This window comes from Loxodonta africana, chromosome 23 (assembly GCF_030014295.1).
Source record: "Loxodonta africana isolate mLoxAfr1 chromosome 23, mLoxAfr1.hap2, whole genome shotgun sequence".
In the NCBI taxonomy this organism is placed as follows: Eukaryota; Metazoa; Chordata; class Mammalia; order Proboscidea; family Elephantidae; genus Loxodonta; species Loxodonta africana.
The window spans coordinates 17,409,454-17,481,542 of NC_087364.1; the positions used below are offsets into that span (position 1 = coordinate 17,409,454).

General features: G+C 44.4%; 1 long non-coding RNA gene across 1 annotated transcript; it reads right to left on the reverse strand.

Annotated features, from left to right (window-relative positions):
- Window positions 1-5,397: 5,397 nt before the first annotated feature.
- Window positions 5,398-30,822, reverse strand: LOC135228561 (uncharacterized). Its single transcript, XR_010319104.1, has 3 exons — window positions 30,523-30,822; window positions 7,624-7,735; window positions 5,398-5,913 (listed from the first exon to the last, which is right to left on the reverse strand). It is a non-coding gene; the product is annotated as an uncharacterized LOC135228561 (long non-coding RNA).
- Between the last annotated feature and the right edge of the window lie 41,267 nt (window positions 30,823-72,089).

Here is a 72,089-nt window from a genome sequence, read left to right on the forward strand (position 1 = left end):
CTAGGAAGAAAGGGCTGGTGATCTACTTCTAAAAGTCAGCCAATAAACACCCTATGGAACACTCATATTGTCTCTATCAGAATCAGTTTGAAGGCAGTGGGTTTGTTTTTGGTTTTGGACTCAATGTGCCAACAATCGTGAAGATGGCACAGGGCAGGGTAATATTTTGTTCTGCTGTATATAAAGTCACCATGAGCCAGAACTGACTTGAGGGCAGCTAACGAAAACAATAGCTTTATAAAACCAAAACCAAAAACTCATTGTCATAGAGTCAATTCCGATTCATAGTGACCCTACGGGACAGAGTAGAACTGCCCCATAGGGTTTCTAAGGCTGTAATCTTTACAGGTCCACACAGTCATATGCCTTTGCATAGTCATTAAAACACAGATAAACATCTTTCCGGTATTCTCTGCTTTCAGCCAGGATCCATCTGATATCAGCAATGTCCTTGTTCCATGTCCTCTTCTGAATCCGACTTGAATTTCTGGCAGTTCCTTGTGGATGTAGCACTGCAATGGCTTTTGAATGACCTTCAGCAAACTTTTATTTGTGTGTAATAGTAATAATATTGTTCGATAATTTCTGCATTCAGTTGAATCACCTTTCTTTGGAATAGGCATAAATATGCATCTCTTCCACTCTGTTGGCCAGGTAGCCTTCTTCCAAATTTCTTGGCATAGATGAGTGAGCGCTTCCAGTGCTGCATCCATTTGTTGAAACATCTTAATGGTATTCTGTCAATTCCCGGATTGACACAGCGGTTGTAACAATGGGCTCAAGCATAACAACGATTGTGAGGATGGCGTAGGTCCGGGCAGTGTTTTGTTCTGTTGTGCATAGAGTCGCTATGAGTCGAAACTTACTCGACAGCACCTAACAACGACAATCTTTGCCGAAACAGACTGCCATATCTTTCTCCCGAGGAGCAGCTGGTGGGTTCAAACTGTCACCTTTTGGTTAGCAGCTGGCCACTGTGCCACCAGCGCTCCTTGTTTCATTCAACACCGGCCATAAATGTCTCATAATACAAAAAAACAAACAAACCAAACCCAGTGCTATCAAGTCGATTCCGACTCATAGCGACCCTACAGGACAGAGTAGAACTACCCTGTAGAGATTCCAAGGAGTGCCTGGCAGATTCGAACTGCCGACCCTTTGGTTAGCAGCCGTAGCACTTAACCACTGCACTGGGATGAGTAAAGGCTTTTCAGAGGTAATTCTGCTAACGGCCGTCTTTGCTTTACTCTCACTGATTCTGAGAGCTGCCATATCTGAAGTGACCGTCTTGTAATTAATGTGTGTGTAAAGTGCACATATAGAATCATATTGACCCTGAGATACACATATATATGCCCAAATACGTGTGTAGTGCAGAGCAGAGTTTGGAGAAGTAGGGGTTTTGAAGCGGAAGTAGGAATTTCCAGTCATAAAAGAAAGGATAAACACATGAATTCCTGAAGCTGAGGCGGCCTAGGAGGGGTTGTCAGGCAGCGACAGGGGCCTTACTACGCCATAGTGGTCCTGCTCCTGCACACAGCGTGCCCCTCGGGAGCCTTGGGCAGGGAGAAGCTTGGGAACACTCTTAGTTCAGACGTCTTTTTATAGATAAGCAAGCTGAGGCCCCCAAACCAAAACACCAAACTCATTGCTGACAAGTGGGTTCTGACTCATAGCGACCCTACAGGGCAGAGTAGCAGTGCCCCATAGGGTTTCCAGGGCTGTGACCTTCACAACTGTAGACTGCCACATCTTTTTTCTGCTGAGCAGCTGATGGTTTCGAACCGCTGACCTTTTGGTTAGCAGCCAAGTGCCTAACCACTGTGCCACTAGGGCTCCAGCTGAGGCCCAGAGAAGGTCAAATGAACTTTCTGAGGACAGATAGGTTGTTATTGACAGACAGGAGTATGAAGTTATGCAAAGAAAACCTATTGCCTTCAAGTTGACTCAGATTCATAGCGACCCTATAGGACAGAGTAGAACTGCCCCATACGGCTTCCTAGCCTGTAATCTTTACAGAAGCAGACTGCCACATCTTTTGCCTATGGAGTGGCTGGTAGATTCGAACTGCCAACCTTTTGATTGGCAGCTGAGCACTTAACCACTGTGCCACCAGGGCCCCTTTAGGTATATAAAGCCCTTTTAGTCATAAATAGAAAAGTCTCAGTGTGGCCCCAAAGGTTAACGAGCTTGGCCGCTAACCAAGAGGCTGGAGGTTCAATCCACCCAGAGGCACCTCAGAAGAAAGGCCTCGTGATCTGCCTTCAAACAAACACTGCTGAAAACCCTGTGGAGCACAGTTCTACTCTGACAAACATGGGGTCATCGCCATGATTTGGAGTCGATTGGAAGGAAGCTAGTTTGGTGGGGTTGTGTTTTTGGTTGTTGAATAGGATGAACACAAAGGAAGGCATGTCTTCCTGAGCACCTATAGTGTTTTGCCTACATACTTGCATCTCCCGTCGTACTATATTTGTATGAAAATAAGAGAACTTGCTAGGCTGGAATGATGTAAGGAAAACTAGCAGGGCTTTGGAAATGGTGTCTTCGAGGGTCGTTCACCCTGAACTAACAATACAGAAGTAAGGAGAAGACTTCCCTGGTGACTAAGGAAATCTGTGTGGTGTAGTGGTTAAGAGCTACAGTGTGCGACAGCTGCTAACCAAAAGGTCAGCAGTTAGAATCCAGGAGGTGCTCTTTGGAAATCCTATGGGGCAGTTCTACTGTGTCCTTTGGGGTCACTATGAGTCAGGATCAAATCGATGGAAACAGCATATGTATATTTATAAATATATATATATTTATAGTGTAAGGAACCTGTTTCCTGAATTTTCATGCCAGGCACCTTTGATTAGAGAAGTACGTTTACATTAGAAAAAAATTACAGAAAAACACCTGTGTCTATAACTAATTAAAATAATGGTAATCAACCAACATCCTCTTTTCCTACAACCAGGGCATACCTTGTTACTTTTATTAAAAGGCATCGCTGAAACCTTTCCCCTGGGAGTACACTGAGCGTAGGTTATCTGCGCCACAACAGCCACAGGGCACAGTGTTTGTTTTGTTAGGAGATTTTACTTTACTGGCTTTAGGCCCAAGAAACCCTGGTAACTCAGTGGTTAAGCGCTCAGCTGCTAACCAAAAAGGTTGGCAGTTTAAACCCACCAGCTGCTCCGTGGGAGAAAGACGGGGCAGTCTGCTTCCGTAAAGATTACAACCTTGCAGACCCTATAGGGCAGCTCTCTATTCTGTGCCATTTGTCGCTATGAATCGGAATTGACTCGATGGCAATGGCTTTGGGTTTGGTTTTGGAATCTTTATGGGAGCAGTCTGGCAGATTTTTCTTCCTCAGAACAGTCGGTGGATTCAAACCACTGACCTTTTGGTTAGCAGTGAGTGCTTAACCACTGCGACACCAGGACTTCTCGTGCATATACATGTGTATCCACACTTAAACACAGGCCAGGCAGAGGGATAGATACCAGAAGGCACTGCAGGTAATCATACCTAGATATGTGTGCGTATAATCACAATGAAACTTTTTTAGACGTGAAAAGTGAAGATAAATTGAGTTGTAATTTGGGAGAAGAGCCCTGGTGATGCAGTGGTTAAGCACTCAGTTGCTAACCTAAAGGTCATCAGCTCAAACCCACCAGGCAGTTCATACACGCCTGCTGCTCTCTGGGAGAAAGATGTGGCAGTCTGCTTCGGTAAGAATTTATAGGCTGGGAAACCCTATGCAGTTCTACTCTGTCCTATAGAGTGACTATGAGTCGGAATCAACTCGATGGCAACGGGTTTTTTTGTTTGTTTGTTTTGGCTTTAGATCCAGTTTCTGGAATAGAGAGACAGTGGTGGTTCAGTGCTGGAATTCTTACCTTCCACCCAGGAGACCTGGGTTTGATTCCAGCCAATGCACCTCACGTGCAGCTGCCACCTGTCCGTCAATGGAGGCTTACACGTTGCTAGGAAGGCCTGGTGATTGACTTCCACAAATTAGCCAATGTGTCTGGGGTCTTAAACTCTAGCAAATGGCCATCCAAGATGCATCAGTTGGTCTCAACCCACCTGGAGCAAGGAAGAATGAAGAGTACCAAAGATACAAAGTAATTAAAAGCCCAAAAGACAGAAAGGACCACATAAACCAGAGACTACATCAACCTGAGGCCAGAAGAACTAGATGGTGCCCGGCCACAACCGATGACTGCCCTGACAGGGAACACAACAGAGAACCCCTGAGGGAGCAGGAGAGCAGTGGGATGCAGACCCCAAGTTCTCGTAAAAGACCAGACTTTAATGGTCAGACTGGGACTGGAAGGACCCCGGAGGCCAGGGTCCCCAGACCTTCTGTTAGCCCAAGACGGGAACCATTCCCAAAACCAGCTCTTCAGACATGGATTGGACTGGAATATGGGATGGAAAATGACTCTGGTGAGGAACAACCTTCTTGGATCAAGTAGACACATGAGACTATGTAGGCATCTCTTGTCTGGAGGGGGCATGAGAGGGCAGAGGGGGTCAGAAGCTACCTGAATGGACACGAGGAGAGAGAGGGGAGGGAAGGCTTGTGCTGTCTCGTTAGGGGGAGAGCAGTTAGGAGTGTATATAAAAAAAAAGGTATATATAAATTTTTGTATGAGAGACTGACTTGATTTGTCAGCTTTCACTTAAAGCACAACAAAATTAATAAAAAAAAATTAACCAGTGAAAACTTTATGGCTCATAACAGGCAGCACATCGTTCCATTGTACATGGGGTCACCATGAGTCAGGGGCCAACTCAAAGGCAGCTAACAACAATACCCAGAGTATAAAGCAGGGCCCCAGTCCTAACCAAACTAATGGGACTTCTGAGGTCTTCCACTGTTTCCACTACCTTTTCTGTACACTGGTACTAAAAAATGGCGTCAGTCTTCGTGTGCTTTGCCTCTGACCAAATGAGACCAGGAACTCAGAAACAAGACGCTGAAACAGGAGCAGTGCTCCTTGAAAATGGCTTCCTTGGGTCTTTGGTATTACATTATTCCCTCGTGAGGTGCTCTTTTCATTGAAAGCATTCGTAACTCACTAACTGAACTCCACTCAGACCTCTATGGTGTATATGGGACCCATCTGCTGGCAGCAATGCTGTGCGGCTTCCTAGTGGAGGTAAGGGAAGAGCACTGGCTAGAGATATCCTTCACCTCTTTGAGACTACATTAAAGAATTTCAAGAGTATCAGAGAAAAAGACATGGGTGACTAGGAAAGGTCAACTGATATTAGTTAACATTAGTTCACAACTAAGGTTCCTAGGTGGGACAGTTTTCCCTCAACTGCTAACCTAAAGGTTTATGGTTCGAACCCACCCAGTGGTACTGCAGAAGAAAGGCCTGGCAAACTGCTTCCATTAAGATTACAGCCTAGAAAAACCCATGGAGAAAAGAAACCAGCAACAGTTCATCAGCACAATTACTGGCGGGAAGGACTGGATGAAGGTGTCAGATGGAACACGGCCCAAGGCAGATCCCAAACAGAAAGCCACCATTCCACGCAGTTTTCCACCATTACCACTTTATGTCTTTTCACAAGCGAGGCCCTTCACCAGCACCTCTCCAAAGCACCCAACCATAGCCACCTCCCTCCCAGCTGAGCACACAGTTGGCTAAGAAGAAGGCCAGAACTCACTGCAGAAGATTCAAAAGACACAGGGCCCAAGCCACACACAGGAAGTTAAGGCTGGGAAGAAGGCCAGAACTCACTGCAGAAGGTTCAAGAAGACACAGGGCCCAAGCCACACACAGGAAATTAATTGTGACACGATCTCGTTTCCACAGGGGTTCACAGGAAAGCGGTTTGTTCTTTAGACAGTGAAAGGGTGTTGTATTCATCTTTATTCATCTTCTCGGTCTCCACAGAGACTAGTAGATTGTACTGCACAGAGAAGATAAACCGAAAAAACCAAACCCACTGCCGTCGAGTCGATTCCGACTCATAGCGACCCTGTAGGACAGAGTAGAACTGCCCCATATAGTTTCCAAGGAGCGCCTGGTGGATTTGAACTGCCAACCTCTCAGTTAACAGCTGTAGCACTTAACCACTACACTACCAGGGTTTCCACAGAGAAGATACTGATAATATATTTGTAGAACACATTTAGTTGAAAAAAAATGAATGAAAAATAGGCTAGATATGGTATTTATCGTTTCCAAGTAGAAGTTCACATTTACCTCTTCCATTCGATTTTTTTTTTTAATTGTGGTAAAATACATATAACCAAAAGTTTGCCATTTTAACCATTTTTAAGCATACAATTCAGTGACAATGCCACCAGGGCTCCTCAGTGACATTAATTATATTCTTCAGGTTGTGCTCCCATCACCACTATTCACAGTGTCCATTTCCAAAAGTTTTACATCCCTCCACCCACCCCCAAACAGAAACTCAATACCCCTTAAGCAGTTAACTCCCACCCCCTTCTTCCTCTATATCCTATTAAAATATATATATATATATATATCCTATTAGCCACTTATAAAACTTGGTCTCCATGCATTTGCCTATTCTAGACCATTCACATAAGTGGTGTCTACACACTTGGTCCTTTTGTATCTGAACTGTCTCACTCAGCCTCATGTTTTCAGGGTTCACCCGTGTATCATGTATCAGAACTTCGTTTCTCCTTATGACTGAGTAATATTTCACGTATTTATGTACCACGTTGCAAACCCTGGTGGTGTAGTGGTTAAGTGCTACAGCTGCTAACAAAGGGTCGGCAGTTCAAATCCACCAGGCGTTCCTTGGAAACTCTATGGGGCAGTTCTACTGTGTCCTATAGGGTCACTATGAGTTGGAATCGACTCGACGGCACTGGGTTTGGTTTTTTTTTTCACGTACCACGTTTGGACACCTGGGTTGTTTCTACCTTTTGGCTGTTGTCAATAACGCTGCAGGGAACCTTGGTATGCACCGATTTGTTTCAGTCCCTGTTTTCAGGTCTTTTGGGTCCACATTTAGGAGTGGAATTGCTAGGTCATATGGGAATTCTATGTAGAAATTTTTGAGAAGCTGGCAGGCTGTTTTCCACAGTGGCTGCACCATTTAACATCCCACAAGTTCCATTTCATTTTGAAGACGGGCTTTCTTCTTTCTCTCAGCCTTAGTGTCCCTGAGACCCGGTTTAGAGCCACTCTTCTCTCAATCACCTGAAAGCTGACTTAGCAACTTCCCCGGATCCCGTCCACAGAACTCCTCAGAGCCCAACACTTCCTTTCTTGGGAAGCTGCCGGGGTTGGATCCCTGAGCAACGCTTGCACTATTCTCCGGCAAGTCCACTCTCTGTTTCTCTCATCTTCTGCTCTCTAAGTTCTCTGTTCTCCCCCCGACCCCATACTCTATTTTTTCTGCTTATAATAGTGGCACAGACATCACAGAAAATTTAGGAAATGAAAAAAAGTATAAAGAAGAAAAAAAAAAAGAAAAAGACTCTCTTTTTCTAAAAGTCCTAGGTTTACTCACATGACTTATGAGCCTCACTGGGTTCCCCCCTTTTCCTTCTCCCCAACCTCCCAGCTCATGGTCCTCTTCCTGGAAGGCCTCTCACATTAGAATTTTTAAGCCTCTTTATTTATTTATTTTTTTTACCTTGGGGGATGAGCCCTGGTGGTACAGTGGTTAAGCACTTGGCTGCTAACTGAAAGGTTGGTGGTTTGAACCCACCAGATGCTCCGAGGGAGAAAGATACAGCAATCAGCTCCTGTGAAGAGTCCAAAAAACCAAACTCGTTGCCATCAAGTCAATTCCAACTTATAGCCATCCCATAGGACAGAGTACAACTACCCCCATAGGTTTTCCAAGGCTGTAAATCTTTACAGAAGCAGATTCCCACATCTTTCTCCCATGGAGCGGCTGGGTTTGACCTGCGGACCTTTTGGTTAGCAGCCGAGCACCTAACTGTAAAGATTACAGCCTTGGAAACTCTGTGGCAGTTCTACTCTGTCCTGTAGGGTCACTATGAGTCGCAACTGGCTCAAGGGCAGTGGATTTACCCTGGGGGGACAAATACTAGCATAAGGATTAGCATATTACAACCCACTGCTTCTCAGTCAGCAGCAACTCCAACAGATTGGGGTTATTTTTAATTTGCATGCTTGGGCAAAGGGGAGAGAGAATCATTGGGAATATAACCAAAGCTTCCTTTGGGGAGGAATGTCTTTTGGAAACAAACAAGAAGATGAGCTGTAATAGAAGCATGTGGCGATTTAACACTGGATGCCTCCCAGTCAATTTTGACTCATGGTGACCCCATGTGACAGAGAACTGCCACATAGGGTTTTCTAGGCTGTAATCTTTGCTGGAGAAAATTGCCAGGTCTTTATCCCGCAGAGCCTCGGGGTAGATTGGAATCACCAGCTTTTCAGTTAGCAGCTGAGCGCTTAACCGTTGCACCACCAGTGCATCCAGCATTCTGCAATGGTTGAGTTCTCTTCTGCCCGAGCACAGGTACATGGAACAAATGATTTCTCACAACCCCCTCCAGCCTCATACAGTGCGATGGCGTTTCAGGAAAGTAACCCTGCTTGCTGAAAAAGCTCTCAGATACCAGAAAAGGCCCATTGCTGGGAATGTCCTCTCTGGAAGTCTTTATGAAGTGTCGTGTGAGACGCTGCTCGACTGTCAGAGGTTCTCCAGCCCCGTGTGCTTATGAAGCTCTGTGGCTCCCAGGATGATGTGTCCCAAGTCAAAATTCTGGTCAGATGGGCAGGCAATGTCCATGTCTGGACAATGTAGCAAAATACATTGTTACCATAAGATCCCAGAATTTATTGTAAACCTACTATTAGGTGAGTGGTGCAAGCAGTTAACATACTCAGCTGCTAACCGGAATATTGGCGGTTCCAGTCCTCCCAGAGGAGCCTAGGAAGAAAGGCCTGGCAATCTACGTCTGAAGAATTGGCTATTGAAAACCTCATGGAGCACAGTTCTACTCTGACACACACGGGTTCTCCATGAGTCGGAATCGACTCAATAGCAACTGGTTAGATACAGCCTAATTACGGGAACCCTTCTTAGGATCAGCGTGAAAAGGAGATCAAGATAATTCCTACTAATGGGTTAGAATCTAGATATAAACACAGGGACCCCGAAATTTTCTTGGAGAAGGCATGATGAATTTTCTGGTGTAACCTAGATATTGGCTATCTACAGGCTTTTACCTCCACACCTGAAGCAGGATTGTGTGCTCATTATGTCCCCAAAGACAAATTTATGCCAAAAACTATAAGTGAGCACTGGAGATTTTGCTAAAGATCGTGCTAGGCAGCTAAAGAGGAAGGTGTAGGGCAGAGCACACGGCATTTCACTCCAAAACCTTAATGGGACATCTCCCCAGTCTTTGTTCTTGGCATTAAATGTTGTTCTTGTTGTTAGTTGCCATTGAGTCAGCTCCAACTCATGGCAACCTCACGTACAACGGAATGAAGATTTGCCCAGTCCTGTGCCATCTTCACAGTCATTGGTGTGCGTGAGTCCATTGTGGTGGCCACTGTGTATTTTGAGTGCCCTCCAACCTGGGGGGATCATCTTCCACAGCTATATAGAACAACATTCTTTTGTGATCCACAGGGTTTTCATTGATTAATTTTCGGAAATAAATCGCCAGGCCTTTCTTCCTAGTCTGTCTTAGTCTGGAAGCTCGCTGAAACCTGTTTACCATGGGTGACCCTGCTGGTATTTGAAATACTGGTGGCATAGCTTCCAGCCTCATAGCAACAGATAAGCCACCTAATAACGCAGTAAGACTGTCATATTTTCCAGTTTGGGATCAGTTAAGAAATCTAGGTCTCTCTTCCTCTACAGTAGTATAGACTGACAGATGGGTGGTGGTGGTGGCATTAAATAGTTGCTCCTTAAATTGTTCATTTATTGCACAACTTTGAATTGGGTTTAAACTAGGGTGCAGCAACGCACTGAGCCTTGAGGATAAGGCACGCACCCTCAAAGAGCTGCTGATGTGGTAGGGGAACCAGTCACAGAGTACTGAAACCAAACCCGTTGCCATCGAGTCAATTCCGATTCATAAAGACCTTACAGGACAAAGTAGAGCTGCCCCATAGTTTCCAAAGAGCGCCTGGTGGATTCAAACTGCCGACCTTTTTGGTTAGCAGCCGTAGCTCTTAATCACTAAGCTACCAGGGTAGGTAACTACCAACTCAGGGAGTCTCAAGAGGAGTTGGCCAGGCTAGAAAAGGCAAGGTGTGTTCCATGTAGAAGACGCAGCAGTAGCAAGGCAGAGGGGAAGGCTCTTGGCTGCGGTGGGATCGAGCACCCTTTGGGTCTGCAGCTTAGCACGGAGAGTGACGACAGACGGGGCCAGGTGACGGGGGCCTGCGTGCATTTGTGAGGAGCTTTCCCTTTATGTGCAGAAAACAGGAAGCCTTTGAAGGATTTATTTATGCTGTTATTTCCATCTATCGTGTCTTGTCTTGGCGGCCCTAAACCTAGGGAACATCTGATCGGCATCCTCCTGCCCAAAACCTGTCCAAAGTATGAAAACCACATTTCACCACGTGATCGTTCCTCTTTGGGTTAAATGGTTTTGAGTCTTTAACCTTTCCTCACACGGCCACTTTCTATCATTCATTCCATCTTTTCATTTTTGTCACTCTTCTTTCTGGATTACTTCAAGTTTTTTCCCCAGCTTTTCAAACGTGCAGTAATCAAGATAGCTGTTCTGTGCTGTCGAGTTGGTTCCAACTCACAGCAGCCCCGTGTGGGGTAGGAGAACCACCCTATAAGGCTTTCTAGGCTGTAATCTTTACAGGAGTAGATTGCCAGGTCTTTCTCCCGTGGAGCCACTGGTAGGGTTCGAACCACTGACCTTTGTGTTAGCAACGGAGTACCTTAACCATTGTACCACCAGGGCTCCTTGTAATCAAGATAATACAGTAAAACCTACAAAAGCCAGAACCTGTGTAAGGAAAACTCAAATATTATCCCCTAATAGAGGGGGATAGAAAAGTGGTTAAGACAACACCCTGCCAAAGGCAGAAAACGTGCGAGTGCCGTTGAGTTCCGGCTCTCACAGGTCTCACTGTATGTGGTTTTCTAAGAGCAGGGAAACATGACGAAATGACTCCTCCTGTCCTCACAGTGAAGTCTCCTTTGAATGCATTCTAGACTGTGGGAGGCTTTTTTTTTTTTTCTCCCCACAATAGTGCAGTAAGATTGGCATATTTCCAGCTTGGGATCAGTGAGGAATTCCAGTTCTCTTTCCTCTATCTTATACCCACCAGTCTCTAACCAGCTTTCGTATGAATCGGCACATTTTGGTCCTAGTGTGTTGTCAGTTGCCGTCAAGTCAGCTCCAACTCATGGTGGCCCCATGTACAACAGAACAAAACAATGCTTGGCCTTGCGCCATCTTCATGATGGTTGGTATGTTCGAATCCATTGTTTCAGCCACTGTGTATTTTGAATGCCTTTCAACTTGGGGGCTCATCTTTCAGCATTATATTGAACAATATTCTGTCGTGATCCATACGGTTCGCACTGGCTACTTTTCAGAAGTAGATCACCAGGCTCTCCTTCCTAGTCTGTCTTAGTCTGGAAGCTCTACTGAAGCCTATCTACCATGCATGACCCTGCTGGTATTTGAAATACTGGTGACATAGCTACCACATACTAGTAACATGCAAGCCACCGCAGCATGACAAACTGACAGACAGATGGTGGTCCTCGTGTGCCAGTTTGCATTTCTGCTCTTCGTGATTACTGGACATGATCCATTTTGTTTTAATTATTTTAGTTTCTATATATAAAATATTGTATTTTTGTGAAACTGTACACAACAAGACAGGTTCCCATTCACCAATTTCTCCACATATTGTTCAGTAACATTGGTTACATTCTTTACATTGTATCACCTTTCTCATTATTTCCATTTCAGTTGTTCCATTCCCATTAAGTCGTACTGCCCCCTAACCTTCTCATCTTTGCATTAGAGTAATACTTGGCCATTTGGTTTCATACAGATGATTTTTTAAAAGTATGCGGTACTCAAGGGTGATAGTCTTTATGTGCTAATTTGCTATTTGGTTAAAAGGTTACTTGAGGGGATAGTTTCAGTTCAAGGTTTAAAGAGTATTTCAGGGTGATAGTCTCAGGGATTCCTCCAGTTTCAATGGGTCTAGTAATTCTGGATTTTTTGAGAATTTAAAGCTCTGTTCCACATTTTTCTCCGTTTCTATCAGGATCCATCTATTGTGGACCTGATTTACTCCATTTCTATCAGGATCCATCTATTGTGGACCTGATTAGAACGTTTGGTAGTAGTAGCCAGGCACCATCTAGTTCTTCTGGTCTTTAGTTACTTAAAGTCTCTCGTAAATCCTGGATCTTTCCCTATTTACCACTCCCCCCACCCCCCGCCAAAATACCTAGTTCTAGAACATACAGTGCTGGATATCTTCTAAGCATGATTTCAACAACACATTGACTAAATATCTTTGAAGTAGTTGAAAGACAAACTCTGGGGATGATTCGTTTGTATGTTAATTATCAGTGTCAAATCTAATTTCTGATTGTGTTGTAATTCCTTCTTTTTAGCCTCTTCTTTTTCATTCCTTAAGGACTTGAGCCTTAGCTAAAGTGTTGCTGTCAGGATTTGGGAAGCTATTTGAAATCTATCAAGGGTGCACGGCCCCCTGGCCTCTTGAATCAGAATTTTCCACAATCCCTATTACGACAGCTGGTGAGTTGGTGCTTTTTCAAGGCCTTCTCTCTTTTTTTTTAATTCAGTAAAATTAATCTCCTTCCTTCCTGGTATAAATTAGTTTATCTCATTTACTCTTGTTGGGAAACCATAATGGTGTTAATTAATTTAGGGTTTCACACTGATTTGGACTGGTTCATTGCAGGGAGGGGCTGCCGAGAGTTTTTCTTAGAGACTGTTGAGCAAGCTCAGGAGACATGGAGAATTAACAGTAATGTGAAGACGGGAAAATGAAGCTGTTTTTGAATGTGTAAGCAGCCATTGGGGTAAGGGCATTGGTTTACATATGAATTTTAGCTCCAAACTGAGGATTTTCTACAGTGTAAAGTTGAGTAGCTAAGAAACTGAGAAAATGTTGCCACCTTTTTTTTTTTTTTAATCCTCACTAGGGAAATATGGAAGAGGAAATAGCACACAGAGTTTTTTTCTCCCATTTAAAAAAGAGATTCTTAAAAGGGAGTGAGAGAGTTATGGGAAAATCTAAAAGAATGGTCCCTAGGAATATTTCATTCATAGAGAGCATATTTAAATATAAAGTTAAACTTCTCAAAGAGCTTTTCCATCTGTTATCTCATGTGTCTCTCATGAGAACCCTATGAGGTAGCCGGGGGAGTTAAGGCCACCCTCCTCTCACTGTGGGAAGACTGGGGCGCAGAGAGGTTAGGGGGCTTGTCTAGGGTTCCACCACGAGGTGTTAGCAGAGCTAAGAATGATCCTTCACCTATCTTGTTGCCAGTAGCATCTTCCCTCTAAGGAGCCCTGGTGGTACCATGGCTAAGCCCTTGGCTGTTAACTAAAAGGTTGGCGGTTCAAATATACCCAGAAGCTCCATGGGGGAAAGACCTGTCAATCTACCCCTGTAAAGATTACAGCCAAGCAAATCCTATTGGGCAGTTCTACTCTGTCACATTGGGTCACTATGAGTCAAAAATTGACTTGCCAGCACCCAACGACAACGACATCTTCAGTCTGCACCGTTAGCCAAACTGCCACCATCACCAAAGGATTCTGTCAGTTAGATCCACGATGGAAACCAAATGATCCAAGATGGTGAGGCAAACATGTGGCATACACTTATTGGTGATGGTAGCCACTCTTTTGAAGATATCTCTCACCTAGAGCTGAGGCAGCAATGAGATGATGACTTATAAAGTGGACAAGGCCTGAAGGATGTCGCTATTGGTGATCCCATAAGTGGAGGTCATGTTGAGAGAGAGACTTGAGCAATGCAACAAAGAAAGACAGAAAAACTGGCAAGAGAGATGGAGGAATGAGGTGGGAGACATGAAAGTGGCTCTTCAAGTCTCACACACTTGACGAACTACGGAAAAGCTCAGCCACCATGTTCATTCACTTATTCATTGATTTTTTTTGGGGGGGGGAGGGTGGTGAAAATACACATATGCGAAACATACTCCTATTTAATAATTTCTACACAGATTGTTCAGTGATATTGTTACATTCTTTTTTTTATTACATTGGTTACATTCTTCATATTGTGTCAATATTCTTATTTCTGCTTTAGTTGTTTCAGCCCCATTAATTTAGATTCACTGCTCCCTAAACCTCTCATCTATGCTTAGGAGTTACTGGTGTCCCTTTGTTCTCATACAGATTCTTTTTTTCTTTAAAGAGCACAATATTTGAGGGTGGCTTTTTGCCTTTTTGTGCTAAACTCTTTTTTTGTTTAAAGATGACTTCAGGAGATAGTTTCAGTTCAAGGTCTGAAGAATATTCCAGGGTAATAGTCTCAGGGTTGTTCACTGATTTTTTTTTTTTCAACAAAAATATATTGATCTTCTCAAAGGAGAATGAAGAACACCAAGGACACAAGGCAATTACGAGCCCAAGAGACAGAAAGGGCCACATGAACCAGAGACTACATCATCCTGAGACCAGAAGAACTACATGGTGCCTGGCTATAACCAATGACTGCCCTGACAGGGAACACAGTAGAGAACCCCTGAGGGAACAGGAGAGCAGTGGGATGCACACCCCAAATTCTCATAAGACCAGACTTAATGGTCTGACAGAGACTAGAAGGACCCTGGTGGTCATGGTCCCCAGACCTTCTGTTGGGCCAGGACAGGAACCATTCCCGAAGCCAACTCTTCAGACATGGATTGGACTGGACAATGGGTTGGAGAGGGATGCTGGTGAGGAGTGAGCTTCTTGGATCAGGTGGACACTTGAGACTATGTTGGCATCTCCTGCCTGGAGGGGAGATGAGAGGGTGGAAGGGGTTAGAAGCTGGCAAAATGGACACGAAAAGAGAGAGCGGAGGGAGACAGCAGGCTGTCTCATTAGGGGGAGGGTAATTGGGAGTGTGTAGCAAGGTGTATATGGGTTTTTGTTTGAAAGGCTGACATGATTTGTAAACTTTCACTTAAAGCACAATAAAAATTATATATATATAAAAAAAGTATATTGATCTTCATGAACAGCTGCTGTGAGATCAGGAATACTGGGTGGTATCTGGCTTACCATGACTAAATATTTTGATCAAAAATGCTACAGAAAAATCCAGACCAAAAGGGGGAAAATGCAGAACAGAATATCAAATGTTCAATGAAATCCAGATTTTCTGGAACCATGGAGGCTGGATGAACCCCTGAAACTATTGTCCTGAGATAATCTTTAAATTTTAAACCAAAAATATCCCCTGAAGTCTTCTTAAAGCCAAACAATAGTTTAGCTTATCTAATCAAGAATGTCTGCCTTGAGCACTGTGCTCTTTTAAGAACTATCTGTATGAGGATCAAATGGACAACAGCAACCAGAAGATTAGATAGGAAACTTCAGAGGCAATGAGTTTATGTTAATGGGGGAGGAACAATTCAGAAAAGGAGAGTGAGAACGGTTGCACAACCTGAAGAATGTAATTCATGTCTCTGAATGGTACATGTAGAAACTGCTGAATTGGTGTATGTTCTGCTGTGTACATGCTCGACAGCAAAAATAATACTAAAAAAGTATATATATATTGAGCACTGATTATGTGCCAGGTACTGCAGCTAGAGGATAGGGATACAAAGGTGGAGGGACTTGGTCCCTGCCCTCAGCACACAGCATGGTGGGAGCAGGGTGGAGGCAATAGCCGTACGGTTTTGAGTAGGTCTTACCTAGTAACATCCTAAATCTTCCCATCCTCTGAGGCCTCTCCTAAAGCCACTACCTTCATCCTTCTGCCCCTCGTCCCTCATTCATTTACTTGATAACCCTCAAAGCTCCCATAGCACCATGCACTGTATCGCGCACTCTTTTGGGTGAGTTTTTAATGAACTTATGATAGAATATCCCCCAAGGTACAGTGAGTGTACAGATGATGCCTGTTCTGCACACGATACCCCTCCCCTGTGGGGAGTTGGTGGATTTTTTATTTTTCGCCCCTGCCAACCCATGGTGATCATGATGGTTAAGGTTGTGTGTCAAGTTGGCTGGGCCGTGATTCTCAGTGTTTATATGTGATCACTCCCTGGATTGAATCTGCTGTGAATAGCCAATCAATGAAAGGGAGTTTCCTTGGGGGTGTGGCCTGCGTTCAATTATTAGCAGATGTTCTGGCTTTCTGCTCATTCTGGATCCTGCAGCTGGCTCCTGTTCATCTGACCTCCCGTTCTTGGGACTTCAGCTATCAGCTTACCTGCACATCTCGGGATTCCTCGATCTTACAGCTTGTGAACAGCTTAGGGGCTATCAGTAGTTCAGTGTTAGAATTCTTACCTTCGGTACTAGAGATCCAAGCTCAATTCTCAGCCAATGTGCCCCAACTACCACTGGTCTGAGTGTAGGCTTGTGTGTTGCTATGATGCTGGACAGGTTTCAGCAGAGCTTCCAGACTAAAATGGACTAGGAAGAAAGGCCTGGCAATCTCCTTCCAAAAATCAGGCAATGAAAACCCTTTGGATCACAATACTCCAATCTGTAACTGCTCGTGGCGACGGTGTAGGACCAGGCAGTGTTTTGCCCTATTGTGCATGGAATCACCATGCACAATAAAATCATTGCTTCCAAGCATAACCTCCAATGGAGCATTACCATGACGACACGAGCACAACTCCACAGGTTGGGATGAGGAAGACCACAGGGATGGCCCAGGCTGATGTCAGGGCCTGACTGGGGTATCTACACAAGAAGCCCTCAGGCAGCTGACAGGAGGGGGCCTGATGATAGGGGAGTGTCGTGGATTAAATTATGTCTCCAAAAATATGTGTCACCTCCGCTGGGCCGTGATTCTCGGTGGTTTGGCAGTTATGAAATGATGTAATCATTCCCTGTAATGTGATCTGATGTGATCAGCCAATCCCTTATAAGGGGATTAGGGTGGGATGCAACTCCCTGACTCAGGCCACAGCCCCCATCCCATGTAAGAGGAGTTAGCCTGCAACACCTTTCATCTTCAAAAAACAAAAACAAATCTGTTGCCAGTCCCATTTATTCCCATTCATGACGACCCTATAGGACAGAGTGGAACTCTCCTGGAGAGTTTCCAAGGAGTGCCTGGTGGATTCAAACTGCTGACTTTTTGGTTAGCAGCCTTAGCACTTAACCTCTACGCCACCAGGGTTTCCACTTTTTATCTTACAAGACATAAAAGTCAATTCTGACTCACGGTGACCCTATAGGACAGAGGAGAACTGCCCCATAGGGTTTCCAAGGAGCGGCTGGTGGGTTCAAACTGCCAACCTTTTGATTAGCGGCCAAGTTCTTAACCTCTGTGCCACCAGGACAGAGAGGGCCAGGGGACAGTAGAGTCGGCTTGGCCCACTGGGCACAGTAATAGGCTGCAATGCCTGTGCCATTTTACAGTTAGGTAATTTTTTGGAGAGTGGAGAGAGGAAGGAGAGGGCACAGGCAGGACGAGATTGGGAAACATTCCCTCAGCTGAGAGTGGCTGGGTAATTAAAGCCCTGGTGTCTCCAGTCACAGAAGAAAAGAGAGAACAAATGCTGGAACCCAGCTGGCAGATGTGCTTATAGTGCCGAGAGAAAACTCACAGAACATCGGGGTGCCATCTGGGTTGAGAGCTCACTGCTTGGATGATGCAGCTTTCACTTAGGAAGATGAGGTATCAGACTCCCTGGGCCCTCTCCATCCATGTCTGTATCTGGTTAGCTGTTGTTAAGGGCATACACAACCAAAAAAAAAGTTGCTGTTGAGTCGATTCTGACTCATAGCGACCCTATAAGTTCAGAGTAGAACTGCCTCATAGGGTTTCCAAGGAGCAGCTGGGAGATTTGAACTGCCGATCTTTTGGTTAGCAGCTGAGCTCTTAACCACTATGCCACCAGGGCTCCAGGGCATACATACCCAAAACCCAAACCCATTGCCAGTCGAGTCTATTCTGACTCACAGCAAACCAATAAGGACAGTAGAACTGCCCCCATAGGGTTTCCAAGGGGTGGGCCACTGGATTCTAACTGCTGACCTTTTGGTTAACAGCTAAGCTCTTTACACCATGACGCCCCGGTGTACATGGAACCCCAAAATAGTACCACACGCACTCAGTATGCCAGGAGGAAGGGAGAAATTTCTGTGTAGGAAAAAAACAGTCAAAGCCAAGCATCCCAGGACTGACCTGTGTATCATGTGGGAAATGAGAAAGGAATAAAAGAATATGTATCTGTGCGTGTGCGTTTATATATAGAGAGAGTTCCTGAGTTACAAATGGTTAACATGAACGGAAATGTTAGAGGTTCAAGCCCACCCAGAGGAAGAAAAGCCTGGTGATCTACTTCCAAAAAATCAGCCATCGAAAACCTTAGGAAGCACTGTTCTACTCCGACACACATGGGCCTGCCATGAGCTGGAATCAAGGGCAACTGGTAGATAGAGAGATAGACAGACAGACAGACAGATGGTAGATACATACATACATACACACATAGATATACAGATACATGTATAGATACATAGATAACTGTGACGGTTAATTTTATATGCCCAGTACCTGTGGAGTGTGACCTTGTCTGGAAATAGGGTCCGTGAAGAAGTTATCAGGTAACGTGAGGTCACGCTGGAGTAGGGCAGCCCTAATCCTATACGACTGGTGTCTTTATAAGAAGAGGAGAAGAGACACAGAGACAGACACACAGGAAACACACAGGAAGCAGATCACCAGGTCTTTTCTCCCTCAAAGCAGCCAGTGGATTCAAACTGTCAACCTTTTGGTTAGTGGTTAGCAGACAAGTGTTTAACCGTTGCACCACCAAGCCAAAAACCAAACATGCATGCGGAGAATCCATCTGGAAATAGGGTTTTCTTTGTTATGTTTAATGTTGTATCTGTGTAGTGTGTGTCTTAAACCAATCACTTTTGAGATTTCAAAAGAGCAGATTAGGTACAGAGAAATGTTAAAACAAAAATCATGTTAAGCCAATAATTGAAATTGATTGAAGCTTATTTAGTACATGATTTGCAAACCGGGGTAACATTTCAACTAGAGAGGCAAAAATGTTCTGAAGATAAGAAAACCTCCTGAGGCTCTTACACCCCATGTCATCAACATTGTCATGGAAACGAGGCCAGAGCAGTGTTTTTATAATAACAATTTACCCTAAAACATAGCTTCTACATAGATTCTCCAAAGAAGCCCAATGCCTGAGGCAATATGGTCTCACTAAGCTGCTTACTCGGCTCTTGTTTGACTTAAAGGTGACCTTAGGAATCCAGTTTTCTCAAGGCTCAAGGTTCAAAAGAACACCTCAGGGCCCTGGCCTGGGTGGGTCACTCCAACTCCATGGACCCCCAGAATGTGGATTCCAGGAGAATTAAAATGGTTTCTCAGAAGGAAGCAGAAACAGAGAAGAAGATACACGCCAGTGGAGATCTCCAAGGAATCAGGAAAAAAAACAGAAGCTGAAAGGAGATAAGAACCTTGCTCCGAGCTACCTCCCCCTAAAGCCAGTGCCCTGAATTGAAACTTCCAGCCTGCTGACTGTGAGAAAATAAATTTCCATCAGTTAATGCCACCACTTGTGGTATTTCAGTTACAGCAACACTAGGTAACTAAGATACTCCCTTAAACAGGAAGGTCTAAAGGATCCACTTTTAGCTGCCCAAAAGTCCAGTCGAAATGCCCACCTGAGACCTTGTAAGCTGAGTGTTCAAAAACAGCCATGGTGCTGGTGGGAATGTAAAATGGTACAACCACTTTGGAAATCAACTTGGCATTTCCTTTAAAAGCTAGAAATAGAACTACCATGTGATCCAGCAATCCCACGCCTTGGAATATACCCTAGAGAAATAAGAGCCTTCACATGAACAGATATATGCACACCCATGTTCATTGCAGCTCTGTTTACAATACCAAAAACATGGAAGCAACCAAGGTGCCCATCAACGGATGAATGGATAAATAAATTATGGTATATTCACACAGTGGAATACTAAACCCAAACCAATACCCAGTGCCGTCGAGTTGATTCCGACTCATAGCGACCCTATAGGCCAGAGTAGAACTGCCCCATAGAGTTTCCAAGGAGCACCTAGCAGATTCAAACTGCCAACCCTTTGGTTAGCAGCCGTAGCATTTAACCGCTACGCCACCAGGGTTTCCAATGGAATACTACGCATCGATAAAGAACAATGATGAATCCGTGGAACGTTTCATAGCGTGGAGAAATCTGGAAGGCATTACACTGAGTGAAATTAGCCAATTGCAAAAGGACAAATATTGCATAAGACCACTGTTAAAAGAACTCGAGAAATAGTTTAAACAGAGAATGTTCTTTGATGGTTACGAGGGTGGGAAGGGAGGGACGGAAGGAGAGGGGTATTCACTAATTAGATAGTAGACAAGAACTATTTTAGGTGAAGGGAAAGACAACACACAATACAGGAGAGGTCAGCACAACTGGACTAAACCAAAAGCAAAGAAGTTCCTGAATATAACCAAACTCTTTGAAGGCCAGAGTAGCAGGGGCAAGGGTCTGGGGACCATGGTTTCAGGGGACATCTAGGTCATACATTCTGCATCCCACTTTGGTGAGTGGAGTCTGGGGTCTTAAACCCTTGCAAGTGGCCATCTAAGATGCATCAATTGGTCTCATCCCGTCTGGAACAAAGGAGAATAAAGAACACCAAAGACACAAGGTAATTATGAGCCCAGGAGATAGAAAGGGCCACAAAAACCAGAGACTACATCAGCCTGAGGTCAGAAGAACTAGATGGTGCCCAGCTACCACCAATGACTGCCCTGACAGGGAACACAACAGAGAATTCCTGATGGAGCAGGAGAGCAGTGGGATGCAGAGCTCAAATTCTCTTAAAAAGATCAGACTTAATGGTCTGACTGAGACTAGAGGGACCTTGGAGGTCACAGTTCCCAGACCTTCTGTTAGCCCAAGACTGGAATCATTCCCAAAGCCAACTCTTCAGACAGGGATTGGACTGGACTATGAGACAGAAAATGATAGCGGTGAGGAGTGAGTTTCTTGGCTCAGGTAGACACATGAGACTATGTGGGCAGCTCTTGTCTGGAGGCAAGATGAGAAGGCAGAGGGGGACAGGAGCTGGCTGAATGGACACAGGAATACAGGGTGGAGGGGAGGAGTGTGCTATCTCATTAGGGGGAGAGCAACTAGGAGTACACAACAAGTTGTATATAAGTTTTTGTGTGAGAGACTGACTTGAATTCATTTAAAGCACAATTAAAAAAAAAAAAAGAAACTACAGCCATGGGCCTCATGGGTGGACACCATAATGAGATGTCTAAGTATGCAAAGCCTGGTTTTATTTTAACACATCAGAGCTGGCACCTCAGCAGAAACACCTCTATACCCCCAGACCATCAGCTGTCTGTCAGAGAGGGGACACATAGAGCTGCAGGACATGGGTTACCTGTGCTCACACTGAGGGGAAGAAAGTGGTGCGTCCAGGGAATGTGGACTGGGGAGGAACAGAAGTACAGGATGGGGACACAAGGGGATGAACAGCACAGGCAAGAGTGAGTCAAAACTCCACCACCTGATTCTGGGGTTGGGTGAAAAAACTCCCAGGGTACCCCTGCCCTCCAATTTGAGACATGCCCCAAATATCCTGCTCTGCCCTGCCGCTTTGTCCACACCCCTGCTCTGGCAGATGCAGTGTGCCCTGTAATATCTGATCTCCTTCTTGCTTTGCTCCTGGCAGCCTTGGTGGCTGTTGTGGGCAAGTCTTTGCAGCAGGAGTCCAGCTCATGGCACTTGAAGCCCCACACTGTCACCTGTCTATTTGGGGCTGTCCACCCACAAGCCCTGGTCCAAGGGTCTTTGTACTCTCTTCCCGAGCCCTGGTGGCACGGTGGTTAAGTGCTCGGCTCCTAACTGAAAGGTTGGCGGTTTGAGCCCACCAGCCACACCTCAGTACAAAAGACCTGGCAACCTGCTTGCATAAAGACTACAGCCTAGAAAACCCTACGGGGCAGTTCTACTCTGTCACATGGGGTCGTTATGAGTCAGAATCATTATGAGATGGCAACGGGTTTGGCTTGATTCCCTAAGCCCGGTTCTCAGGCAGATGCTGCCATTCACCAGCTCTCCTGCACGGCCAGTGAGCCACTGTTCCTCCCCAGGCAAACGCCGAAGAGGCTGTCTGCAGAATGGCGCAGTCCTATATTTAGCCACATTGAATAATAAGAGGACAACAATGCTCTGTGCTCAGGGCACTCCCCTTATCAGAGGGACTCTGTGTACTCGACAAACCTGCACCAGCGCTGCACCCTGGGGAGGGCGCAACAGCCCAGGATTGTGATTCCAGCCCCATAGCTCTAGAGGCTAAGGCTTTGCTGAGATCTCGCAGTGGGTCAAGGAGCGCTGGTGGCACAACGGTTGAGCGCTCAGCTCTGAACCGAAAGGTTGGTGGTTTGAACCCATCCAGCGGCTCCGTAGGAGAAAGACCTGGTGATCTGCTCCCCTAAAGATCACAGCCTAGAAACCTTATGGGGCAGTTCTGCTTTGTCACGTGGGGTTGCTATGATTTGGAATCAACTTGAGGGAATCCAACAACAACAACAACGGCGCGGTCAGTCAGGAGCCAGAAACAGAGCGCTGGGCCACTACTCTAGGTTTTCACCGTGGCCTGCCTCTTTTTAATCCTTCGGAGTCTGCAGCTCCCCAGAGCTGGTTCTCTCTCTGTTGTCCCAAAAACATTCCTGCACTCACAGCTTCCCCGGCCTCACAAGCCTGGAATTTGGCTTCTCACTGTTGTCATTGTTGTGTGCTGTGGAATTGATTAGGACTCATAGAGACCCTGTGTGACAGAGTAGAACTGTCCCATAGGGTTTTTTAGGCTATAATCTTTACGGGAGTAGATTGTCAAGTCTTTCTCCCACAGTTGCTGGGTGGATTTGAACTGCCAATCTTTCGTTAGCAGCTGAGCGCTTAACCATTGTGCCACTAGGGCTCGTTGCTTCTCAGCAGAAACACAGAAATGCTCTCTGGGCCATAGCAGCAGCAGCCTCACCATGGTGCTCGCTGCTCAGAGGAGAGCTTCCACCCAAAGGCGTGCCTTGGCTGAGTGTGCTGTGGTGGGTGGGGCCCCAGAGGACGTGCTGTGAAATGGTGAGAACCCTGTGTGCAGGAGTTAGTCCGCATTCTAGCTCTTCTATCTCCCTGGGTTTCTAATTCAGTAAAATGACGGGGTGGTGGACCTGGAGCAAGAGAGACTAGTCTCTGGTGGGGTGGACCCGGCTGAGGGTCCTCTGGAATTTCTTGACCATTAGCATGATCTCTTCTCTCAGAAACAGTAAACCCTATCATACGTTAGAAGCTCAAAACCAATTACTTCCTTTCATTCTATTACCACTGTAATGACACTCCTTTGCAGAAGATGCAATGGAAGTGAGGTGGCAAAGGTTAGCAAAGGCAGACAGTGCAGAAGCGATGCTAACTAGAATTGGCTTTGGGTATGGAGTGTTCAACAGCGAGAGAGAATGGTGCTATGGCCAAGAACACAAGCTTTCTCATTTCTTCCATGAACAATGTCTTAGTTATCTATTGCTGCTCTAACAGAAATACCCAAGAAAACCACAAGTGGGTGGCTTTTACAAACAAAAATTTGTTTTCTCACAGTTTAGGGGGCTAGAAGTCTGAATTCAGGGTGCTGGCTCTGTTGGTAGGCTTTCTCTCTCTCTCAGCTCTGGAGGAAGGTCCTTGTCTCTTTGAGCTTCTGCTCCTGGGTGGTCTTCATGTGGCTTGGTGTCTCTCTCCCCATGTCTGCTATCTCTCTTGTTTGAATCTCTTTTATATATCAGAAGAGATTGACTCAAGATACACCCTACACGAACCCTGTCTTATTAACATAACAAAGACAACCCATTCCTAAATGAGACTATAATCACAGGCATAGAAGTTAGGATTTACAACAGATATTTTGGGGGGACACAGTTCAATCCATAACAAACAACTCCTTTGCTGTGAACATTTTGATCAAAGATTTAATGGTAGCATCCTGATCAAAAGTGGTGAAAATGCATAACAGAATTCCAAATTCTCATGAAATCCATACTTTCTAGAACCACTGAGGCTGAATGAACCCCTAAAACTATTGCTCTGAGATAATCTTTAAGCTTTACATAAAAAATATCCCCTAAAGACAGTAACCATTCCCGAAGCCAACTCTTCAGATATGGATTGGACTGGACAACAGGTTGGAGAGGGATGCTGGTGAGGAATGAGCTTCTTGGATCAGGTGGACACTTGAGACTACGTTGGCATCTCCTGCCTGGAGGGGAGATGAGAAGGTGGAGGGGGTTAGAAGCTGGTGAAACGTACACGAAAAGAGAGAGTGGAGGGAGAGAGCAGGCTGTCTCATTAGGGGGAGAGTAATTGGGAGTGTGTAGCAAGGTGTATATGGGTTTTTGTGTGAGAGACTGACTTGATTTGTAAACTTTTACTTAAAGCACAATAAAAATTGTTAAAAAAAAAAAAATCCCCTAAAGTCTTCTCTAAACCAGCCAGTATATTAGCTTATTTAGTCAAGAATGTTGGATTGAACGTCATGCTCTTTTGAAGAACTATCTATATGGGTTCAAATTGACAATAGCAACTGAAAAGGTCAGACAGAAAGCTTAGGGGACAGTGAGTTCATGTTAACGGGGAAGGAACAATTTGGAAAACAAAAATGAGGTTAGTTGCACAACTTAAAGAATATAAACAATGTCACTAAATTGTGCCTGTAGAAATTGTTGAACTAGTGTATGTTTTATTGTGTACCTTGAACAGCAATTAAAAAAAAAAAAGAGCACAGGCTTTAGGCTTTATGTTTTCCTAAAAGGATCACACCAATCTATATCCTATTACACACCTGATCATTGACACTACTTCATGGAGAAGTGGAGTCTGTGTTCTCTCCCCTCGAATCCAGGCAGATACTTGCAATTTCCTTGACCAATCGAATGTAGTAGAAGTGATGGGTATGACTTCCAAAGCTGGGTAACAAGAGGCAATGCAGCTGTCACCTTGCACCTTCGAGGAAGCCAGTCTCCACCCTAAGGACACTCTAGCAGCCCTAGGAAGAAGCCCAAGTGGAGAGAAAGGGCAGCTTTCAGCCTATGGCGAGTGCTAGCTTGCCAGTCACGTGAGGGAATCATCTTGAATGCAGATTGTCCAGCCCTATCAAGTCTTCAGAGGACTGCATCCCCACCAACTTAGGATGGCAGCCACAGGAGACACCCTAGTGAGGACTGCCAAGCCATGCCCTGCCCAATTCCTGACCAACAGAACAAAAATTATTATGTTTTATATAATTTATGTTACTTTTCTTGCTGCCGAGAATATACACAGCAGAATATACACCAGTTCACCAATTTCTGCATGTACTATTCAGTGACATTGTTTACCTTCTTCAAGTTCTGCAACCCTTCTCACCTCCCTTTTCTATTGTTCCTCTCCCATTGACAGAAATTCACTGCCCACTAGGCTTCCTATCTTTTTGAGTTGCGGTTGTCAATTCGATCCCATATAGATAGATCTTGAAAGAGCACAGTGCTCAAGGCAGACACAGAGATTCTTTTTTAAGCCATTATGTTTGTAGGTGATTTGTTATATAGCATCGAACAACTAAAATACCACAGCAACACTATACCAACCCTAGGACAGAGTAGAACTGCCCTACATGGTTTCCAAGGCTGTAATCTTTACAGGAACAGATCGACAGCCAGGTCTTTCTCCTGTAGAGCAGCTGGTGGCTTTCAAACTCCCGACCTTTTGGTTAGCAGCTGAGCACTTCACCACTGTGCCACCAAGGTTCCTTCTATAAAGATTATAGCCAAGGAAACCCCATGGAGCACAGTTCTACTCTGCAACACATGGAGGTCGCCATGAGTCAGAATCAACCCAATGGCAATGGGTTTGGTTTGGTTCTGACTATTTCAGGTGATGAAAAAAAGCTTTGAATTTAAAAATGATTATCTCTAATCAGATTTTCAAAAGGAAAATTCAAGAATAACAATTGCAGAGCTTCTCTTTAATAGACTAAATCGAATCTAATGAAGACATGTAGGGGTAAAATCCAGACAATTTCCCCAGAAACTTCAGTCTAGTTTCCCTGCCAGGCCCCCACCCTCATATACATAGGGCCTGACCTTTGTTCCCTGGTGGCCTCTGGCCTTGCTCACCTGTGAATTAGGGATTATGGTAACGTCTTGCACTTTTCATTGTGAGCTAATTCCCAAAGCAAGTCCAAGTCACAGGAAAAAGCCAATAGCCTTATTTCTTAAAGCAGAAAAATCAATTAAAAATTTTGGAAATACCAAACCCTAGTCCTTCCCCATATTCTCATTCATCAACCTACTTGTGGTCTTAACACATTTGGGTGACTGTATAGCCAAAAGAGGGAGCCCTATTGGTGCAGTGGTCAAAAGGTTGAACCCACCAGTCGCTCCTCAGGAGAAAGATGTGGCAGTCTGCTTCCATAAAGATCTACAGCCTAGGAAACCCTATGGGGCAATTCTACTCTGTCCTATAGGGCTGCTATGAGTCGGAACTGACTCGATGCCAACAGGTTTTTTGGATTTGATGGCCAAAAGAAAATGAGTTTAATAACCAAACGGTGTTATTTACGGTGATTACACTAAACCAGATCTTTTGTTTTCTCAAGAGCAGCCCAACTTAATGGGACTCGAGGGGCCAAAGATCTATTATCTCTATGACCCCACAGAGGAGGGCCCCATGTTTGCAGCCACCCGAGTGATACGGCAAATCCAGATTTCTTCTGAGTTCAAAGTTCAAGCTCTGATTCAGCAATGACTGCTATTCACTGAGATTTTCAACATGCTCTGATTGATTAAAAAAAAAAAAAAAAATTTTTTTATGATTGATTTGATATTATAATAATCCCTTCTCTCTTTTCCACAAAGGCTACAGGACATCTTAGGAAAAAACTTTAAAGTATTTAATGTTATTTTAATAATTTTTTGATAAGCTCTTTAAACCCACTGACAAAGTTGAAACAATGCCGGGGACTGGAGATTAGAAATTGTAGAACCCTGATTTTTGTTTGTTTGTTTTAAATTTTTAGTGCTACCTTTCCCTAAATCTTTCGTCACCTGTCTAGTTTAACCAAAATAAAATCCGTTGCTGTCGAGTTGATTCTGACTCCTGGCAACGCTATAGGACAGAGTAGAACTATCCCACAGTGTTTCCAAGGAGCGGCAGGTAGATTTGAACCGCCAACCATTTGGTTAGCAGCCCAATGCTTAACCACTGCACCCCAGGGGTCCCCCTCTGGTTTATACAACTCTAATTTCACAATGGAAAAAAGACTTGACTATCTACTTCCAAAAAAAATCAGCTACTGCAAACCCTACAGAGCCCAGCTCTAATTTGGCACACATGGGGTTGCCATGAATTAGAATTGACTCAATGGCAACTGGTTTTTTTTTTTTTTTTAATTTTGCAATGAAACGGAATTCTTTTTCCCTCAAACTTTGTTTTCTGAACTCGGAATAAGGAAGTCTAATTTCCTTCTGTAATTCTGTAGCTTGTAAATTCATGGCATGTCGTCCAATTCCAACTGGTCAACCAACATTAATTTAACAAGCCATTTTCTATGGCGAAGATCTTCTTGGCTAGACTTTTTGGATGGAAGCTGCACTAAAATCTAAGGAAATATTGAACCCTTTTAGGAAAGCATTAACCTTACTTCAGGCCCCTTCTGAATTACTCCCATCATCCAAAGGTGCCATCGACCGGTTGTATATAATTTGAAGCAACCGAAATTATTCCAAGAAGGTGTGACTCACCCCTGAGTTATGCGTTTTCTAAACATTCCCGGTATCATGATGACTTCCAGGTTGGAGATTTTTGCTCTGTGCCAAGTCATTATGTATTCAGAATATGTATTGTAAACAAAAAATTACCACATAGCTGCCCAGGTGAAGGCGTGCCTAACAGGATTGGCACCAGGTTCACTTCAGGCGTTGGGAGTTGAGAAAGAGCAGGTTAAAGCAACGTCATCAAGGTCAGTAGGTGACACACAGCCTCTACTTTAAAAGTTATTATGAGCAGAAAAAAAAAATCCCTTGGCTCCTCTTTGCTGGTATTTTCCTGAACCTGAGAAATGTATTTGCTCTTTACTACGCCTACCCTCAAAACACCATCTTGCAACTCAGCCAAATTTTCTTCTGAGCCAACCATTCAGAACAAACACAAGGCTCATGGCAATCACAAACGTGTGTGTGTGTGTGTGCGTATGTGTGTGCGTGTGTGTGTGTATCTGGTGCCTTCCTTCCAGTCTCCTCCACAACCGTCAACCAGCACAATCCACATGTCCCAAAACACAACCCACATTCCCACCCCAGGACAAGTAACTAGAGCAAGAAACACGGGGAGGGAATTAGGTCCAGATTTAAACCAACCCACTCAGGTCTTTACTCTTCAACTATGAGAGAAGGTAACCTTTACTGAGGGTCATGCTCCAGGCTTGAGTGTGTGACCCTTCGATATTATTCCAATTCTCCTTCTTGAAGGAGAGAAAACACTTCTCTATGTTTAATTAATGCCAGAAGGCTGGGAATTCCAGAAAGATGGGTCCTAATTAGCGGAGTGCAGTTTCTCTTAGGCAGATAGTTCAAAAGGAAGGCTCTTGGCTGTTCCTTCACCAGAAGCCTGAGACAGATCTTGTTATGAAGGTGTGGTTCTGTCGTTGGTCACCGAGAGGCCCAGAGAACGAGATGTGAACCTGGGTTGAATCCCTGAACAGAAATGACAGAGGCCTTGATTATGGTTTCTATTCTTCTTGTCCTATGCCATCAAATAGATTCTGACTCATAGCAACCCTATATGACAGAGTGGAACAGCCCCATAAGGTTTCCTAGGCTGCAATCTTTACAGAAGCAGATTGCCAGGTCTTTCTCCTGCAGAGACGCTGGGTGGGCTTAAACCGTTGACCTTTTGGTTAGCAGACAAGCACTTAACCATCACCTCTCCTTTGTTTCTGTTCTACCAGCCACTAACTGAACACCAGGTCATTGGCTCCCTTGTCTGTAAAATGAAGGTCTTATACTTGAGTTCAAGATCTCTGCCAGCTCACAGATATTATGACTCTATGAGGTTGGTCAGTATTTGGTCAGTATTAGGAAATTCCTACTGGGTAACTAGGTTACTAGACAATTGGACGGTTTAGCACTAAGAAAGCCTTACGGCATATCTGAGATAATGGAGAATCCACAGAGAGGAGAGGGGAAGTTCCACCTACTTTAGAGGACTATACACATTTCTTAATGAAAGGAGGGTATTTAGCTACCTAACCCCCCCCCCCGAAAAAAAACCAAACTCATTGCCGTTGAGTTGATTCTAACTCATAGAGACCCTACAGGACAGAGTAGAACTGTCCCATAGAGTTTCTAAGGAGTAGCTGGTGGATTCGAACTGCCAACCTTTTGGTTAGTAGCCATAGCTCTTAACCACCATGCCATCAGTGTTACTGTAATACAAACGTCACAAGTGGGTAGCTTTAAAGAACACAAATGTATTTTCTCACACTTCCAGAGGCTGAAAATCCAAATCAGGTTCTTGGCTATGTTAATTCCTTCCTTGTTAGTAGACCTCAGTGTTCCTTAGTTACGTGGCTTGTAACAATCCTCACATGGCATCTACCTTCCCCTGTGTATGTCTCCGTGTCCATTGTACTCTCTTTGTAACTCAGAAGTGATTAGCTTTAGAACCCACCCTGCTTGGGTATAATCTAATTAACATAGCAAAGAAAACCCTGTTTCCAAACAGGATCGTATTTACAGGTATATTTTTTTAAAAACCGTTACCATTAAGTTGATTCCGACTCAGGGTTACAGAGCAGACCAGCTTCATATGATTTTCTCAGTTATAATCTTTACAGAAGCAGATTGCCAGGCCTTTCTTTCCCAGAACCACTGGGTGAGTTCACACTGCTGACCTTTAGTAGTTGAGCACGAATGATTCATGCCATCCAGGGACCCCTATTTAGAGGTTAAAAAAAAACCCAAATCCATTGCTATTGAGTGAATCCCAACTCGTAGCAGCCCTATAGGACAGAGTAGAACTGCCCCACAAGGTTTCCAGGAAGCCACTGGTGGATTCAAACTGCTGCCCTTTCGGTTAGCAGCTGAGCTCTTAATGACTGCGCCACCAGGGGCTCCTTTAACAGAGGGTAAGCCCTTGACAAAATGGCGAAGTTGCCAGAATACATGTTCAGCATCTTCACAATCCTGTTTTTTTAATCAAGTTTAGCAAAGAATTAAAATTAGTGACTCGATAGCACTATTTTTTTTTTTTTTTTAAGTCAGATACGTTTGGAGATCACTACTTTCTCACCAACGGGGTCCAGGCATTTGTGGAGGGAGAGGCTCTTGGTTCTCGTGGCAGGAACTGCCGTCCCGGGCCAGTGGGGCGAGGAGTCTGTAGGCATGCAGCAGCTGCGGTTTCAAGGTTTCAGACCTGCTGTCCTTATTTCTGGAAACCCTGATGGCGTAGTGGTTAAGAGCTTGGCTGCTTACCAAAAGGTAGGCAGATCAAATCCACCGGGCACTCCTTGGAAACCCTACGGGGCAGCTCTACTCTGCCCTGCAGGATCACTAGCATTGGAACCAACTTGATGGCAACGGGTTTGGTTTTTAGTTATTTCTGGTGCTGCGGGCTTGTTAGGCTTCCTCAAGAAGTGCATACATACTTTCTGGGGCCACACCTTGCTGAGTAGAACTGGCAACCGGAAGCCACAAACCACTCAACAGGAAAGTCCCTTCCAGATGAGTCCTTCCTCTGTGGAGTGAGGGGCCAGAGAGCCCTGCTCAGTGGAAGGTTGACCTCCCTCACCCCACATGCATCCAGTAAGCCCTGGAGCCAGCCCCGGGATAGCAGAGGGCCACTATGATCTAAGCTAGGCTCTCCTTCCCCCTCTGTTTGTTTGCATTCCATCTGATGAGACAGCTGGCAAACCCTCTCCTACGTCTCTGTGTGGTGAGCATGATTGTGGCTACAGGCTCTGATGTGCTCAGAGATGATGGCATGGAGCTCACGGGAGCATCACCTGGCTCTGGCCAGAGATTCCATTTGTGCCAGTGGCACCCAGGATATGTGGGAAAGAATTGATAATCCACCTCTCCTCACCCTAAGCAGATTTCCTTCTCCCATGGAGTCTCTGGGGGTTAAAGTGCTCAGCTGATAACCGAAAGGTTGGAGGTTCGAGTCCACCCAGAGATGCCTCAGAAGAAAGCCCTGGCAACCAACTTCTGCAAAATTAAAACCCAACACCCATTGCCCTCGAGTCGATTCTGGCTCATGCCGGCACTATAGACAGAGTAGAGCTCTCCCAGAGGGTTTCAAGGCTGTAAATCTTTACAGAAGCAGGTTGCCACATCTTTCTCCCGTGGAGCAGCTGCTGGGTTCAAACCACCAACCTTTTGGTCAGCAGCTGAGTGCTTAACTGCTGCACCATCAGGGCAAAATCAGCCACTGAAAACCCTATAGAGCACAGCTCTACTTTGACACACAAGGGGTTTCCATGGGTTGGGGTCAACTCCATGGCAACTGGTGATGGTGCAGGTTGAGAATAAGAGCAGGTGGGGGGGCAGGAAAGATGGCGCCATCAGGCACCAGGCATTTTAACCAGAGCTCTTGTAAAACAGAAGTCAGGAAATCAAAAGACGCATTTCACTGGGCAAATCCACTGCAAAGGACCTCTTTAAAGTGTCGAAAAGCAAAGACGTCACCTTGAAGACTAAGGTGCGCCTGACTCAAGCCATGGTATTTTCAGTCGCATCGTATGCATTCGAAAGCTGGACAATGGATAAGGAAGACCGGAGAAGAGTTGACGCCTTTGAATCATGGTGTTGGCAAAGAATATTGACTATACCGTGGACTGCCGAAAGAACGAACAAGTCTGTCTTAGAAGAAGTACAGCTAGAATGCGTCTTAGCAGCAAGGATGGCGAGACTGCTTCTTGCATACTTCAGACTTGTTGTCAGGAGGGATCAGCCCCTGGAGAAGGACATCATGGTTGGTAAAGTACAGGGTCAGCGGAAAAGAGGAAGACCCTTAATGAGGTGGACTGACACAGTGGCTGCAACAATGGGCTCAAGCATAACAACAACGATTGTGAGCATGGCGCAGGACCGGGCAGTGTTTTGTTCTGTGGTACATAGGGTGGCTATAAGTTGGAACCGACTCGACGGCACCTAACAACAACAACTTGTAAAATAAAAGATGGAAAGTCTTTGAGTCACTATTGGCTATGCCATTCCAGGCTCATAAACCCTGCAGGAGAGGATCAGGATGTGATCTCTAGCAGGAAGCTCTGGACAGTTGTTTGCTCCCAAAACAAAGGTGTAATAGGAGGGCTGGGTTTACAGCTCCAGGAAGGACTGCCAACTAGCTCTGACTCAGGTGCTGTTGTTGATTAGAGGTGTGGCTGAAACAAGAGAAACCCTGAATCAAGCTACAGCATTTTGCTCTCCACGTGACTTCATAATCACACTTAGCGAGCTGGTGCCCACACCCTCAGCCATTTCCTGATATAAAACAAATATTTGAGTGTGAAGAGCTGAGTAAAGCTGCAAGGCATTTTCTAGATGTCTCACACTGTCTCTGTGCTAGCTACATGTCTTGGAGAGCTTTATCAGAGGCTGTTGAAGGACTATCCCCCACCCCTACCAGGTAGCTTGCACCGAGAGCCAGTGACATCATACATTAAGAATGTCCTCCTTGGCTGGCTTTCACAGTCCCCATTTGCCCTTCTGCTGTGTTTGTGGAATTGGTGGGTAGACAATTTTCAAAAGCTTCCACCAAAACTCGAAGGCCAGGGGATAGCGCTCAGCTGCTAACCAAAAGGTCGGTGGGTCAAAGCCACCAGTCACTCTACAGGTAAAAAGACCTGGCTATCTGCTTCTGTCAAGATTACACCCTTGGAAACCCTGTGGAGCACCTTTACTATGTCCTATAGAGTCGCGATGAGTTGGAATGACACAAAAGCAATGGGTTTGGTTTATTTGGTAACAGCCTCTTTCCCCAGCCCCTTAGGCCGCTCTGCTTCTAACCTGTGTTCTCCAGCTCAGAGATGGAGGCAAGCGACCTCAAAGCTGTTGGTAGTTTCAGGTGCTAGTCCTGATACATGATCTGGGTGACTTGCTTAACCTCTCTAGGCATTCGTTTCCTCGCCTGTAACAATTGTGTCCAAGTTTCACCAACTGGACTTCTAAGCTGTAATGTCTGGAGTAGTCCCAGGACATTTGGAGGCCGAGGGAAGAGTTCAGAGTCTAATCTGGAAGGGGGAATCCTTCTGGGAGTGGGCACACTCTGTCCTATAACCAAGCCAGACCACGTGATCTGGAGCAAATACAGCCGGTCCTCAAACCACCTTGACATTTTATGGGCTTTTCATGCTGGTTTTCTCTGATCACTTACATCCAAGTAGTCACCTTGCTATCAGACTTCCATTTTCCCCACCTCCATATCTCCAAAAGGAGTCTAGTGGTGCAACAGTTAAGCACTCAGCTGCTAACCAAAAGGTTGGCAATTTGAACCTACCCAGAGGCTCTGTGGGAGAAAGACCTGCTGATCTGTTCCTGTAAAGTTTATAGCCTAGAAAACCCTCTGGGGCAGCTCTCCTCGGTCTCATGGGGTCACTAGGAGTTGGAATCGACTCCATGGTGCCCAACAACAATATACCTCCCAAACCCCATCTCTCTCTCTCTTTCACACACACACACACACACACACACACGCCTTTGTCAGAGATGACGTGCCTCTGTATTTTGGCATAATCTGCCGTGTCTCAAATTTAATTAGCCTTTTTTTCCCTGTTCCATCTTGGCAATAGAACCTTCGGGCTCAACTCTTATACTAAAATTATATAAGTCCTGCAGCAGGCTGGGGCTGACTAAGCATCCCATGTGGGCCAGGGTAGAGCCAGTTCTGCGGTCTTTATTTTGGCCTAATTCCCGGTGAAAGTCAATGCCTTGTCAGAACTACAAGCTTTATGACTATAATTATGAAGAAAGGTTTTTAAAAGGCTAGAAAGCAGAAACTCAGAATCCGCACCTATCTATCAGCCATCACCCTCTGCTCGTTATCATAATAACCCACTGTCCATGCCTCCCTGTCATGCTGGCAAGGCAGGCCGACCATACCCCCTGTGCCCTCTCCCAGCCCTGCCCACTCACGCCTGATGGGACCAAAACCACATCTCATTGTGGGCTGTGGTGGTGGTGTGTGCCATAATCTTTATGGGAGCAGATCGCCCATCTTTCTTCCACAGAGTTGCTGGGTGGGTTCAAACCGCCAACCTTCCAGTTAGCAACCAAGCGCTTAGCCATGATGCTACCAGGACTCCTCCTCACACCGGGCTAGAGAGATGAAATGAGAAATGGAGGGATGGAAGGATTATATCTGTTCATCATCTTTGCTACCCCTCACCATGTTGTGTTTTTATTACTTAGCGTTGGATGCCGAAAGTTATCTTGACCAAGTACATTATTCTTATGGGAACCAAAGGAGACACCGAGAGGTATTAAAAATGCCGAGCCATCATGGGAGTATGGAGGGAAGGCCGTTTGTGGATTTAGAGAACAAGGAGACACATACATTGCTGGCTATTACCAACCAGTTGCTACAGAGCTGCCCTGACTCATGGCAACCCCACGTGTGCCATGAGTGCTCCTCAGACTTCTCAGTGGCTGATTTTTCAGTAGTTTGCCAGGTCTTTTTTCCAAGGTGCCTCTGGTCAGACTTGAACCTCTAAGCTTTGGTTAGCAGTTGAACGCATTAACTGTTTGCACCATCCAGGGACTCCAGATCAGCTGCCATTTGATCAATTCCAACAGGTGGCGACCACATGTGTGTCATAGTAGAACTGTGCTCCACGGGGCTTTCAATGACTGATTTTTCAGAAGTAGATGACTGGGCCTCTCTTCCAAGCCACCTCTCGTAGGGGTTGACTCAACCTCCAACCTTTAGTTTAGCAACCAAGCTTGTTGACCATTCGTATCACCCAGGGACCCCTGCTGGGTATTAACAGTGGAATAATCTGGAGATGAGTCCCACCAAGATTGCCGCTCTTTGGTCTAGAAATAAAGTGACTGAAAAGGCATGTGATAGAAATGGTTAAGCCCTCTAATAAGAGTGTTCAACCCTGGTTCTACGTTAAAAAAAAAAAAAAAAACCACACTCAGGGAATTAAAAAAAAAAAATTTTGATGGCTAGGCCCTACCAACTGAAGCCAAATTCTGGAGGGTGAGACCCAGAAACATTGGGACCCAGTGTTTTTCACAAGCTCTGCAGGTGATTTTAGTGCACAGGAAGGGCTAAGAACGCAGAAAATAGGAGACATTGTTTTCTTTACCCAGAGAAGGCAGTTGGGAGATGCCCTGACAGCTAAAAAAAGGCATTTTTAGTATTAAATAAAACAAGGCATTATTTCTTATACAATATTGATAGTAGGAGCAATTTATTATGTGCCTAGTTATGAATTACTTAATAGGGCCTGTCTAGCCATAGTTTTTGTGGCTCTCACAAAATGATTGTGTGGGACTGTGCAGTGTTTGTGGTCCACCAAGGGAATTGGACAGTCTGCTAAGAATGCAAATAAGGTGCATGGGACCCCTGAGGAGGGTAAGACCATGCAAATAAGGTGTATGGAACCCTAAAGAGGGGATTGGTCAGTTTTGCCATTCCTCTAGGCTTAAAAAAGAGAGCCAATCCCACAGTGAGGGGGAGGACCTCACTTCTACCAAGAAAGAAGAGCTAGGAGCTAAGTGCATCCTTTGGACCTAAGGTCCTGTGCTAAGAACCCCCTAGACCCAGAAGACAGAGATTTGTAACACTGGAGATGGTACAAGACGGTCCAAGACAGTGCAAGACATTGAGAAGTGGCAACAGAGAAACAGTGGCAGGAGAACCAGGAGAGCAGCAGGAAATGGTTCAGTGGGCTTCCTGGCCCACGGAGCGAGGCAGCTACAGCGGGCATGCCAACCCATGGAGCTAGAGAGCTGAGTGCCTCCAGGCCAAGGTTTATTGGCGGAGTGGGGTGCCTCTGCGCAATTCTCAGTGGAGCTGAAGAGCTTCTTAACGCTTACCCAAGCAGGGCTAGCCCAAGAGGCCTAAGGGGCTGAGGGGCTGAGAGACCAAGGGCCAGGGAGAGGCCTGCCTGTGGACACAGTTGAGAAACTGTCCTGACTGAAGAATTGTATCCTGAGTTGTTCTGGATCCTGAATCATAACCTGTTACTTCCCGAATAAACCTCATAATTGTGAGTATAGATAGTCTGTGAGTTCTGTGTGGTTACTGCAATGAATAATCGAATCCACAGAGGTGTAGAGAGTGCCATGGGAGGGACAGCTGGTGTACGAATTAGTAAAAAGTTTGGAGAGCGGAGGTATGTCTGACCTCCATTTCACAGGAATCAGCTTTGGGCTGTTGATGCTGATGGTTCTCCTCCCTACTTGTGAAGTTAGACAAGGAGGTCAGATGCTGCCCACACGCCATTTTTTTGCACCACTAAGCACTTTATGTGCATAAATTCACTTTAATTCTGGTAATAATCCCTATAAAGGCACATTACTATTAACCCCACTTGACAGATAAGGGCTTAAAAAAAAAATCTAAACCTATTGCCGTTGAGACAAAGTAGGACTACCTCGTAGGGTTTCCAGGGAGTGGTTGATAGATTCAAACTGCCAAACGTTTGGTTAGAAGCCAAGCTCTCAACCACTGTACCACCAAGGTTCCAAACCAAACAATGGTGTAGCTTAATTAGTAAAAAATACCTGCCTTGAGCATTGTGCTTTTTTTTTTTTAATTGTACTTTAAGTGAAAGTTTACAGATCAAGTCAGTCTCTCATACAAAAACTCATACATACCTTGCTAGACGCCACTCACCAAAGTGGCGCAGAATGTTTTCTTAATACATTTTATTATGCCAATTGACCTAGATGTCCTCTGAGACCACAGTCCCCAGACCCCCTTCCCTGCTACTCTGGCCTTTGAAGCATTCGGTTGTATTCGTGAAATTTCTTTGCTTTTGATTTAGTCCAGTTGTGCTGACCTCTCCTGTATTGTTTATTGTCTTTCCCTTCACCTAAAATAGTTCTTGCCTACTACCTGATTAGTGAATACCCCTCTCCCTCCCTCCCCAACCTCGTAACCATCAAAGAATATTTTCTTCTGTGTTTAAACTATTTCTTGAGTTCTTATAATAGCGGTCTCACACAATATTTGTCCTTTTGCAACTAATTTCACTCAGCATAATGCCTTCCAGATTCCTCCACGTTATGAGATGTTTCACGGATTCATTGTTGTTCTTAATTGTTGGGTAGTATTCCATTACGTGAATATGCCATAGTTTATTTATCCATTCATCCGCTCACGGGCACCTTGGTTGCTTCCATCTTTTTGCTATGGTAAACAGTGCTGCAAGAACATGAGTGTGCATATATCTGTTCATGTGAAGGCTCTTATTTCTCTAGGATATACTCCAAGGAGCAGGATTGCTGGATCGAATGGGATTTCTGTTTCTAATTTTTTTAAGGAAGTACCAATTCATTTCCAAAGTGGTTGTGCCATTTTACATTCCTATTTTTTTTTTTTTTTTTTTACCAGCAGTCTGTAAGTGTTCCACTCTCTCTACAGCCTCTCCAACATTTATTATTTTGTGTTTTTTAGATTAATGCCAGCCTTGTTGGGGTGAGATGGTATCTCATTGTAGTTTTGATTTTCATTTCTCTAATGGCTAATGATGGTGAGCATTTCCTCATGTATCTGTTAGGTGCCTGAATGCCTTCTTTGGTGAAGTGCCTGTTTATATCCTTTGCCCATTTTTTAACTGGGTTGTCTTTTTGTTGCTGAGTTTTTTGCAGTATCATGTAGATTTTAGAGATCAGACGCTGATCGGAATTGTCATAGCTAAAAACTTTTTCCCGGTCTGTAGGTAATCTTCTTACCCTTTGGTGAAGTCTTTGGATGAGCAGAAGTGTTTTGATTTTTAGAAGCTCCCAGTTATCTTCTTTTTCTTTTGCTGTTTGTGCATTGTTAGTAATGTTTTGTATATATACTGTTTAGAGCTCTGTACTTTTGTAAAGAACTATCTATATGGGATCAAATTGACAACAACAACTAGAAAGTTTAGATAGGAAGCTTAGGGGGCAGTGAGTTAATGTCAATGAGGGTGGAAAAGGAGAGTGAGAACGGTTGTACAACTTGAAGAATATAATCAGTGTCACTGAATTGTATATGTAGAATTGTTGAATTTTTTGAAATTTTATTGTGCTTTAGGTGAAAGTTTGCAGCACAAATTAGTTTCTCATTCAAAAATTTATACACAAATAGTTTTGTGACATTGGTTGCAACCCCTACAATGTGTTAGCACTCTCCCCTTTTACCTTTCCACCTCGGGTTTCCTGTGTCCGTTCATCTAGTTCTCCTGTCCCTTCCTGCCTTCTCATCTTTGATTTTGGGCAGGTGTTGCCCATTTGATCTCATATACTTGGCTGAACTAAGAGGCATGTTTCTCACGTATGCTATTGTTTGTTTTATAGACCTGTCTAATCTTTGGCTGAAAGGTGAACTTCAGGAGTGGCTTCAGTTCTGAGTTAGCAAGGTGTCCAGGGGCCATAGTCTCAAGGGTTCCTCCAGTTTCTGTCAAACCAGTAAGTCTGGTCTTTTTTGTGAATTTGAATTTTGTCCTACATGTTTCTCCTGCTCTTTCAAGGACCCTGTGTTGTGATCCCTCTCAGAGCAGCCAGTGGTGGCAACCAGGCTCCATCTTGTTCTTCTGGGCTCAGGATGGTAGAGGCTGTGGTTCATGTGGTCCGTTAGTCCTTTGGACTAATATTTTCCTTATGACTTTGGTTTTCTTCATTCTCCTTTGCTCTGAACATGATGGGGCCACTTGCAAGCTCTTAAGACCCCAGATGCTACTCACCAAAGTAGGATGTAGAACTTTCTCTTTATGCACTATTTTATCCCAGTTGACCTAGATGTTCCCTGGGACCATGGTCCACAGCCCTCAGCCCCAGTTTAGATGTGTCTGTGCTTCTATGACTTTGCCTTGGTTGTGCTGACTTCACCTATATTGTGTATGGTCTTTCCCCTCACCAAAGTTAACACTTGTCTACTATCTAGTTAGTAATTTCCCCTCCCCTTCCTTGTAACCATCGAAGATTGTTTTTTCTGCGTGTAAACCTTTTCTTGGGTTTTTATAATAATTATCTCATACAATATCTGTCCTTTTGCGATTCACTTATTTTGCTCAGCATAATGCCCTTCAGATTCATCCCATGTTGTGAGATGTTTCGTAGATTTATCATTGTTCTTTATCGTTACATAGTATTCCATTGTGCGTATATACCATAATTTATCCATTCATCTGTTGACAGGCACTTAAGTTGTTTCCATTTTCTTGCTATTGTGAATAATGCTGCAGTGAAACTGGGTATGTGTATGTCTATTCTTGTGATGGCTTTTATTTCTCTAGTATATATTCCTGGGAGAGGGACTGCTGGATCATATGGTATTTCTATTTCTAGCTTTTTAAGGAAACACCATATCGTTTTACATAGTGGTTGTGCTGTTTTGTATTTCCACCAGCAGTGCATAAGACTTCCAACATCCCTGCAACCTCTCCAACATTTGTTATTTCCTGTTAAAAAGAAAAATTTTCTTTTTAAGTTTGATTAGTGCCAGTAATGTGAAGGTGAGGTGGTATCTCATTGTAGTTTTGATTTGCATTTCTCTAATGGCTAATGATTGCAAGCATTTCTTCATGTTTCTGTTAGTCACCTGAATGTCTTCTCTGGTGAAGGGTCTCTTCATATCCTTTGCTCATTTTTTACTTGAATTATTTGTCTTTTTGTTGTTGAGGTAGTGAATTATTCTCTGGGTTTTAGAGATTAGACCCTTGTTGGATACGTCACAGCCAAAATTTTTTCCCAACTGATGGGTTCTCTTTAGCTCTTTTGGTGAAGCCTTTTGATGAGCCTAAGTGTTTAATTTTTAGGAGCTCACAGTTATCTGGGAAACCCAGGTGGCACAGTGGTTAAGAGCTACGGCTGCTAACCAAAAGGTCTGCAGTTCAAATCCACCAGTTCTCCTTGGGAACCTAAGGGGCAGTTCTGCTCTGTCCTATAGGATCACTATGAGTCGGAATCAACTAGACGGCAGGGTGTTTGGTTTTTTTTTGGCCAGTTATCTAGGTTGTCTTCTGGTGTTTGCACAGTGTTAGTCTTGGTTTGTACTGAATTATGCTATGCTTTATTAGTGCCTCTAGCATTGACATTATTTTTTTCTTCCATAATCTTTATCATCTTAGGTTTTATATTTAGGTCTTTGATCCATCTTGAGTTAGTTTTCATATATGTTCTTCTGTATGGGTCCTGTTTCGTCTTTTTATAGATGGACATCCAATTTTGCCAGAACTATTTGTTAAAACGACTGTCTTTTCCCTATTTAATGGACTTTGGTCCTTTGTCAAAGGTCAGCTGACCACAGGTGGGTGGATTTACATCTGGATTCTCAATTCTGTCCCATTGGTCTATGTGTCTGTCATTGTACCAGTACAAGGTTGTTTTGACTACCATGGCTGTATAGTAGATTCTGAGCTCAGGTAGTGTGAGGCTTCCTACTTTGTTCTTTTTTTTAAATAATTCTTTTCTTATCTGGGGCCTCCTTCCTTTGCATATAAAGTTGGTGATTAGCTTTTCCATCTCGTTAAAAAATACTTTTGGTATCTGGATTGGGATTGCATTGTATTTGTAGATTGCTTTGGGTAGGATTGATATTTTCACAACGTTGTGTCTTCCTATCCATGAGCATGGTATATTTTTACATTTATGTTGGTCTCTTTTGGGTACTTGCGATAGCATTTTGTAGTTTTCTTTGTGTTGGTCTTTCACATCACTGGTTAGATTTATTCCTAAGAAGTTATCTTCTTAGGGGTGAATTGGTATATGTTTTGCTCTGCGTATTTTCAACAAAAAAATAAAATAAAGTGGGCCAAAAAAAAAAAAAGAGTTGGCAGTTTGAACTCATCCACATGCCCTTTGGAAGACAGGGTTGGTGATCTGCTTCCAAAAATTTACAGTCCAGAAAACCCATGGGCAGTTCTACTCTGCACACATGGGATCATCATGAGTCAGAATCCACTCAATGGCACCCAGTAACAATAAGCCCTTATCTAGGGAATTATGAGGCTCCTCCCCACCAGAGCCCTGCTTATAGCCTCCCTAGGCTCTTTCTGCCCCATAACTAGGCTGCCTGCAGTGATCTCAATATGGCTCTCTCAATGGCCACAATGACCGGCACCACCAGTTGGTCATAGTTTAGAGTCCATTTTAAACAACCTTCTTTATGTTGCCAATGCCAGCCCATCCACTTTCTATCCTGGTTACTCTAAGTTAAAAAAGATAAACTGTATTAGTCACTCATTAAATATTCCTTGATTTTGATATGCTTCTCTCAGAGAGCTGTAGTCACGGAAACACTCTAACATGAGCCAAGAAGAAAAAAATCACGTGGTAACTGCCCAGCTCTACTACCTTACCCTCTGCTTCCTGTTTATTGCTGAAGACTCTATAAACCCATATCTGCTCTGTGTCCAAAGCAGTCACCAGAACCCCTGGTGGGTGAGTATTTTGACATGGGAGAAAAAGAGTTGCTCACCTCAGCCCTCAGAGATAGCTTAGGACCATCAGCTGACAGGTTTGTGTCCTGCCCTGAGGAGCTGGGAAATAGCTAGAAGGAAGGCACAAGCGAAAATATGTATATATACATATCAAACCCATTGCCTTCGAGTCGATTCCAACTCATAGTGACCCTATAGGACAGAGTAGAACTGCCCCCACGGAGTTTCCAAGGAGCGCCTGGTGGATTCGAACTGCTGACCTTTTGGTTACCAGCCATAGCACTTAACCACTATGCCACCAGTGTTTCCGGCACGAGGGAAATACACCTATATTTTAAGCATATACATAAGCAGTGTCTTCGTGCTGTAAGGTAGTGTCGCTAAAGGGAATTGTCATCTGTTGGGATCCCCTAAACTTTTAATAAACTGTCCTGAAGGAATTTCATGGGGCCATTTTGGAGTTAGTTGAAGCCATAGGCTTATACTGGATCTGTTATTTCAGGGGGCCATTTTGGAGTCAGTTGAAGCCATAGGCTTATACTGGATCTGTTATTTCAGGAGACCATTCTGCAGTTAGCTGAAGCCATAAGTCTTACTAGGACCTGTTATTTTAGGTGGCCATTTTGGAATTAGTGGAAGCCATAAGGCTTATTTGGACCTGTTATTTCAAGGGGCCATTTTGGAGTCAGTTGAAGCCATAAGGCTTACATTGGATCTTTAACTGAAGTCAGGGTTGGGGTATAGGGGAATGGTTAAGTAGAGGGGCTGGAAGCAGGCAGGGGGAAAGGCTGGTCTCCAGTGAGAGGAGCTCAAGGTATGGGCAAAAGGGAAGGAAAAATAAACTCTCCTGAGTCAAGTCAAATGAGGCCCAAGTCCTTCGTGGGTTGGGGTCTGATCTGGTAGCCTGACCCAAGCACTTCATTTCCTTGCAGGAGTGGGGAGGAAGCCATTTCAGCAGCAGGATCTCAGCACCCAGCCTCAAGCACCAACAATAAGGACGTTGCCAAGTGCCATGATGACACTGGCATGGGTGGCATGGCAGCCTGATTGTGGAGGTCAGAGTCGAGAGGCACAACAACAGAGCAGATCCTGGCCAGCAGGGCTTCCTCTAGGCTCCCTTCCCCGCCAGCTCACAGAGTGTCTGCCCTGACAGCTGACAAGAATTTCCAGAGACGATGGGAAGGGAAGAGGTGGTATTATTTATACTATAACCACCCACTGCCAGCTTTCCTAGAAGGCAACTCTTACACTTCTTACCCAACCATGAAAAAGTGTGGATGGCCATTTCTTTCCTGAAATAAACATACAGTAGTCCCCCCTTACCTATGGTTTCACTTTCTGAATTTTCAGTTACACTTAGTCAATCACGGTGCAAAAATATTTAGAAAAATTCCAGAAATAAACGACTCATAAGTATTAAATTGCATGCCGTTCTAAGTAGCGTGATGAAATCTGGCGCCATTCCACTCTGTCCCACCTGGGATGTGAGTCATCCCTTTGTCCAATGTATCCATACTTATAAGCTACCTGCCCGTTAATCACTTAGTAGCCGTCTCAGTTATCTATAAGTTCAACTATCCTCAGAATCACAGCGCTTGTGTTCAAGTAACCCTTATTTTACTTAATAATGGCCCCAAAGCACAAAAGTAGTGACACTGGCAATTCAGATACATCAAAGAGAAGCTGGAAAGTTCTTACTTTAAATGAAAAGGTGAAAGTTTTCAACTTATTAAGACATAGGATTCAGTATCCATGGTTTCAGGCATCCACTGAGGGTCTTGGAATGTATCCCGTGTGGATAAGGGGGGACTACTGTAATTTCATGAGAAGTGTGTCCAAACTAACCAAGCATTGTTTCTGGGTCCTGTGTCTTCGCTGGGTAGACTAGTTAAATGAACCACATGGAGGACAGCCGCTTAGACCAGGTCCTGTTTATGAACACTCAGTGTGAAAGGAGGCCTGGAGTCACATCACACAAAGGTTTTCTTAGGAAACCAGGCCTTCACAGACACTCTTCTGAATGACTCACCATCCTCTATAATGACGGGGATTTCTTGTTGTCTTGGTTACATCCAAAAGTCAAATTAATACACCGCTAGTGAAATCAGCTTTGGCCTCTCTATGACTGAAAAGAAGCACTGATCCCCCTCTTCGGGGGTTCTTTTAGGGCGTATGAAACCCTATACAGTTTTGGGCTTTCACACATTCATTTAATTCATATTGATTGAAATATGTTATGTGGTGGGGGTCAGCTTGATGGCACACAACAGCAACAACTATCTGGTAGGCACCATGCTGGCACTACCACGATTACTAGTTGCCATCATGTCGGCCCTGATACATGGTGACTCCGCATGTGTCAGACTAGAGCTGTGCTCCAGAGGGGTTTGTTTTTTTTTTAATTGTGATGAAAATGCACACACCAAAACCTTCATCAATATAAATTCCAAACTTACAAATCAATGCTATTGATTACCTTTTGCATGCTGTACCACCATTATCGTTATCCTTTTCCAAAATATTCCACCACCATTATCTGTAGGGTTTTCAATGGCTGATCTTTCAAAGGTCAGTCTCCAGGCCTTTCTTCTGAGGTGCCTCTGGGTAACTTGAACCTCCATACTTACAGTTAGCAGCTGAGCGTGTTAACCCTTTGCACCACCCAGGGACTTTGATGCTAGCACTAACGATGCTGGAATGAATAGCTCAGTCCCTACCCCTATGGAGCTTAGACTTTGGTAGGGAAAATAAGACAATAGTCTATTGGGTCGGCAGAAAAGACTCAATGGCAGTGGGTTAGTCCATCACACAGGGTTAGGGCACCATGAACAGGAAGGCCAGTACTAAAAGGATGCTGTCGTGGTTGGTAGTGATTATTGTTGTTAGTGACCCCATGTGACAGAGTAGAACTGCCCCATAGGGTTTTTCTGGGCTGTAATCTTTACAGGAGCAGACCATCCGGTCTTTCTCCCACAGAGTCACTGGGCAGGTTCAAATCACCAGCCTCTCAGTTAACAACCGAGGTGTGTAACCATTGTACCACCAGGGCTCCTTACCGTAAGGATACACTTGTTCAAAGAAGCAGATCTAACTCGTTTGAGTTACAGCAAATGGAGTGGACTACTTTCCTATTGCTGCTGGGACAAATTACCATGAACTCAGTGGCTTAAAACAACGCAGGATATCTTATCTCACAGCTCTGTGGGTCAGAATTCCAAAACGGGTCTCCCTGAGCTAAAATCAAGGTGTTGGCAGGGCTGCCTTCCACTCTCGAGGCTCCAGGGGAGAATCTGCTGCCTTTTCAGCTTCTAGAAGCTGCCACATTTCTTGGCTTGTGGCCCATTCCTCCATCTTCAAAGCCAGAAACATTGCACTTTCTGTGCCTTTCTTCTCTGGTCACAGCTCCCTCTCTGACCACAGCTGAAAGGACCCATGAGATTACATTGACCCACCTGGGCAACAGGATCTTCTTCCAGTCTCAGGGATCTTAACATAGTCACATCTGCAAAGTCCCTTTCATCATGCAAGGTAATACAGTCACCTTCCAGTTTCCAGGCACCAGGAAGTGAACATCTTGGGGGGCTGGGGGCACTAATTCTGTCTACCACAGTTTCTTGACACAGTTCCTGGATCAAAGTAAACTCCCTGCAGTCGAGTTGATTGTGACTCAGAGCGACCCTGAACACAGCACAATTGCTCCATAGGGTTTCCAAGGCTGTAAATCTTTACAGAAAGAGATTGCCACATCTTTCTCCCATGGAGCGACTGGAGGGCTCAAATCACCAACCTTTCGGTTAACAGCCAAGCACTTATCATTCTGGGGCTCTTTTTGAACATAGCAGATGCTCAATAAATATTGGATGAATGAGTGAGAAGCCTTCAAAAGACAAGTAAGAAATAGGCACTAGAGTTTGGAATGAGTTAAATTTATTATTAAAAAAAAAAAAATGCATTGCCATCAAATCGATTCTGATTCATAGTGACCCTACAGGACAGAGTACAACTGCCCTACGGGATTTCCAAGGAGCGGCTGGTGGATTCGAACTGCCGACCTTTTGGTTAACAGCCATAGATCTTAATCACTGCACCACTAGAGCTTCAAATTTATTATAGGTGAATCCATTTCTTGCTCGAAAAATAATTCTTCAAGGCCAAGGAACCAGAATCACAGGCATGTTGGTCATTAATAAATGCTTTCCGATGAGATTGATGGATACCAGCAAATACGGCTGGCCCCACGGCAGCAAAATTAAGTGGAATGGCCAAGAGACAGAAGAGGGTCTAAGTACCGTGGTGGAGAGCACCATTTCTGGAGCTAGACTGCCTGAGTTTGACCTTGGCTGTGTGACTATCAGAAACTTACATGACCTCTCTGTGCCTCAGTTTTCCCATCTGCTAATTGAAGATAATAAATGGATGTACCTCCTAGGCTCTTGTGGCACTTAGAATAGTACCTGGCACACGGTAAAACAAAAAAAAAAAAAACCAAACCCATTGCCATCAAGTTGATTCTGACTCACAGCGACCCTATGGGACAGAGTAGAGCTGCCTCATAGGGTTTCCAGGGACTGCTTGGTGGACTCAGACTGCCGGCCTTCTAGTTAGCAGCCACAGCTCTTAACCGCTACACCACCAGGGTTTCCGGCACATAGTAAGCACTCAGGAAATGTTAGCTTATTATCATTACCAAGGGTTTCAGATGTTTTGAAAGTACCACCCCTTCTGCACTCATTTCTCCCCCTTAAAAAGGGATCGTTACATTTCAGTACATAAATATGAAAATTTCTGCAAACACATGACACTTCCACCCAAGGATGTGCAATTAGCACTGGGTATAATTCTCCTTTGTGTGTTTCCAGACACTCTGTGGGGGAAGTAGGTAGAGCTTGCTCACATAGCGGCTGGGTCTTTGTGAAATGTGACAGCCCGGTCCCTAATTATTCTTAGGAATGTCAGAACTCACTGGAAGCTATTGGGCTTGACAGTTCAAGGGCTAATTAACTCCAAGCCCTGCTTCTTGGCTTGCCTCATTTGCAATTCTTGGTCACTTCTTAAGCCTTTTTAAAAATTCCTTTTGCAGTTTTATGGAAGATGAGAATGTCGTGTGCAATAGATCGCGGGGAGGGAGGCCTCAGACAGATATTGGGGCGTCTGGGTGTGTAGGTGAGTTGAGTGATTCATGAAGGGGGGCCCCGATCTTGAAATGAAACGTTGCCCAGTCCTGCACCATCTTCATGGCTGTTGGCATGTTTGAGTTTATTTTTGCAGCCATTGTGTATTTTGAGTGCCTTCCAACGTAGGGGGCTCCCCTTCCAGCATTATATGGGACAATGTTCCGTTGTGATCCACAGGGTTTTCATGGGCTGATTTTGAGAAGTAGCTCTCTAGGCCTTTCTTCCTAGACAACCTTAATCTTTCATTTTAGTCAGCTCATCTTTAGAAATCACAAGGTAATTGGTTCCTTCTCTGTAAAGCCTTCTCTAACCCCGCTTCCCTAGCCTCCCAGGAAGAGTTGGTTACTTCCTCCTTTGTTTTTGATTCTTCCGGTTTTGTGTGTGTGTGTGTGTGTGTGTGTGTGTGTGCGCGCGCGCGCATTACGCTATTCCAGCACTTAGCGCATTCTATTTTGATTTCTTTTTCTTTTTTTTAAATTAAGTTACAATACATAGCATAAAGCATGTAACACATAACAGTAAAATTCACCCTTTCTGGTGTACCCGTCTGCAAGTCTTGACAAACACAGTAGTGTAACCAACACCATGAAGCACCAGCAGTTCCATCACCCCCAGAGCCTCCCATGCCCCCTGCAGGCTAATCCTCCCCCAGCCCCCGACAACCCTTGACCTGTGTTGGTCTCTGTCGCATTACCTTTTCCAGAATGTCACATCAATAAAAGCACACAGGATGTACAGTGAATCCTGGGAGAGCCGGAACTCAATGAGATGGCCTTGTTTTTCCGGGTCTCGCAAGTTTTCCGTCTTTGACAGGGGGCAGACACCACTTTTCTATCGCTCTCTATTCGGTGGAAAACAAATGAGTTTCCTTCTCTGACAGATTTCCACCTTACACAGATTCCGGCTTTCACAGGTTTTACTGTATCACATTCTATTGTGATTCCTTCTTATTTATATTTGTCTCTTTTTCTAGACTGGGAAAAAAAAAGAAAAAAGCTCCTAAAAAAAAAAACAGGGGCCTTGTGTTATGCCCTTTTCCCAGGACCAAGCACAATGTGGTCGGGCTCTGTACCTGTTCATAAAACGAAAGCATGGTGTTAAGGCTCATTTCTACTAGAACCTATCTCAGTAAAGTGTCCTGGCTAGGCAGAAATGGGAGGTTCCAGGTAGGAGCCAGAAGCAGCTGGTACGATGCAGTCACAGGCAGACACTGCTGAGAGGGGTAAAGGTGACCAGCAGGGAGGGAGCTGACCACAGCCAGAAAACCAGCAGGTAGCTGCCTGAAGCTGGACTCTATCTGCATCGAAGAAGCTGGTCTTCCCTGCCGCAGCCCGGGAGGCCATGCCCATCAGCAGTGGCTCTATCTAGGCAGTCTGGTCTGGTCCCAGGACACTTCCTGTTCCAGGACACCGCTGGGACTCCAAATCAGCCAGCCTAGGGCCAGCCCAGGAGGTTCCACCCCATACCCACCACTGCAGTGATGAACCTTAGCCTGGTGGGGCAGAGAACCAGGATGGTGGAGGAGTGGGGTCCTCAGAATCAGCTTCTCTTTGCCCTCTCCACCTCCCCTCCCCTATTCCAACCTCACCCAACCCCCACACATGTGGTCAGGGGCAGAATATCCAATAAGCAAGGTAAGCACAGTGCTTACCTTGCTTTCCAGACCATCTGTAGTGAACAATTTCACTACAGATTAGTAAGTAAGCACAAGCAAGCCTGTGCTTACCTGGCTTACTGGGTCATCCACTCCTGTCAGGGACTGTAAATTTGAAAAGAGGCTTTGATTCTGTAGTAGGGTGCTGGAGGTAGTGGTTAGGAGAGAGGCAGATGCCAGCTAGCTATACCTAGAAGCAGAATCTTTGATGTGGTGAAAAACATGAAATTGTTCATCACGGACAATCTGGTAAGCAAGGTAAGCACTGTGCTTACCTTGCCTATTGGATAATCCTCCCGTGCATATAGTCACACACATTCAGAGAGTCCTGTGCTTGCTCCAGTACCAACCTGAATTCAAGGGAGTAAAGCATTTCCAATAGCCACTTGAGTTGCTATTTTTTACTGTGGTCTTTCTGTTTTCCACCTCCCAGAAGACCTTGTGGAAGTCCTCACCTCCCACACGCCAACCATGTAGCTACGGCCTCAGTAGGAGTTCAGTCCTCCCTTCTTATTGTTTCTCTTTCCTTCTGTAGTTTTTAAATCTTTCATTGGCCCCTCAACGGAAACACCTTGAGGAGTCAGGGGCATAAATGTATGTATTGTCCTGGGATCATTTTGCAAGTATGCTCTATTATTAAGAGAAATAACAGAGGAAGGTTGCAACAGTACATCGACAGGGAACTGCCGGAAATTCAAGCCGGGTTCAGAAGAGAGGATGTGGAACCAGGGATATCACTGCTGATGTCAGATGGACCCTGGCTGAAAGCAGAGAATACCAGAAAGATGTTTACTTGTGTTTTATTGATTATGCAAAGGCATTCGACTATGTAGGTCGTAACAAGTTATGGATAACATTGAGAAGAATGTGAATTCCAGAACATTTATTTGAGCTCATGAGGAACCTGTACATAGATCAAGAGGCAGTTCGGGCAGAACAAGGGGATACTGGTGATTGGTTTAAAGTCAGGAAAGGTGTGCGTCAGGGTTGTATTCTTTCACCATACCTATTCAATCTGTATGGTAAGCAAATAATCTGAGAAACTAGACTATATGAAGAAGAACATGGCGGCATCAGGCCTGGAGGAAGACTCATTAACAACTTAAGATAAACAGATGACACAACCTTGTTTGTTGAAAGTGAAGAGGGCTTGAAGCACTTACTGATAAAGATCAAAGACTGCAACCTTCAGTATGGATTACATCTCAACATAAAGAAAACAAAAATCCTCACAAGTGGATTGATAAATGACATCATGATAAAACAAACCAAAAAACAAATCCAGTGCTGTCGAGTCTATTCTGACTCATAGCGACCCTATAGGACAGGGTAGAACTGCCCCATAGAGTTTCCAAGGAGCGCCTGGTAGATTCAAACTGCCGACCCTTTGGTTAGCAGCCATAGCACTTAACCACTACGCCACCAGGGTTTCCAGCATCACGATAAATGGACAAAATATTTAAATTGTCAAGGATTTCATTTTACTTGGATCCACAATCAATGTTCATGGAAGCAGCAGTCAAGAAATCAAACAACATATTGCATTGGGCAAACTGGCTCAAAAGACCTCTTTAAAGTGATGAAAAGCAAAGATGTCACTTGAGGACTAAGGTGCACCTGACCCAAGCCAGGACATTTTCAATCATCTCATATTCACTCGAAAGCTGGACAATGAATAAGGAAGACTGAAGAAGAACTGATGCCTTTGACTCACAGTGTTGGCGAAAATATTGAATATACCATGGAGTGCCAGAACAAACAAGTCTGTCCTGGAGGATGTACAGCCAGAGTGCTCCTTGGAAGTGAGGATGGCAAGACTTCATCTCACGCACTTTGGACATGTTATCAGGACGTACCAGTCCCTGGAGAAGGACATCAGGCTTGATAAGGTAGAGGGGTCAGCAAAAAAGAAGATCCTTGACAAGATGGATTGACACAGTGGCTGCAACAATGGGCTCCAACATAGCAATGACTGTGAGGATGGTGAAAGGTTGGGCAGCATTTCGCTCTGGTGTACGTAGGGTCGCTAGGAGTCAGAACCGGCTCAGTGGCACCTAACAACAATGTTCCACCACCCAGCCATCTGTCAGTTTGTTGTACTGTGATGGCTTACGTGATGCCATGATGCTGAAAGCTTTGCCACTGATTTTTCAAACACCAGCAGAGTTACCCATGGCAGACAGGTTTCCGCAGAACTTGACTAAAACAGAGTAGGAAAAAAGGCCTGGTGATCTACTTAGAAAAATTAAAACCCTATGGATCTCAACAGAATGTTGTCTGATACAGCGCTAGAAGATGAGCCCTCTAGGTCAAAATTCAAAGTGGCTGCAACAATGGGCTTAACCAACGATCGCGAAGATGACACAGACCAAGTAACATTTTATTCTGTTACACATGAGGTCACCATGAGTCAGGGCCAACTCAATGGCAGTTAACATCAACAACCAGGTCCATGTGGTAAATGATAAATAAATATCAATAAAATTAACTGATTCAATACAGCCTGCTGTTTGGAAAGATTAGATTCTTTTGGAGCAAAGACAGGAAGAAACAATTCACTCCTTACTGTACTAGTTATAGCTGTGTGCCATCAAGTCGATTTTCGACTCACAGCCACCCCATGTGACAGAGGAGAGCTGCCCCACAGGGCTTCGTAGGTTGTAATCTTTGTGACAGCAGATCACCAGGTCTTTCTCTCGCAGAGCCACTAGATGGGCTGGAACCACCAACCTTTCGGTTAGCAGCCAAGCACTTACCCACTTCACCACCGGGGCTACCTTTGCTTAAGTGATTACTGGGTAAGGGGATAAACCCTATGACTAAAATGCTATTTGGAGAATATGGCACGGATGCTAACACTATTTCTTATTATGGCAAAAATTGACAATTGGCTTTAAAAATTTTACATGAATTTTTTTTCCTACGGAAGTGACAAAAATAAACAAATAAATTCCTATTCTAGGTCAGAAGGCCAAGAATATTTTCCAGACTTTTCACACCTGCATTGACTTTTATTTTTAAATTCGCATCCCTTGCATCATCAACCCAACAAATGTTTTCACTTTCTCTATTAACTTTCAATGCCGTTTAGTCTGCAGAAACAAAGGAAGCGAATTGCCCCTAAAGCCTTGCTGGTGTTCCTGGCAGTGAAGGTCAGGCTGTTTGGAGAGGCCTTGCTTGCATGAGCTTTGTGGTGGCGGAGTGCAGCCCGAGTACCTTCCTGATGAGCAGGCCACTACGTCAGTTGCTCCTCTCAGGACCACACCTCTTCTAGGTTCATTTTGTTGTTCTGCGATGTACCTACCGGACTTAATTTATTAGAGCCACAAGCGTGTACTTGGCATCCAAGACATCTATCCTGCTTTCCCGATACTGAAGCTGGATAGTGGGAGGAGACACGTCTCTTAGCAAAGATTCAAGTTGCAGGAGACGGGTCAGGTGCCACACGGGGCCCCCAGACACAGGGCTGGAGGACTCGATGCCTCTCCGGAGACCTGAGCAGCACCCATGTGCTGTGATACAGGGGCTATAAAAAGGCTCTCTAAGGAGCCCTGGTGAAGCAGCAGTTAAGCGCTTGGCTGCTAACTGAAAAGTTGCTTGTTCGAACCCACCCAGAGGTTCTGCAGGAGAGAGACCTGGTGATCTGCTCCCATAAAGACTACATCCTAGGAAACCCAATGAGGCAGTCCTACTCTGTCACACTGGGTCACTATGAGTGGGAATCGAGTCAATGACAACCAGTAACAACAACACCGCCATGTGCCCTGCCTTCTCCTTTTAGGCTAGTCAGAGCTCAGGGACCAGAGGGCCCTTTGAATGAATGAAGTCCATTTTCCCCGTTTTGCCAAAAAGGTCCACCTCCAAAACCCATCTGTTTGGAGAATTTAGGTGCATCTCTGGCCCTTTCTGGCTCTAGATCTGAAACAAGGGACAGAGTAGGGGTTCTGTGACGCAAAGCTCAAGATCTGCTAATGTCTGGGCTACATTTGGGGGGGGGCTTGGGGCTGTTATCGTGTTAATTGTGCTAATACTAATATGCTAACTCTGACTTAAGGCACCCTGATGGCGCAGCGCTTAAGCACTTGATTTCTAACCAAAAGCTTAGTGGTTTGAACCCATCCAGTGGCTCCGCAGGAGAAAAACCTGGCAATCGGCCCTCATGAAGATTACAGCCTAGGAAACCCTCTGGGGCAGTCCCACCTGGTCACACAGGGTCCCCGTGCGTTGGAATCAACTCGACAGCACCTAGAACTACAGCAGTGTGCCACACATGCTGTGCTCGGTTATGGTGACACTCCTTATACCTTGGACCAAAGAAGCCCTGGTGGCACGATGGTTAAGTGCTTGGCTGCTAACTGAAAGGTTGGTGGTTCGAGCCTACCCAGTGGCTCTGCAGGAGAAAGACCTGGCAATCTGCTTCCGTAAAGATTGTTGTTGTTAGGTTCCGACTCATAGTGAACCTACGCACAACGGAAGGAAACACTGCCGGGTCCTGAGCCATCCTGACAATCGTTGTTATCCTTGAGCCCATTGTTGCAGCCACTGTGCCAGTCCATCTCATTGAGGGTCTTCCTCTTTTCCGCTGGCCCTTTACTTTACCAAGCATGATGTCCTTCTCCAGGGACTGATCCCTCCTGACAACATGTCCAAAGTATGTAAGACGCAGTCTCGCCATCCTTGCTTCTAAGGAGCATTCCGGTTGTACTTCTTCCAAGACAGGTTTGTTTGTTCTTTTATCAGTCCATGGTATATTCAATATTCTTCTCCAGCACCACAATTCAAAGGCATCAGTTTTTCTTTGGTCTTTCTTATTCACTGTCCAGCTTTCACATGCATATGATTTCTGCCTAGGAAACCCTATGGGGCAGTTCTACTCTGCCATATAAGGTCACTATAAGTCGAAATCGACTTGATGGTACACAACAACAACACGAGGCAGTGTGATATTGGGGAATGAGCTTCAGAGAACATGGTGCGGGAATTCTGGCTCTCCTATACACTGGCTGTGAGATGTGGGACAAATCATTTGACCTGTCTGAGCTTTTTCTCATCTTAAAACGGGGCCAACAATGCCTGCCCCCCAGGATGGTGCGAAGTATTTAGCGAAGTGTTACATACGAAGAGCCACTACCCCGAGATAAACCAAAAATGACCCCCGACGTCTTCTTCAAACCAAACAGTAGTTTGGCTTAACTGGTACAGAATGTCTGCCTTGACCATCATGCTTTTTTAACATCTATCTACCTTGGATCAAATTGACAACAGCAACTCAAAAGTTTCGATAGGAAGCTTAGGGGCAGTGAGTTTGTGCTAATGGGGGAGCAGCAACTCAGAAAAGGAGGGTGAGAATCAATGTCACAGAATCATACATGTAGCAACTGTTGAATTGCTGCATGTTCTCCTGTGTATATTCTCAACGACAACAAAAATAAAATAAATTATTAAAAAAAAAAAGAAGAAGATCTGGCAAAGCATGTGCAAGGCTGTAATTCCTGCCCCCTCCCCTGCCTGCCTCCAAAGAGCGAAAAGTCCCGCCCCAGCATGCCTATGTTATCAGGGAAGGCAACGTGTAATGTCACAACCAGAGAGCAGAAGATGCAAATTTTAATAGGAACAGGAAATCAGGACAAGTCTGGGATGTGGAACAACGTGGGGATTTATGCTGCAGATTGCAGACAACCAAGGGTAACACAGGGGTGACAGGCTTATGGGGCTCACTAAGACATGGCAGTCATTAGCTGCCATTGAGTTGCCTCCCACCCCCTGACTCATGGTGACCCAAAGCACAATGGAACCAAACGCTGCCCAGTCCTAAGCCATGCTCATGATCGGTTGCAAATTGGATGTCTGGGATCCACTGGGTTTTCATGGGCTGATTTTCGGAAGTAGATCTGCAAGCCTTTCTTTCTAGCCAGTCTTAGTGTGGAGTCTCCACTGAAACCTGCCCAGCATCATAGCAACATGCAAGCCTCCACGGACAGACAGATGGTGGCTGTACGTGAAGTAGAGTGGCTGGGATTCGAACCTGGGTTTTTCACATGGAAGGTGTGAATTCTACCACTGAACCATCACTGCCTGCACTAAGACATTTGCGGGGTGGAGGAGGGCAAAAAGGAAATAAAAGGGGTGTTTTAAAGATTGTTTGTTTTTAAATAAACCTGGCCCCACTTCACACCGAAGCCTGTAGCTAGCCCCACAATCAACATCAGCTCCTGCAGTCTCTAAACCAAGGACTGCCCCTGTTTATAATACAGAGCTCCTGCCACCCGCCAGCCCCAAACTCCTTGTTAATCCCACACTAGCCAGACTGGGTGCCTTGGCATCTCCTCTTTTCCCTCTTTGAGACTGTCAGCCCTGAAATGCTCTCTGCCAGGCAGGCGTTCCAGGGACTCACTGAGAGCAAGTTTGCAGAGGGGATCAGGAAGGGGCTATAATTAATACCTAACCACAGTCTCTAGGGGTGGTCATTGGTCAGGCCACAGAATCTAATTGGGAAAACTGTCCCACCTCTGCCTGCCTTAGAGAAGCCCTGGCACCATGGTGGTTATGGCGCTTGGCTTCTAACTGGAAGGTCAATGGTTCGAACCCGCCAGCTGTTCCTTGGGAGAAAGACGTGTCAGTCTGCTTCTGTAACGATTAAAAAAAACCATTGCCGTGGGGTCAGTTCCGACTGAGAGCGACCCTGTAGGACAGAGCAGAGCTGCCCCACAGGGTTGCCAAGGCTGTCATCTTTATGAAAGCAGGCTGCCACATCTTTCTCCCAAGGACCTTTTGGTTAGCAGCTGAGCGCTTGACCACTGCACCGCCAGGGCTGCTCTTGGTCATAATAAGCCAAATAAATTGATGATTGATAGTCTGTCTACTTAATTCAATTACACATGGTCCCCTAGCAGAGAAGCATTTTGACAAGACTGTCAGGTTTTCCTTATTTAACAATTCTGACTGGCTCAGAGGTAATACCAATGAGATATCTATTTCCCTGGAGAAATTTCCTCCTGACTGTATGTACTGAGCCTGAAGCCTTTAGTCCTGCACAGATCTGGAAAATTTATTTTTTTCACCTGAAGCTATTTTTTTGTTTACGCTGACAGTTCAGAGTGTTTATTACATTAGCGTCAGGAGCTTTCCCTCCACTTCCTACCCTTTTGTGTCCTTAGTCATTGTCATAGTTTGGGCTCTCTAGAGAAGCAAAACCAGTGAAGCATATATATACATAGATAGATAGATGATAGATAGAGAGAGACATATATATAGATGTAGAGGTAGAGAGACAGAGATAGAGATATATAGATACATATAAATTTACTTCAAGGAAATGGCTCATGCAATTCTGCAGGCTGGCAAGTCCCAAATCTGTGGATCAGAAAACAGGCTGACTACCTCTACCGGCTCATGTGGTTGCAGGGGCTGACAAACCCAAAATCTGCAGGTCAGGTGGCAAGCTGGAGGTCTCTGCTGGCTCACGGAGTTGTGGCGGCTGATGAATCCAAAACCTGTAGGTCAGGCGGCCGAAGACATCTGCAGACTTATGCCCCAGAACTGGAGGTCAGGCAACAAGATTGCAAGGTTAAAAGAGAGCGAGGGGGCTTTGACAGAACAATCATTTATAAGCTAGAGGTAGACCCCACACCCAACAAAATGGATGGTGATTACACAGTGTCTGCCAAGCCACTGAGAATCACAGCTGAGCCAAGTTGACACATAACATTAACCACACAGCTGTTTTGGCCTAAGATGAGATGTGACATTCCTTCTGCCTCTGACCACACCGCTGGAAGAAAAGACAAGCTTCCAGGGCCCTCCCTATGGAGACGATGCCTTCATGGTTCTGTAAGAAACGTGGGCCATTCAATCTCATACGGCACTGCCTGCAGAAAGGCTTCTCTTCTCAGGGCATGTTATAAGTACAATTATGATTACCCAAATCAGCACCAGAAAGTTGATTAGCATGTATCCACCGTCATCTCCAGGGCATACTTAATGTTAGACAGATAACATGTAGCTAGTTAAACACGTAAGTGTCAGGCAGAAATAGTCAGAAAGAAAAACAGTGTGTGCTTGACTAGTAACCTGAAGCTGGCAGTTCAAATCCAATCCGCAGCACTACAAAGAAAGGCCTGCTGATCTGCTTTCATCAAGATCATAGCCAAGAAAATTCTATGGAACATATCTACTCTGTAATGCATGGGGTGCCATGACTTGGTTTTTTCCTACACACCAGGAGTAAGTCAGTGAACTCTCTTAAAGTATTCAAAACATTAAAAAATCCAGATGTAAAGGTGTATTAGGGCAATGTGAGCCTCTAAGGTTTTTAACCATTGGGTTAGCCCAAAATCAAACTGTAGGGTTACTGTAAGTCTATTTCACTGAGACTGCCATGGGAATTCCCCCTAAATCTGCTGCAAAGGACTCCTTTAAACTGTTAAAACAAAACAAAACAAAGATGTCTCTTTGATGACTAGAGGTGCGTCTGATTTAAGTCACGGTCTTTTCAATCACCTCACCTGCTGGGCAATGAAAATGGAAGACAGCAGAAGAACTGACGCAGCTGAACTGTGCTGTGCTGAAGAATGCGGAATATACCACCAGGAAAACGAACAAATCGGTCTTAGAAGAAATACAGAGAGAATGTTCTGTAGAAACGAGGATGCTGAGACCTCAGCTCACTTACTTTGGACATGTCATCAGGAAAGACCGATTGCTAGAAAAGGACATCATGTTTGGTAAAGTAAAGGATCTGCAAAACGAGGGAAACCTTCAAGGTGCTGTGACAAGACAGCCGCAACAATGGACTCAAACATACCAACGATCATAAAGATTGTGCAGGATCAGGCAATACTTCATTCTGTTCTCCATAAAAAAAAAAAACCAAAAAGGTTGCCTTAATTCAGGGCCAACTAGACAGCAACCAATAACGACAACAAACTTTGTCACGTGACATGATTTGGGTTCTGCCACTGCCCAGGGAGGTTGGAATACGTGTCAAATTTGCTTGGGTGCAGTAACCAGCCCAACAGGGGATTGAGATCTAAGTTTGAAGAAGCAACCAGCTCTAATTAAAGATATCCAAAAAAGTACAGATGGGTGGGTCCAGGAAAGGGTAGTTCACTTAGAGTTTTCTATAGTTGCATTTTTGGCTTTCTTCTTCATTCTTGTGATGCTACAGCATTGTTTCAGTGTCAGAAGGCTGCAGGGAACAGTGAGAAAGTTCTTACCAAGGAGTCAGTAACGTGGGTGTTTGCCCCAGTCTGCTGACCCCAGGCTGTTCAGCCATAAGCAAGTCCGACTCCTCTGGGCTGCTCTTCAAAGGCTTAGTGGTCTCATGAGACATTCCAGTTAATTGGCCTAAAATCGCCTTTTGTGATTCTGTTCTGCCTCCTAGTTGGATGTGTAGTGTCTGGTGTCTTAAAAGCTTGCAAGCGGCTTAAAACTTCAAAGCTTGCAAGACACAACAAATGGTTTCTATTCACCTGGAGCAGCAGAGGAAGAAGTCAGGAATAGCAGGAGGAAATGGAATGCATGGTTGAGTGCCTCCATGGACAACCACCTCCTTTGCCATGAGACCATAAGAACTGGATGGTGCCTGGCTACCATTACTGAATGTTTTGATTCAGTAGATGAGCCCTGGTCAAAAGGGGAAAAAAACGTGGAACAGAATTTCAGTTTTCATGGAATCCACACTTTCTGGAGCCACTGAGGCTGGATGAACCCCTGAAACTACTGTCCTGAGATAATCTTTAAACCTTAAATCTTAAGCCAAAAATGGCCTCTAGGGTCTTTTTTTTAATATATATATAATTTTTATTGTGCTTTACATGAAAGATTACAAATCAAGTTAGTCTTTCACACAAAAGCCCATATACACCTTGCTACACACTCCCAATTACTCTCCCCCTAATGAGACAGCCCACTCTCTCCCTCCACTCTTTCTTTTCCTGTCCATTTCGCCAGCTTCTAACCCTCTCCACCCTCTCATCTCCCCTCCAGGCAGGAGATGCCAACATAGTCTCAAATGTCCACCTGATCCAAGAAGCTCACTCTTCACCAGCATTCCTCTCCAACCCATTGTGCAGTCCAATCCATGTCTGAAGAGTTGGCTTCGGGAATGGTTCCTGTCCTGGCCCAACAGAAGGTCTGGCAGCCATGACCCCCGGGGTCCTTCTAGTCTCAGTCAGACCATTAAGTCTGGTCTTATGAGAATTTGGGGTCTGCATCCCACTGCTCTCCTGTTCCCTCAGGGGTTCTCTGTTGTGTTCCCTGTCAGGGTAGTCATCAGTTGTAGCCAGGCACCATCTAGTTCTTCTGGTCTCAGGATGATGTAGTCTCTGGTTCACGTGGCCCTCTGGGGTCTTCTTAAAACCAAACAACAGTCTAGCTTAAGTAGTAAAGAACTTCTGCCATGAGTATTGCCCTCTTTTAAATAACTATATGGGATCAAATTGTTAACAACAACTCAAAAGGTTAGATAAGAAGCTTGGGGGAAATGAGTTCATGTCAAAAGAGGAGTAACAACTCAGAAAAGGAGGGTGAGAATAGTTGCATGACTTGAGGAATGCCATCAATGTCATTGAGTTGTACATGTAGAAATTGTTGAATTGGTGTATGTTTTGCTGTATTTTCAACAACAATTAAAAAAGGTCTGTTGGCTTAGGATTCTAAGTGATCACTACATGCTTATGAATCTGTTTTGCAGATGAGTTCTTTCCAATCCATCTGCTATACCATTTGTTGACAGAGCCTAGTAAGTAATCATCTCACACACAGACCAACATAGTTGGAACAAGATTTAGTAGCTCCTTCACATGTCAAGGGACAATTTCTGTTCCCGATGCTGGCAAATTGATTTTGACAGGACTTTTGTCCTTGGCATTCTTCACTGAGAGTTTCTGAAACACATACTCATGCCCTGATCTTAAAAAGATTACATGCGTATCCATCAACTAAGTTGTATTTGATTTTTAAGAATATATGGGTTTAGTGTGGCTAATCACCTCCATGAACAACTGCCTCCTTTGCCATGAGAACAGAAAAACTGGATGGTGCCTGGCTACCATTACTGAACATTTTGATCAAAGATTCTATAGAAGAGCTCTGATCAAAAGGGGGAAAAGGCAGAACAGAATTTCAAATTCTCATGGCATTCAGACTTCCTGGAGCCATTGAGGCTGGTTGAATCTTTGAAACAATTGCCCTGAGATAATCTTTAAACCAAAAATACCTTCTAAAGTCTTCTTTAAATCAAACAATAGTTTAGCTTAATTAGTGAAGAATGTCTGCTTTGAGCATTGTGTGTGCACTTTTAAAAAACTATGTATATGGAATCAAATTGACAGTCTCCATTGCCGTTAAGTTGATTCTGACTAATACCAACCCTATAGGACAGAACAGAACTGCGCCATAGGGTTTCCAAGGCTGTAATCTTTACGGGAGCAGACTGCCACATCTTTCTCCCATGGATCAGCTGCGGGGTTCGAACTGCCGACCTTTCAGTTAGCAGCCAAGTGCTTGACCACTGTCCCACCGGTCTCCTCAAATTGACAACAGCAACTCAAAAGTTACATAGGAGACTTAGGGGGCAGTGAGTTTATGTTAATGAGGGAGGAACAATTTGGAAAAGGAGAATGAAAATTGTTGCACAACTTGAAGAATAATCAGTGTCACTGAATTGTACACGTAGAAATTGTCGAATTGGTGTATGTTCTGCTGGGTACATGCTCAACAACAACAACAAAAATCAAATAAATTTTTTAAAAAGAATTTATGGGTTTTTTCGTATTAGGAAATAAATTTAAAACTTCATATTTCTTCCACAAAAAAGGTGACCCAAGTTTGTGCTTTTAACATCTAGTTTAACAGAAATGGTCGAGTGTTATTGCATCCTGTGAGGACGATGGCCAACCACCAGCTAGTGCCCTGTGCTATTAGAGATGTCTGCTTGCCAGCTTTTGGTGGAGAAGAAAATTGCCCTCTGACAGTGCTGATGAGGCACCACTCTATTTAAAGGCAATTTGAGGAAGAGTGATTGTCTCCTGTGTAGGGGAGACCAAGATTTATATTCAGATCACTGGAAATTATACATCTTTATGAGAGCTAGGTAAAATAGAGGGTCATCAAAAAGGACGAAGACCCTTAATGAGATGGATTGACACAGTGGCTGTAACAATGGGCTCAAACATACCTACTATTGCAAGGATAGTGCAGGACCAGGCAGTGTTTCAGTTACACCTGGGGTCACTGTGAGTCGGAGCCGACTCGACAGCATCTAACAACGACAACAACATCAACAACGATGAGAGCTAGAGGACTCATTCCACCTTGGCTCAGGCCACACAAAAAGAAGTAGGCATCGGACAGCTATTTGGTGATTTGGAGACATGAGGACCAGCCAAACTTGATCACTTGGGCCTCAAACTGGCTTTATTTTGAACCTAATTATCTAGCTTGAGAATTTTTCTCATTGGTCTGATTCTCACAGTCATGTTGTCATTTTTCAAAGGCTCATTGGAACAGTCTTGAAATTGTATACCAAAAACAGAGACGCTCTGCTCTTTAAAATTTTCTATCCAACTATTAGTAGAGTGTGAGTGAAAAAGAAGACCCTTAGTGAGATAGACTGACACAGTGGCTGCAACAATGAGCTCAAAGATAGTTACTATGGTGAGAATCGGGCAGTGTTTTGTTCTGTTGTGCATGGGGTCCCTATGAGTCAGAGCAGATGCAACAGCACCTAACAAGAACAACAAAATCCTACTATTATGTTGGTTTTGTTTTTTCAGGCTACAACTGATCTAAGTAAGAAGAGTCAAAGGGAGCTTTTCAAAAATGATTCTAAGCAAGTTCACTTTATCACTGGGATATATATGTGTGTATGTATATATACACATATGTATAATATTCCTTTAAACGAAAAAAAGTAGACTATAAAATCAGCTTATGAGTCTAAGTAATCACATTTTTTTAATTAGCCTTTTAAAATGGAAGCTTCAACACAACTTTATAAAATCTTTTTTTTTTTTTTTTAAGACTGGAAAAAGAGAACTTCTGGCACCTTCACGGTTGAGAACTTTATATGACCTAGAATTAATGAGAGAGATGAAGATACTCATTGTAGGTCAGAAGGAAAAAAAATCGTCTTTAAACTGAAAAACAAGATAGCCTTGCTTTTCTGTACAAAATGTATTTTGCAAAAGACATATATATATGTATCTATGTAGGATATATATATGTAGGGTCACTACGAGTCAGAATCAACTCGAGAGCAATGGGTTTGTATATACATCTATATGTACACATACATACATATGTATATATATTATAGGCACACATATATACACAGCACATAGATATTAAAACAATCCTGAGCATAGAAATGACACTGGAAAGAAATATACAAAATGTCGTGTCAACAGGGTTATTTTTAGAGTGGCAGAAATATGAATAATTTCTCCTTTTTCCTTCTCTTCTGTATCCTCTGTAACAACACAAAAATCCATTATAATGGAAAAAATATAATTAATTGTCTGAATGATCTCAAGACAAACCTGATGCTATGAAACATGTCTACAGACAGCTGGGAACCAACCACGGTTGACAGAGCCTGCTGTTATACTGTTATCAAGGAAGAGGAGGGGCCCAATTTGGGTGAAAAATGCTTACATCAAGGCCAAAAGACAGCCCAGCAGCAGCCGGCTCTCCAGGTGAAGCCCCAGCTGGCCAATGGCCCAAGACCAGCCTTTTTGAGGCTGAAGTGGCATGGAGTCCAAGCTGGCACCACTTTCGAAGCATCAAGCTCATTTTGTCTTTAATCCGAGCCTGCTCTGATATGTTCAAATGAAACGCTGAGATTTTTAGAGCAGAGAAAGCAATGAAGAGCCTGGCTCCCCAGTCCGTCCATCTGGATAGATACACTTTGAATCCAGAGAACTTCTGGCATCTTCACAGTTGAGAACGTTACGTGCCCTGGAATTAGCAAGAGAGACTAAATTACTTATCACTGGGTATTTGGGCTGCCGGGATGAAAAGTTGGTCTTCACACTGAAAAAAAAAAATAGCCTTTCTTTACTACAGAAAGTGTGTTTTGTAGAGAATATCTCTACAGGGCAAAAAGGTTTACCCCTAGGATATTAAAGGGGCTGCTAAAGGAGGACTTCACTCATTCATTCACTCATTCACTCACTCATTCAACTAACCATTAACACCAGCTGTGTGCCAGATTGTGCCCTATGCCTTAAAGCAGGGCCTCTCGAGGTGCAGCCCCAGGACCAGAAGCACTGCTGCCACCTGGGAACTTGTTACCCAGTAAAAAAAAAAAAAAAAACCCAGTGCCGTCAAGTCAATTCCGACTCATAGTGACCCTATAGGACAGAGTAGAACTGCCCCATAGAGTTTCCAAGGAGCACCTGGAGGATTCTAACTGCCGACCCTTTGGTTTGCAGCATAGCACTTAACCACTACGGCACCAGGGTTTCTGGGAACTTGTCAGGCAGGCAAATTCTCAGACTCAGCCCCAGAGCTACTGAACCAGAACCTCTGGGGGATGGGGCTCAGCAATTTGGGTTGAACTAACCCCCCAGATGATTCTCAGGACCACTGAAGTTTGAGAACCGTTGGTCTTGTGTGTGGGCTTATTGCAGTGGGCTGGGAGAACCAAACCCACTGCTGTCGAGTCAATTCTGACTCATATCGACCCTATAGGACAGAGCAGAATTGCCCCATAGGGTTTCCAAGGCTGTAAATCTTTACGGAAGCAGACTACCACATCTTTCTCCCATGGGGCAGCTGGTGGGTTCCAACCACAGGCCTTTCAGTTAGCAGCCAAATGCTTTTAACTACTGTGCCGCCAGGGCTGCTGGGGTGGGGGAAGGAGGTGGTGAGAAATTACTGACAAGGATTTCAAGTAGAGAAGGCAGTGGTAGTTCAGTGGTAGAATTCTCACCTTCCATGCAGGAGACTGGGGTTCAATTCCCAGTCATTGCATTTCATGCATAGTCACCACCCATTTGTCAGTCGAGGTTTGCATGTTGCTCAACAGCACTGGGTTTGGGTTATGATGTTGAATAGGTTTCAGCAGAGCTTCCAGGCTAAGACAGACTAGGAAGAAAGGCCTGGCAACCTACTTCTGAAAATCAGCCAATGAAAATCGTATGGATCACACCGGTCCAATCCACAACCCATCATGGGGCTGGCACAGGACCTGGCAGTGGTCCATGCTGTTGCGCATGGGGTCACCATGAGTCCAGGCTGACTCGATGGCAGCTTACGACAACATTTCAAGTAAAAGGCAAGAATGCCACGTGGAAGGAGCTCACGGCCTCAGGGGAGCACACAGCACTAGATGGCCTCTTACCCAGGTGGACACGGCTTCCCAGAGGACGTTTACCTGCCGATTCTGCGGCCCCTTTGGTGTTGATTTCTGAAAGGTTCAGTACTATTACTCTCAGGACGTCAGAGAATATGGAGTCTTCTCAATCCAATACAGTATTGATTTGAAGGATCCATTTCAGTTGGCTTCTGGAATGAAGTAAAAGGACCCAAATTAAAAATATCCCTGGTCTTCCTTGCTGATGTTCTCTGATCAGAATAGCTCTTACGAAATGGCTACAGTCCAGTCCTCAGGGTCCAGCCTAAGTTCTCCTTTGCCAAAAGGTATTCTGGGAACCCTAAATGACTACCAAGTTAGATAGAGCCATGTGATACAGAACAAAAACTTCCTACTTACAGTGACATCCACTCATGTCCTCTTCCCTCCTTTCTTCCTCCCTGTACCCTTCTTAGCGGAGAAAGCAGTAATTCTCCAAACAAGCTCTCCTATCAATTTCTAGCAGCCTGTTCCCAGCTGTGTCGGGAGCAAGGCTGCCTGTGATGGGAGCCACCTCCAGGATCTCCCAGGTCAGGAGTACTTGTTCTGTGGTAGAATCCATTGTGTCTGTGGATGTTTTTCTGGTTCTCTGCAGAGGAATATCCAAGGGGGCGTGGCTGAGAAATTAACCACAGTTAAATGCAGATGAAAACCGGCTGCTTACTTCATTGCCTCCTAAGTTCAGTTTTGGACCCTGCTCAAATAGCCATATTTTGGATAAACCCGTTGCCATCGAGTGGATTCTGACTCATAGCAACCCTATAGGACAGAGTAGAGCTGCTCCATAGGGTTTCCAGGAGTAGCTGGCAGATCCAAACTGCTGACCCTTTGGTTAGCAGCCACAGCTCTTAACCACTGCTCCACCAGGGCTCCAATGTTTTGGATAGAGGGTGTGAAAACAGTCCAACTGAGGTTGCTTTAGCCGCCTATAACAGCCCTGGTGGTTCAGTGGTTAAGCACTCAGCCACTAAGCGAAAGGTCGGCTGTTCGAACTCACCAACCGCTCTGTGGGAGAAAGATGTGGCAGTCGGCTTCCGTAAAGATTGCTATTGTTGTTCTTGGTGCTGTCAAGTCAGTTCCAAATCACAGTGACCCCTCTGTACAACAGAACGAAACACTGCCCCATCCTGTGCCATCCTCACAATCATTGTTATACTTGAGCCCATTGTTAGCCACTGTGTCAATCCATCTCATTGGGGGTCTTCCTCTCTTTCGCTGACCCTCTACCTTACCAAGCATGCTGTCCTTCTGCAGGCACTGATCCCACCTGATAACATGTTCAAAGTGTGTGAGACACAGTCCCATCATTCCTGCTTCTAAGGAGCACTCTGGTTGTACTTCCTCCAAGACAGATTTGTTTGTTTTGGCAGTCCATGGTTTATTCAATATTCTTCGCTAACACAATTCAAAGGCATCAATTCTTCTTCGGTCTCCCTTACTCATTTCCCGGCTTTCCCATGCATATGAGATGAATGAAAACATCATGGCTTCGGTCAGGAACACCTTAGGCTTCGAGGTGACATCTTTGCTTTTCAACAAGGTCTTTTGCAGCTGATTGGCCCAATGCAATGAGTCCTTTGATTTCTTGACGGCTGCTTCCATGGGTGTTGATTGTGGATCCAAGTAAAATGAAATCCTTGACAAATTCAATCTTTTCTCCGTTTATCATGATGTCGCTTATTGGTCCAGTTGTGAGGATTTTTGTTTTCGTTATGTTGAGGTGCAACTGAGAGTGAAGGCTGTGGTCTTTGATCTTCATCAGTAAGTGCTTCGTGTCCTCTTCACTTTCAGCGAGCAAGGTTGTGTCATCTGTATATCGTAGGTTGGTAATGAGTCTTCCTCCAGTGCTGACGCCCTGTTCTTCATATAGTCCAGCTTCTCAGATTATATTCTCAACATACAGATTGAATGGGTATGGCAAAAGCATACAATCCTGTCACACACCTTTCCTGACTTTAAACTACATAGCATCCCCTTGGAAACCTGGTGGTGTACTGGTTAAGTGCTACAGCTGCTAACCAAGGGGTCGGCAGTTCAAATCCACCAGGTGCTCCTTGGAAACTCTATGGGGACAGTTCTACTCTGTCCTATATGGTCGCTATGAGTCGGAATCGACTTGACAGCATTGGGTTTGGTTTTTTTTTGTTTAGTATCCCCTTGCTCTGTTTGAAAGCCTGCCTCTTGGTCTATGTATAGGTTCTTCATGAGCACAATTAAGTGTTCTGGAACTCCCATTCTTCCCATTATCCATAATTCATTACGATCCACACAGTCGAATCCCTATGCATAGTCAATAAAACACAGGTAAACATCTTTCTGGTATACTGTGATTCCAGGCAGGATCCATCGGACATCAGCTATGATATCCCTGGTTCCACATCCTCTCCTAAATCCACCTTGCATTTCTGCAGTTCCCTGTGGATATACTGCTGCAGCAACTTTTGAATGATTTTCAGCAAAATTTTACTTGCATGTGATATTAATGATATTGTTGGATAATTTCCACATCCAGTTGGATCCCCTTTCTTGGGAATAGGCATAAATATGGATCTCTTCTAGTCGGTTGGCCAGTTAGCTGTCTCCCAAATTTCTTGGCATAGACAAGTGAGCACTTCAGTACTGCATCTGTTTGTTGAAACATCTCAACTGATATTCCATCAATTCCTGGAGCCTTGTTTTTCACCAGTGCCTTCAGTGCAGCGTGGACTTCTTCCTTCAGTACCATTGGGTCCTGATCATATACTACCTCCTGAAATGGTTGAATGTCGAACAATACTTCTTGGTATAGTGATTCTGTGTATTCCTTCCACCGTCTTTTGATGCTTCCTGTGTCATTTAATATTTTTCCCAGTAGAATCCTTCAATATTACAACTCGAGCCTTGGATTTTTTCTTCAGTTCTTTCAGATTGAGAATAACAAGCATTTTCTATCCCTTTTGGTTTTCTATCTCCAGCTCTTTGCAGGTGTCATTATAATACTTTACTTTGTCTTCTCGATCCACCCTTTGAAATCTTCTGTTCAACTCTTTTACTTCATCATTTCTTTCTTTCACTCTATCTACTCTACGTTCAAGAGCAAGTTTCAGAGTCTCTTCTGACATCCATTTTTGTCTTTTGTTTCCTGTGTTTTTAATGGTCTCTTGCTTTCTTCATGTATGATGTCCTTGATGTCATTCCGCAAGTCGTCTGGTCTTCAGCCACTAGTGCTCAATTCGTCAAATCTATTCTTGAGATGGTCTCTAAATTTAGGTGCGATATATTCAAGGTCATACTTTGGCTCTTGTGCTCTGATTTTCTTCTGTTTCAACTTGAACTTGCATATAAGCAATTGATGATTTGTTCCACAGTGGGCCCCTGGCCTTGTTCTGACTGATGATATTGAGCTTTTCCACCATCTCTTCCCACAGATGTAGTCAATTTGATTCCTGTGTATTCCATCTGGTGAGGTCCACACGTATAGGTGCCATTTATTTTGGTGAAAAAGGTTTTTGCTGTGAAGACATCATTGGTCTTGCAAAATTCTATCATGCAATCTCCAGCATCGTTTTTATCACCAACACCATATTTTCCAACAACCGATCCTTCTTCCTTGTTTCCAACTTTCACATTCCAATCGCCAATAATTATCAATGCATTCTGATTGCATGTTTGATCAATTTCAGACTATAGAAGTTGCTAAAAATCTTCAATTTCTTCATCTTTGGCCTTAGCGGTTGGTGCGTAAATTTTAATAATAGTCATATTAACTGGTCTTCCTTGTAGGTGTATGGATATTATCCTATCACTGACAGCGCTGTACTTCTGCATAGATCTTGAAATGTTCTTTTTGACAACGAATGCAACGCCATTCCTCTTCAAGTTGTCATTCCCGGCATAGTAGACCATATGTCTGTCTGATTCAGAACGATCAATACTGGTCCATTTTAGCTCACTAATGCCTGTGATATCAACCGTTCATGCGTTCCATTTATTTTTGATGATTTCCAATTTTCCTAGATTCATACTTCATACATTCTGATTATTAATGGATGTTTCCAGCTATTTCTTCTCATTTTGAGTCATGCCACATCAGCAAGTGAAGGTCCTGAAAACTTGACCCCATCCACGTCGTTAAGATTGACTCTACTTTAAGGGGCAGCTCTTCCCCAGACATATTTTGAGTGCCTTCAAACCTGAGGGGTTCATCTTCTGGCACTCTATCTGACAATGTTCTGCTGCTATTCATAAAGTTTTCACTGGCTAATTCTTTTCAGAAGTAGACCACCGGCTCTTTCTAGTCTGTCTTAGTCTGGAAGCTCAGCTGAAACCTGTCTGCCATGGGTGACCCTGCTGGTATTTCAATACCGGTGGCATAGCTTCCAGCATCACAGCAACACACAGGCCCCCACAGTATGACAAACTGACAGACGCCTAGGGGCCATAAAGATTACAGCCTTGGAAACCTTATGGGGGCATTCTACTCTGTCCTATAGGGTCTCCATGAGTCGGAATTGACTTGACAGTAACAGGAGGACTGAGGATATGTTTCCAATTACTAATAAATGTCTTCATTTAAGTTTCACTATATGAGAACCTAGTCTCTACAATTAGTCACAGCAGTTGGAAATAATGTAACTACTGCCACTTAGGCGTCCTGGATGGTGCAAACCCTAGAATAGACCTTTTTATAATTACCATAAGATCTCTAGAACTCATTGTAGACCTACTATTAGGTGGGTGGTACAAACGGTTAACACACTTGGCTGCTAATGGAAAGGCTGGAGATCCGAGTCTACCCAGAGGCACCTCGGAAGCAGGGTCTGATGATCTACTCCTGAAAAATCAGCCATTGAAAATGCTATGGATCAAAAAAAAAAAAAAAAATCTGTGGATCACAGTTCTACGCTGACACACATGGGGTCACCATGAGTCAGAATCGACTCAGTGGCAACTGGTTTGTTTTTTGTTTTGGGGTTTTTTGGGTGTTTTTTTTTTTTTTTTTTGGCCAAACCTTTGCAGTCCATTCACTTGGGCTAGTGCTCTGGTCTTCAGTGTGGAGGCTGGGATGATGCAGGATAGACCAGTATCTCCAGTACAGGTTTGACACATCATGGGGCCAACTTGCCTCTACACTTTACATCATCCCAAAGGCCCTTCAGGCCAAGGATGATCCAGGTTAGAAGGACCTCCAGGCTCACAGAAAGCCAAAGCCTGAGAATGACTCTTGGGGACCAGGCTCAACTCTGATGCTGGAATTAACAAGAGTTTTTGTGTAACTCTGCTCGGGATATTGTGAAAATTGCTAAACTTTCTGTTTCTGGTTTTTTACTATTTTGAACTATAAAAAGTAGGCAAGAGTCACTGGTCACTGATTAAAACAATAATTTCATATCAAGAACATCTTGTAAATGCAAAATAATTTGGGGGTACTATTTGCAGTTCGAATCCGCCAGGCACTCCTTCGAAACTCTATTGGGCAGTTCTACTCCATCCTATAGGGTCGCTATGAGTCGGAATCGACTCGAGGGCACTGGGTTGTGGGTTTATTTATATTTAAGGAGCCCTGATGGCATAATGGTTAAGAACTTTGCTGCTAACCGAAAGGTCAGCGATTCGAACCCACCAGCAGGAGAAAGACCTGGTGATCTGTTCTTGTAAGGACTATAGCCTAGAAATCTCTATTGGGCAGTACTATCCTATTCTATAAGATTGCTATGAGTCAGTATCAACTCGAGGGCACAAAATGACAATAAATTTATATTTAATGAGCTTTCAAAGTGTATCTCCAAAGTACTTTACTACCAGAAGAAGGGGTGACCAAATAGCTCAAAATCAGAGTTTTAGACCAGGCAAAATCAACTTGACATTTCACCTATTGCTGACGTTGACTTGAAAGAGGCAGTTCTTTGTAACTGTGGTATTTCATAACATCCTAATGTTCTCAGTGGGTCAATGAAGTAATCCTTTGAGCCAGCCCCCATGCATGGCCAACACACTCTCACACAGAGAGGAGATGCAATGGGCTGGGATGGATATCAAAAGCTAGTAACAACATCTATAACTAAACGGCACCAGTCTCCCCTAATCACTAAAAAAAAAGGAAGAATAAATTTACAGAAGCTATTATACTCATGGGAATTAACTCATTCCCTATAAACATATTGGAAATCCTGGTGGCATAGTAGTTAAGAGCTATGTCTGCTAACCAAAAGGTCGGCAGTTTGAATCCACCAGGTGCTCCTTGGAAACTCTATGGGGCAGTTCTATTCCGTACTATAGGGTTGCTATGAGTTGGAATCGACTCGACAGCAATGGGTTTGGTTTTGGCTTTTTCTATACATATTAGGTCTCTTTTATGCTTCTGTGCCTCGGTTCCTTGGAAAATGGCATCCATTTTCCCCCTACACTTCTTTCTTGTTTTGTTGCTTGCTCAATCTGCTCTTTTTGTATCTCAAAAGAGATAGACTTAAGACACACCCTAGACGAATACTGCCTCATTAACATATCAAAAACCCATTCGCGAATGGGATTATAACCACAGATATAAACCAAAAAACCAAACCCATTGCCTTCAAGCCACTTCCAACTCATAGCAACTCTATAGGACAGAGTAGGACTCCCCATAGGGGATTCCAAGGCTGTAATCTTTACAGAAGCAGACTGCCACATCTTCCTCCCGTGGAGCCGTTGGTGGGTTCGAACCGCCGACCTTTCGGTTAGCAGCTGAGCACTTTAACCACTGCACCACCAAGGCTCCACCACAGACACAGGGGTTAGGATTTACAACACATACTTTTGGGGAACACAATTCAATCCCTAAGAAATAGCCACACTGAAATTCAAATGGGCCTGAGAGTAGGCTACTGGCAATAATACTGAATGGCGCAGCTTTAACAAACTTTTTAGCAGCGCTAACAGGTCACTGGAGCCCTGATGGCACAGTGGTTAAGAGCTCGGCTGTGAATCAAAAGGTCAGCAGTTCAAATCTCACAGTGACCTTACAAGCCAGAATAGAACTGCCCCATAGGGCTTCCAAGGCTGTAATCTTTATAGAAGCTGACTGCCACGTCTTTCTTCCATGGAGCAGCTGGTAGTTTCAAACCACCAAGCATTTGGTTACCAGCGAAGTGCTTCACCACTGCACCACCAAGGTTTCTTAACCACTGGCATGGGAGCTAGGATTCACAATACATATTTTGGGGGGGCACAATTTAATTCTTAACAGTGTGTAACCAACGAGTGCCCATTGTGCGCATATACCACAGCACAAACAATAACATGTCTGATAAATAGTTCTGCTTCATGATAAGGCTACAAATGGTTATATGCGTAAAGTTCACCTCAGGTTACTCCTCAGGCTTTTGATTCCTTCTGATATCTTTGAGCTCAGCCCAACAGAGTCTGTAAAATATTAAAGGATTATGTTTAGAATCACTTCATTCATGTTCATGGTCTTAGGTTCCAAGAGATGGGCGTCTTGGAAGAGTGTCCTAGTCCCTGAGATTGAAAGAAGTTGCATTTTAATAAATTCATGAAGAGGGAGTCAGGAAATATATGCGCACTTGATTCCCTAGCTGAGAAAGCTTTGTAAAATAATAAAACCCAAATTATTAAAGCATTAACTGAACTGCAGCGTTTTTATCTCGGTTTTCTCTAGAGCACCCGGCCACCAGATGACAAGATTTTCCAGTTTTCTTCAGGTCTGTATGAGGTCAATTATTAACCAGTTAACAAATTAAATCTGCCCCATTGACACTGTTGTCCACATTGTGTGGTGAAGCCTGACTGTTCCTAAAATGTGTTGAAAGATGGTGAATGCCTCTTTTGTAAAGTCTCATTGACTCCAACAGGCCTGAAGTTATCCCACCCAGCTCACAGAGCATCAGGAGACAGAATGAGTCACCAAGCTTGGAGTGAATTCCAATATTACTCCCTCCTAAGGAACCCTGGTGGCATGGTGGTTAAGAGCTATGGCTGCTAACCAAAAGGTCGGCAGTTCAAGCCTACCATAGGGTTCCCAAGGCTGTAATCTATGCAAGCAGACTGCCACATCCTTCTCCTGAGGAGCAGCTGGTGTGTTCAAACTGCCAATCTTTTAATTAGTAGCCG